General features: G+C 42.9%; 3 protein-coding genes across 6 annotated transcripts in view; 2 read left to right on the top strand and 1 right to left on the bottom strand.

Moving 5' to 3' along the window:
- Nucleotides 1-8694, top strand: part of mcm3 (minichromosome maintenance complex component 3) — a 23596-nt gene extending 14902 nt beyond the window's left edge. For both annotated transcript variants that reach the window (XM_036984621.2, XM_090242458.1), the window contains exons 15-17: nt 692-765; nt 5406-5511; nt 7952-8694. In XM_036984621.2, the coding sequence (XP_036840516.2) occupies nt 692-765; nt 5406-5511; nt 7952-8150 (379 nt within the window). In that variant the 3' untranslated portion in view covers nt 8151-8694. The remainder of the gene's footprint in view (nt 1-691; nt 766-5405; nt 5512-7951) is intronic.
- Nucleotides 8695-23635: 14941 nt separating this feature from the next.
- il17a/f3 (interleukin 17a/f3) lies at nt 23636-25936 on the top strand. The gene is made up of 4 exons (XM_021611415.3): nt 23636-23747; nt 24112-24329; nt 24590-24730; nt 25008-25936. The coding sequence occupies exons 1-4, from the start codon at nt 23733-23735 to the stop codon at nt 25150-25152; spliced, it is 519 nt and encodes a 172-aa protein (XP_021467090.3). The 5' UTR covers nt 23636-23732; the 3' UTR covers nt 25153-25936.
- A 1791-nt stretch (nt 25937-27727) lies between these two features.
- LOC110529170 (stathmin-4) lies at nt 27728-50259 on the bottom strand. 3 transcript variants are annotated; one of them, XM_036984624.2, is made up of 8 exons: nt 50052-50259; nt 43583-43630; nt 41098-41196; nt 40687-40892; nt 39525-39716; nt 35176-35427; nt 34216-34407; nt 27728-29900 (listed from the first exon to the last, which is right to left on the bottom strand). In XM_036984624.2, the coding sequence occupies exons 2-8, from the start codon at nt 43593-43595 to the stop codon at nt 29802-29804; spliced, it is 1053 nt and encodes a 350-aa protein (XP_036840519.2). In that variant the 5' UTR covers nt 43596-43630; nt 50052-50259; the 3' UTR covers nt 27728-29801. The 3 variants fall into 3 exon arrangements, with proteins under 3 accessions (XP_036840519.2, XP_090098588.1, XP_090098587.1); XM_090242462.1 differs by lacking the exons at nt 34216-34407; nt 35176-35427 and having other exon boundaries at nt 50052-50257; XM_090242461.1 differs by lacking the exons at nt 35176-35427; nt 39525-39716 and having other exon boundaries at nt 50052-50240.
- Between the last annotated feature and the right edge of the window lie 21830 nt (nt 50260-72089).

Raw genomic sequence — 72089 nt, forward strand, 5'->3', positions numbered from 1 at the left:
AGTGTCCTCCTCAGACCCCCATAATCACACCCCCACTAGTGTCCTGCTCAGACCCCCATAATCACACCTCCACTAGAGTCCTCCTCAGACCCCCATAATCACACCCCCACTAGTGTCCTGCTCAGACCCCCATAATCACACCCCCACTCTAGTGTCCTGCTCAGAACCCCATAATCACACCCCCACTATTGTCCTGCTCAGACCCCCATAATTACACCCCCACTAGTGTCCTCCTCAGACCCCCATAATCACACCCCCAGTAGTGTCCTCTCAGACCCCCATAATCACACCTCCTCTAGTTTCCTCCTCAGACCTCCATAATCACACCCCCACTAGTGTCCTTCTCAGAGCCCCATAATCACACCACCTCTAGTGTCCTCCTCAGACCCCCATAATCACACGCCCACTATTGTCCTTCTCAGACCCCCATAATCACACTTCCACTAGTGTCCTGCTCAGACCCCCATAATCACACCTCCTCTAGTGTCCTTCTCAGACCCCCATAATCACACCCCCACTATTGTCCTTCTCAGACCCCCATAATCACACCTCCACTAGTGTCCTCCTCAGACCCCCATAATCACACCCCCACTAGTGTCCTCCTCAGACCCCCATAATCACATAATGAAAGTTGAAACACAGGAGAGTAGATTTGTTTACGCGTTGTCTAACCGGTGTTCTCTGTTTGTAGGAGTCGCCGTGGTTCCCAGAGCAGCGAGGCCTACGACCCGTATGACTTTGCTGGAGAGAAGGACATCCCTGAGAGTAAGAGATACACATTTACCACCCTAATCTCACCTCATAGATTTTTTTTTTTTTTTTTTAACCTTTATTTAACTCGGCAAGTCAGTTAACCTCTAGCGTCGAGCAATCCCGTATCCGGGAGCGTAATCATAGCCTCAAGCTCATTAGCATAACGCAACGTTAACTATTCATGAAAATCGCAAATGAAATGAAATAAATATATTGAAACACAAGCTTAGCCTTTTGTTAACAACACTGTCATCTCAGATGTTCAAAATATGCTTTTCAACCAAAGCTACACAAGCGTTTGTGTAAGTATTGATAGCTAGCGTAGCATTTAGCGTAGCATTCAGCAGGCAACATTTTCACAAAAACCAGAAAAGCATTCAAATGAAATAATTTACCTTTGAAGAACTTCGGATGTTTTCAATGACGAGACTCTCAGTTAGATAGCAAATGTTCATTTTTTCCAAAAAGATTATTTGTGTAGGAGAAATAGCTCCGTTTTGTTCACGTTTGGCTAAGAAAAAAAAACGAAAATGCAGTCTCTACAACGCCGAACTTTTTTCCAAATTAACTCCATAATATCGACAGAAACATGGCAAACGTTGTTTAGAATCAATCCTCAAGGTGTTTTTCACATATCTCTTTGATGAAAAATCATTCCTGGCAGTCGGTTTCTCATCAAAGGCAAACGGAAAAATACTGCAGCTGGAGATTACGCAATAATTGCGACGGAGGACACCAACCTGGTAGATGTAGTCTCTTATGGTCGATCTTCCAATGATATGCCTACAAATACGTCACAATGCTGCAGACACCTTGGGGAAAACGTGGAAAACGTAAGCTGACTGCTAGTTCCTCCACAGCCATATAAGGAGTCATTGAAATGAGGCGGTTTCAAAAAATGCGGCACTTCCTGATTGGATTTTTTTATCTGGGTTTCGCCTGTAACATTAGTTTTCTGTGGTACTCACAGACAATATCTTTGCAGTTTTGGAAACGTCAGAGTGTTTTCTTTCCAAATCTGTCAATTATATGCATAGTCGAGCATCTTTTCGTGACAAAATATCTTGTTTAAAACGGGAACGTTTTTCATCCAAAAATTAAAAGAGCGCCCCCTATATCGAAGAAGTTAAGAACAAATTCTCATTTACAATGACGGCCTACTGGGGAACAGTGGGTTTAACGGCCTTGTTCAGCTCGGGGATTCGATCCAGCAACCTTTCGGTTACTGACCCAACACTCTAACCACTAGGCTACCTGCCGTCCCTGAGGGAAAGAAAACTACATTGTTGGTTTAAGGACTTTGTAAATAAGCCTATGACAGTAAGGTCTACAACACCTGTTGTATTCAGCACGTGTGACTAATAAAGTTAGATTTGATGCGAGTTGAATAGTAAGGCTATGAGAGAGGTTATAGACCTGTGTCCAGATTTCCGTTTCCGTTTAACCCATCTGCACAGTACAGTTCCCTTGACGTGCTGTAGACCTATATTTGAAGCCCCGTCTTCTTGTGACCTGTGGAATTTGTGTAACGCCTCACCATCATCTCACATAACATATGACTGATATCAACCCCCCCCCCCCCCCCTTTTTCCCACGTCACCTAATCTTTCCCCCGAACATGATTTGTCCTCCTTCGCCCTCCTTCATCTCTCCATAATTTTTTTTTTTTTTTACAGCTTTTCTCTTATTGAACATAGTCCTTTTTGCCTCCGTGGATTGACATGAACTGGTGTCAAGGCTATTCGGGGCCCGACTCACTAACGCCAGATGGCCTCAAAATAATGAACGAAAAAAACACCTCAGTCTAGCCGATAGATATAAATTGCACAAGAATGAAACTCTTTTTTCTCTTTATTCAACCCGCCCTTCAGAGAGAGACATCTCTTAAAATACAGATTTGAATCCAGATCCAGATCTAGTTTATGTCTTCAACGGCTAATAGAGTGTAACACTACACTGAGTGAGGAAATGGAGGTTTCTGCATTATGATGCTTTAACATGACGCTACAACATTCTATAGCAGCCATGTTAGAACCCCATTAACATGACGCTACAACATTCTATAGCAGCCATGTTAGAACCTCATTAACATGACGCTACAACATTCTATAGCAGCCATGTTAGAACCCCATTAACATGACGCTACAACATTCTATAGCAGCCATGTTAGAACCCCATTAACATGACGCTACAACATTCTATAGCAGCCATGTTAGAACCCCATTAACATGACACTACAACATTCTATAGCAGCCATGCTAGAACCCCATTAACATGACGCTACAACATTCTATAGCAGCCATGTTAGAACCCCATTAACATGACGCTACAACATTCTATAGCAGCCATGTTAGAACCCCATTAACATGACACTACAACATTCTATAACAGCCATGTTAGAACATCATTAACATGACACTACAACATTCTATAGCAGCCATGTTAGAACATCATTAACATGACACTACAGCATTCTATAGCAGCCATGTTAGAACCCCATTAACATGACGCTACAACATTCTATAGCAGCCATGTTAGAACCCATTAACATGACACTACAACATTATATAACAGCCATGTTAGAACCCCATTAACATGACACTGCAACATTCTATAGCAGCCATGTTAGAACCCATTAACATGACACTACAACTTTATATAACAGCCATGCTAGAACCCCATTAACATGACACTACAACATTCTATAGCAGCCATGTTAGAACCCCATTAACATGACACTACAACATTCTATAGCAGCCATGTTAGAACCCCATTAACATGACACTACAACATTCTATAACAGCCATGTTAGAACCCCATTAACATGACACTACAACATTCTATAACAGCCATGTTAGAACCCCATTAACATGACACTACAACATTCTATAGCAGCCATGTTAGAACCCCATTAACATGACACTACAACATTCTATAACAGCCATGTTAGAACCCTATTAACATGACACTACAACATTCTATAGCAGCCATGTTAGAACCCCATTAACATGACACTACAACATTCTATAGCAGCCATGTTAGAACCCAATTAACATGACACTATAGCAGCCATGTTAGAACTCCATTAACATGACACTGTAGCAGCCATGTTAGAACCCCATTAACATGACACTATAACAGCCATGTTAGAACCCCATTAACATGACACTGTAGCAGCCATGTTAGAACCCCATTAACATGACACTATAACAGCCATGTTTGAACCCTATTAACATGACACTACAACATTCTATAGCAGCCATGTTAGAACCCCATTAACATGACACTACAACATTCTACAGCAGCCATGTTAGAACCCCATTAACATGACACTACAACATTCTACAGCAGCCATGTTAGAACCCCATTAACATGACACTACAACATTCTATAGCAGCCATGTTAGAACCCCATTAACATGACACTACAACATTCTATAGCAGCCATGTTAGAACCCCATTAACATGACACTGTAGCAGCCATGTTAGAACCCCATTAACATGACACTATAACAGCCATGTTTGAACCCTATTAACATGACACTACAACATTCTATAGCAGCCATGTTAGAACCCCATTAACATGACACTACAACATTCTACAGCAGCCATGTTAGAACCCCATTAACATGACACTACAACATTCTACAGCAGCCATGTTAGAACCCCATTAACATTACACTACAACATTCTACAGCAGCCATGTTAGAACCCCATTAACATGACACTACAACATTCTACAGCAGCCGTGTTAGAACCCCATTAACATGACACTGTAGCAGCCATGTTAGAACCCCATTAACATGACACTATAACAGCCATGTTTGAACCCTATTAACATGACACTACAACATTCTATAGCAGCCATGTTAGAACCCCATTAACATGACACTACAACATTCTATAGCAGCCATGTTAGAACCCCATTAACATGACACTACAACATTCTATAGCAGCCATGTTAGAACCCCATTAACATGACACTATAACAGCCATGTTAGAACCCCATTAACATGACACTACAACATTCTACAGCAGCCATGTTAGAACCCCATTAACATGACACTACAACATTCTACAGCAGCCATGTTAGAACCCCATTAACATGACACTACAACATTCTACAGCAGCCATGTTAGAACCCCATTAACATGACACTACAACATTCTACAGCAGCCATGTTAGAACCCCATTAACATGACACTACAACATTCTATAGCAGCCATGTTAGAACCCCATTAACATGACACTACAACATTCTATAACAGCCATGTTAGAACCCCATTAACACTGCATGGGGAATATTTAAACAATGCTATGTAACAGGGCTCCTGAGTGGCGCAGGGGTCTAAGGCACTGCATCTCAGTGCTTTAGGCATCACTACAGACATCCTGATTCGAATCCAGGCTGTTTCACAACCGGCCGTGATTGGAAGTCCCATAGGGCGGCGCACAATTTGCCCAGCGTCTGCATTTGGCCGGTATAGACCGTCATTTTAAATACGAATTTGTTCTTTAAAGACTTGCCTAGTTAAATAAAGGTTTAATAAAAAAAATGTACTGTCTACTATTAGAACAATATTTAAAAGTTGACTCAACTCTCTATATGCATGGCCCTGGTCTGACAATGAACTCTGTCTACTCCTCCCACAGTCCAGGCTGGCACGCCCAAACCGGCAGAGGAGGAGCCTATGGATGCCCCTGTCCCACCAAGCCAGGACGGACAGACTGACGAACGGACAGAGGTGTCTGCAGACAGGTGGGTGGCAGTAGAGTGCTGTATATGTGACAGCAAAATGGCGGACTTGGTACCAGTGTGCTCAGATCGGCAGCTGAAATGGAACTATAGTCTAATATGAATGGAAGTATTATCAACAAAAATATGAAAGCAACATGTTAAGTGTTGGTCTCGTGTTTTATGAGCTGAAATAAACGATCCCAGAAATGTTCCAAACCCACAAAAAATATATTTCTCTCCAATTGTCTGCACAAATGTGTTTCCATCCCTGTTAGTGAGCATTTCTCTTTTGCCAATATAATCCATCCACCTGACAGGTGTGGCATATCAAGAAGCTGATTAAACAGCATGATTATTACACAGGTGCACCTTGTGCTGGGGGACAATTAAAAGGGCACTCTAAAATGTGCAGTTTTGTCACACAACACAATGCCACAGATGTCTCAAGTTTTGAGGGAACGTGCGATTGGCATGTTGACTGCAGGAATGTCCTCCAGAGCTGTTGCCAGATAATTAAATGTTAATTTCTCTACCATAAGCCGTCTCCAATGCCATTTTAGAGAATTTGTCAGTACGTCCAACCGGCCTCACAACCACAGACCACGTGTAACCACGCGAAAATCTGAGGTCTGTTGTCGTGAGTCAATGTGGAGGCTATATACAGGGGGTACCGGTACTGAGTCAATGTGGAGGCTATATACAGGGGGTACCGGTACAGAGTCAATGTGGAGGCTCTTTACAGGGTGTTACGGTACAGAGTCAATGTGGAGGCTATATACAGGGGGTACCGGTACAGAGTCAATGTGGAGGTTATATACAGGGGGTACCGGTACCGAGTCAATGTGGAGGCTATATACAGGGGGTACCGGTACAGAGTCAATGTGGAGGCTATATACAGGGGGTACCGGTACAGAGTCAATGTGGAGGCTATATACAGGGGGTACCGGTACAGAGTCAATGTGGAGGCTATATACAGGGGGTACCGGTACAGAGTCAATGTGGAGGCTATATACAGGGGGTACCGGTACCGAGTCAATGTGGAGGCTATATACAGGGGGTACCGGTACCGAGTCAATGTGGAGGCTATAGACAGGGGGTACCGGTACCGAGTCAATGTGCGAGGATACAAGCTATTGAGGAGCCTCTTGGTCCTAGACTTGGCGCTCCGGTGCCGCCGTGACAATTTTATGGGCTTTCCTCTGACACCGCCTATTATATAGGTCCTGGATGGCAGGAAGCTTGGTCCCAGTGATGTACTGGGCCATACACACTACCCTCTGTAGCGCCTTGCGGTCAGATGCCGTTCTACAGATGCCGGGGCAGCTGTAGAACGTTTTGAGGATCTGGGGCACCATGACTAATCTTTTCAGTCTCGTGAGGGGGAAAAGGTTTTGTCGGCCCTCTTCACGACGATCTTGATGTGTTTGGACCATGATAGTTTGTTGGTGATGTGGACTCCAAGGATCTTGAAACTCTCGACCAGCTCCACCCGTCGATGTCAATGGGGGCCTGTTCAGCCCGCCTTTTCCTGTAGCACACGATCATCTCCTTAGTCCTGCTCACATTGAGAGAGGTGGTTGTCCTGTCACCACACCGCCAGGTCTCTGACCACCACACCGCCAGGTCTCTGACCACCACACCGCCAGGTCTCTGACCACCACACCGCCAGGTCTCTGACCACCACACCGCCAGGTCTCTGACCACCACACCGCCAGGTCTCTGACCACCTCCCTATAAGGTGTCTCTTTGTCGGTGGTCAGACACTGTTGTGTCGCCAGTCATGTGAAATTCATAGATTTGGACCTATTGAATTTATTTAAATTGTCTGAATACCTTATAAGAACTGTAATTCAACATTTTTGGGGGGGGGGGGGGGATTGTTGCATTTTTATATTTTTGTTCAGTGTAATTGATTAATTTCCCCCCTCTCTGGTGCACCGCCACCTGCCATGAGGTTGCCTATGCAGAGAGCGCTGCAAATATTTTACATAATAATAAAAACATTTTTTACTGCTCGGTGGGAGGGGTTGATCACTTATTGCAGAATTGGGTTGCGAAGTCCATTTTTTTTGTCTTATTATCTCACTGGCTGTTTGGATTCTAATAATTCAACTCCAGATTTATGGTTTAATCTGTCGGGCAGAATTACAACAAGTACTGCTTCTGAAAACCCTCTGAAATCATTATAGAGACATTCCAATCTCTACTTCATGTGTTGGTTTAGCTTTTTATGCGATTTATTTTCTGTAATGAAAAGCGTTATTTCATTATTATGTACCCCACATACAAATATTTACACGTGTTAAGTTTGCTGAAAAGTAAACGCAGTTGACAGTGAGAAGACTTTTTTTGTTTGTTTGTTGAGTTTATGTAAACAACAACAAAAACACAGAATCTCGTCTTTTATGTACCTCACATAGATGGTATTTTTCATAAATGAATTTCTCTCTCTGTTCTCCAGGCTGAAGGAGTTTAAGTCCTCCCTCCTGGAGGTGTTCCGTTCTGCACACGCTCAGTCCGTCGGTATGAACTCTCTGATGGAGAGTGTCAACAAGGACAGAGATGCCCCCTTCGCCCTGACAGAGGTCCGGGCCGCCCTCGCCCGCATGCAGGACGACAACCAGATCATGTTGGCCGACGACATCATCTTCCTCATCTAAAAGACCAAGGAAAACATCTTCGTCTTAGATCGAAGTGAAGAAGAGGTGAAGGGAGAGGAAGGAGATGAAGAGTCTGAATGGAGAGTTGTTTCTTATTGGAGACCAAGAAGAATGAGAAGGAATTCAGAAATAATTGGATTTTGACTAGTTCTTTTGGGTTTTGGGGCCAACTCGCTTCTTCCAATTTAGCCTTTTTTTGTTTGTTGGCAATAACCACTTATGGACCCAAAAAGTAGTTGAAAGGATTATGGTTTTATTTTGTTGTAATGTTCGTATGTTAATTTTTTTATCAGGCTCACAAAGTTTTTAGTTTCTTTGCTTCACTCTGTAGTTTTAGCTACATATTATGGGATGTACCAGGTCTGGTTACAATCACAAGTCTCCCTAGAGCATCTACATGGTTTTATGCTTTCGGTTTTATAGTTTTAGTATTTCTGTTTTTTAAAGAAAAATACCTTTCTTGTATATATTGTTTTGTTAAAGAAAAGGTTTGTCAACTGTAATAGTGCATCGAGATGAAAAATAAAATGACTTGGATGTTGAACGTTGTGATTGCTTGGACACCCAACAGCTTGTGCTTTCATTTACACACACACACACACACAGCGAGAACACATCAGGGGATATAGTGTGTCCCTTGCGGTCGATTTGATAATAGATAATAATAATAATTGTATGCCAAGCGAAACCATGTAACGTGTATAAAACAGATGAACAATGCAGTGAGGTACGGCTGCTTGGGAAATGCGGTTTCACTATGTTGAACACTGGGGAAATCATGAGCTGTGGTTTTGATTGGGCAGATAAGGAACCCTGTAGCCTCGAGCTGAACCACCGTCCAGGCTAGTCTCTACACCCACGCCTGAGTCATCCTGAGCTGCATGCCCCAGCCCACAGCCTGCCTCTATCTGCTCTCGCCTAGTACCGTCTAGCCCCAGCCCAGTCTCGTTTCAAAGTGACTTTCCTCTCGACCCAATTCTTACCCCCAGCCCACACCTGGCCTCTCCTCGACCTCTATCTCCCATCTACAGGTTCCACACCCTGTCTTCTCTATCTCCCATCTATAGGTTCCACACCCTGTCTTCTCCTCTATCTCCCATCTACAGGTTCCACACCCTGTCTTCTCTTTCTCCCATCTACAGGTTCCACACCCTGCCTCTCTATCTCCCATCTACAGGTTCCACACCCTGTCTTCTCCTCTATCTCCCATCTACAGGTTCCACACCCTGTCTTCTCCTCTATCTCCCATCTATAGGTTCCACACCCTGTCTTCTCCTCTATCTCCCATCTACAGGTTCCACACCCTGTCTTCTCTTTCTCCCATCTACAGGTTCCACACCCTGTCTTCTCCTCAATCTCCCATCTACAGGTTCCACACCCTGTCTTCTCTATCTCCCATCTACACGGTTCCACACCCTGTCTTCTCCTCTATCTCCCATCTACCGGTTCCACACCCTGTCTTCTCCTCTATCTCCCATCTACCGGTTCCACACCCTGTCTTCTCCTCTATCTCCCATCTATAGGTTCCACACCCTGCCTCTCCTCTATCTCCCATCTACAGGTTCCACACCCTGCCTCTCTTCTCTCAGATCTGTGAATACCCCTGAGAATACATCTTTCTTAATTCACATTAGTCTGTGAAGTTACCCCGGGTGCCAGTCTGTTTGTGCTAACTTTTTGTGGAGTGGAATGATAGCACAAAACACCTCTGGATTTCAGGCTCGTATCAAATGTCCACTTTGATTTAAAGTGTTCCCCTATATATCGACAAGTTATTTTGTCTTCGCTTGGGTCATGGTGGTGTTGAACAGTAAAAATAATACAAACCCTTCTATGTAGCTATGTTATTTAAAACCCTTCTGTATGTAGCTATGTTATTTAAAAGTGTTTAGTTTCCTCTTTTGTTAGTTTTCAGTATCATATCAGCAGTTTCCATCAAACACAATACTCATCTCGAGCCATAAACAACTGCCAAGCCTTGCAGTAATTCTTTCCACTGACTAGGGGCCATTGTTAGTTAGACCCAGAGCCATATATTCATAGAATTGGGACATTGAGGGTTCTACATTGTGATGAATTAACATGACACTACAACATTCTATAGCAGCCATGTTAGAACCCATTAACATGACACTACAACATTCTATAACAGCCATGTTAGAACCCCATTAACATGACACTACAACATTCTATAGCAGCCATGCTAGAATCCATTAACATGACACTACAACATTCTATAACAGCCATGTTAGAACCCCATTAACATGACACTACAACATTCTATAACAGCCATGTTAGAACCCCATTAACATGACACTACAACATTCTATAACAGCCATGTTAGAACCCCATTAACATGACACTACAACATTCTATAGCAGCCATGCTAGAACCCATTAACATGACACTACAACATTCTATAACAGCCATGTTAGAACCCCATTAACATGACACTACAACATTCTATAGCAGCCATGTTAGAACCCCATTAACATGACACTACAACATTCTATAGCAGCCATGTTAGAACCCCGTTAACATGACACTACAACATTCTATAACAGCCATGTTAGAACATCATTAACATGGCACTACAACATTCTATAGCAGCCATGCTAGAACCCATTAACATGACACTACAACATTCTATAACAGCCATGTTAAAACCCCATTAACATGACACTACAACATTCTATAGCAGCCATGTTAGAACCCCATTAACATGACACTGCAACATTCTATAGCAGCCATGTTAGAACCCCGTTAACATGACACTACAACATTCTATAACAGCCATGTTAGAACATCATTAACATGGCACTACAACATTCTGTAGCAGCCATGTTAGAACCCCATTAACATGACACTACAACATTCTATAGCAGCCACATTGTAGAATAATAGTGAAGACATCACAACTATGAAATAACACATGGAATCATGTAGTAACCAAAAAAGTGTTAAACAAATCAAAATATATTTTATATTTGAGATTCTTCAAAGTAGCCAGCCTTTGCCTTGATGACAGCTTTGCACAGTCTTGGCATTCTCTCAACAAGCTTCATGAGGTACTCACCTGGAATGCATTTCAATTAACAGGTGTGCCTTGTTAAAAGTGAATTTGTGGAATTTCAATCAGTTATGGTTGGTATACAGAAGATAGCTCTATTTGATAAAAGACCAAGTCCATATTATGGCAAGAACAGCTCAAATAAGCAAAGAGAAACGACAGTCCATTACTTTAAGACATGAAGGTCAGTCAATCTGGAAAATTTCAAGAACTTTGAAAGTGCAGTCGCACCATCAAGGTCTATGATGAAACTGGCTCTCACGAGGACCGCCACAGGAAAGGAAGACCCAGAGTTACCTCTGCTGCAGAGGATAAGTTCATTAGAGTTACCTGCCTCAGAAATTGCAGCCCAGATAAATGCATCAGAGTTCAAGTAACAGACACATCTCAACATCAACTGTTCAAAAGAGACTGCGTGAATCAAGCCTTCATTGCTGCAAAGAAACCACTTACAAAGGACACCAATAATAAGAAGAGACTTGCTTGGCCCAAGAAACACGAGCAACGGACATTAGACCGGTGGAAATCTGTCGTTTGGTCTGATGAGTCCAAATTTGAGATTTTTGGTTCAAACCGCCGTGTCTTTGTGAGACGCATAGTAGGTGAACGGATGACCTCCGCATGTGTGGTTCCCACCGTGAAGCATGGAGGAGGAGGAGGTGTGATGGTGCTTTGCTGTTGACAATGTTGGTGATTTATTTAGAATTCATGGCACACTTAACCAGCATGGCTACCACAGAATTCTGCAGCGATACGCCATCCCATCTGGTTTGCGCATAGTGGGACTATCATTTGTTTTTCAACAGGACAATGACCCAACCCACCACCAGGCTGTGTAAGGGCTATTTGACCAAGAAGGAGAGTGATGGAGTGCTGCATCAGATGACCTGGCTTCCACAATCACCCGACCTCAACCCAATTGAGATGGTTTGGGATGAGTTGGACCGCAGAGTGAAGGAAAAGCAGCCAACAAGTGCCCAGCATATGTGCAAACTCCTTCAAGACTGTCGGAAAAGCATTCCTCGTGACGCTGGTTGAGAGAATGCCAAGAGTGTGAAAAGCTGTCATCAAAGCAAAGGGAGGCTACTTTGAAGAATCTCAAATACATTTTGATTTGTTTAACACTTTTTTGGTTACTACATGATTCCATATGTGTTATTTCATAGTTATGTCTTCACTATTATTCTACAATGTAGAAAATAGTACAAATGAATAAAAACCCTTGAATGAGTAGAGGTGTCCAAACCTTTGACTGGTGCTGTACATACTGTATTCTATTCTACTATATTTGAGTCAATGCCACTATGACATTAATCAATCTAGTATTTATATATTTCTTAATTCCATTCTTTAAGTTTTAGATGTTTTGTATTGTTGTGATTTGTTAGAAACTACTGCACTGTTGGAGCCAGGAACACAAACATTTGACTACACCCGCAATAACATCTACTAAATATGTGTATGTGACCAATAACATCTGATAAACGTGTGTATGTGACCAATAACATCTGATAACCATGTGTATGTGACCAATACAATTTGATTTGCCTCTGATGGTGTCTCCATAATTTCGGTTTTGTTTTCAGTCTCTTGACTGAGTAATGCTGAGTTGTTCTGAGAAAGCGATCAGCAGTTTCTGTGACCTGGATAGAGAGGAGTGGGTGGACAGTGTCTACCTCCCAGGGTACAATTTCAGACTCTGTCAGACTCTGCCATCTGATCCTCCTCTGTCTGCTTCCTCTCAGTCATAGAGACAGTATTCTGTTGTCTGCGTCCTCTCAGTCATAGAGACAGTATTCTGTTGTCTGCGTCCTCTCAGTCATAGAGACAGTATTCTGTTGTCTGCGTCCTCTCAGTCATAGAGACAGTATTCTGTTGTCTGCTTCCTCTCAGTTATAGAGACAGTATTCTGTTGTCTGCGTCCTCTCAGTCATAGAGACAGTCTTCTGTTGTCTGCGTCCTCTCAGTCATAGAGACAGTATTCTGTTGTCTGCTTCCTCTCAGTCATAGAGACAGTATTCTGTTGTCTGCGTCCTCTCAGTCATAGAGACAGTATTCTGTTGTCTGCTTCTTCTCAGTCATAGAGACAGTATTCTGTTGAGTCTGCGTCCTCTCAGTCATAGAGACAGTATTCTGTTGTCTGCGTCCTCTCAGTCATAGAGACAGTATTCTGTTGTCTGCTTCTTCTCAGTCATAGAGACAGTATTCTGTTGAGTCTGCGTCCTCTCAGTCATAGAGACAGTATTCTGTTGTCTGCGTCCTCTCAGTCATAGAGACAGTCTTCTGTTGTCTGCGTCCTCTCAGTCATAGAGACAGTATTCTGTTGTCTGCTTCCTCTCAGTCATAGAGACAGTATTCTGTTGTCTGCGTCCTCTCAGTCATAGAGACAGTATTCTGTTGTCTGCTTCTTCTCAGTCATAGAGACAGTATTCTGTTGAGTCTGCGTCCTCTCAGTCATAGAGACAGTATTCTGTTGTCTGCGTCCTCTCAGTCATAGAGACAGTATTCTGTTGTCTGCTTCTTCTCAGTCATAGAGACAGTATTCTGTTGAGTCTGCGTCCTCTCAGTCATAGAGACCGTATTCTGTTGTCGGCTTCCTCTCAGTCATAGAGACAGTATTCTGTTGAGTCTGCGTCCTCTCAGTCAGACAGTATTCTGTTGTCGGCTTCCTCTCAGTCATAGAGACAGTATTCTGTTGAGTCTGTGTCCTCTCAGTCATAGAGACCGTATTCTGTTGTCGGCTTCCTCTCAGTCATAGAGACAGTATTCTGTTGAGTCTGCGTCCTCTCAGTCAGACAGTATTCTGTTGTGTGTTAAGTTGGATCCCCAGATATTTAAATATTGACTGGCTTTTCATCAAGGTGCCCACTTAAGAAAAAGCTTCAAATTGTAACCAACGCTTGCAACCTGGTTCAGGTTATCAGTCAACCTACCAAGGTAGTTACAAACAGCACAGGAATGAAATCATCAACATGTATTGATCACATCTTTACTAATACTGCAGAAATGTGCTTGAAAGCAGTATCCAGATTCATCGGATGTAGTGATCACAATATAGTAACCATATCTAGGAAAACCAAAGTTCCAAAGGCTGGGCCTAATATAGTGTATAAGAGGACAGGCTGGGCTTAATATAGTGTATAAGAGGTCAGGCTGGGCCTAATATAGTGTATAAGAGGTCAGGCTGGGCCTAATATAGTGTATAAGAGGTCAGGCTGGGCCTAATATAGTGTATAAGAGGACAGGCTGGGCCTAATATAGTGTATAAGAGGTCAGGCTGGGCCTAATATAGTGTATAAGAGGTCAGGCTGGGCCTAATATAGTGTATAAGAGGACAGGCTGGGCTTAATATAGTGTATAAGAGGTCAGGCTGGGCCTAATATAGTGTATAAGAGGTCAGGCTGGGCCTAATATAGTGTATAAGAGGTCAGGCTGGGCCTAATATAGTGTATAAGAGGTCAGGCTGGGCCTAATATAGTGTATAAGAGGACAGGCTGGGCCTAATATAGTGTATAAGAGGTCAGGCTGGGCCTAATATAGTGTATAAGAGGTCAGGCTGGGCCTAATATAGTGTATAAGAGGACAGGCTGGGCTTAATATAGTGTATAAGAGGACAGGCTGGGCTTAATATAGTGTATAAGAGGACAGGCTGGGCTTAATATAGTGTATAAGAGGACAGGCTGGGCTTAATATAGTGTATAAGAGGTCATACAGGATGTTTTGTAGTGATTTCTGTGTTGTTGATGTAAAGAATATTTGTTGGTCCGTGGTGTGTAATGAGGACCAATCAGATGCTGCACTTTATCCATTAATGAAATTGATTATTCCAGATACTAATAAGCACGAACCCTTTAGGAAAATGACTGTAAAAACTGTTAAATCCCCAAAGATTGATGAGGAATTGGAAAATGGTTGAGAGAGACGAGGTGAATAAGTCTGGCTGCACAACCGATTGGAAAACATACTGCAAATTGAGAAATCAAAACTGAATTAAAAAACAATACCAATTATATCCAATTATATCTGACTAAATTATGAAAGAAAGACAAGCATTGTAATTTTGAATTCCGTAAAGTGAGTGTGGAAGAAATGAAACAAAATATTGTTGTCTAGCAACAATGACAAGCCCCCGTAGTCTGACAATTTGGATGGAAAATTACTGAGGATAATAGTGGACGATATTTCCACTCCTAATTGCCACTTAAAATTAAGCGTACTAAAACGTGTGTGCCCTCAGGCCTGGAGGGAAGCTTTAATGGCTCAAATAGCCAACCAATCAGCCTGTTACCAACCCTTAGTAAACTTCTGGAAAAAATGGTGTTTCACCAGATACAATGCTATTTTACAGTAAACAAAATGACAACAGACTTTCAGCACGCTTATTTTTATTTATTTTATTTAACCTTTATTTAACTAGGCAAGTCAGGGAAGGACTTATAAGGAAGGATATTAAACAAGCACAGCACTTACACAAATGACTGATGACTGGCTGAGAGAAATTGATAATAAAAAGATTGTGGGAGCTGTTTTGTTAGACTTCAGTGTGGCTTTTAACATTATCGATCATAGTCTGCTGCTGGAAAAACGAATGTGTTATGGCTTTACACCCCCTGCTATATTGTGGATAAAGAGTTACCTGTCTAACAGAACACAGGGGGTAATCTTTAATGGATCCTCTCCAACATAATCCAGGTAGAATCAGGAATTCCCCAGGGCAGCTGTCTAGGCCCTTACTTTTTTCAACCTTTACTAACAACATTCCACTGGCTTTGAGTAAAGCCAGTGTGCCAATGTATGTGGATGACTCAACACTAAACACGTCAGCTACTATAGTGACTGAAATGACTGCAATTCTTAACAAAGAACTGCCGTTCGTTTCAGAGTGGGTGGTAAGGAATGAGTTAGTCCTAAATATTTGTAAAACTAAAACTATTGTATATGGGACAAATCATTCACTAAACCCTATACTTAACTAAATCTTGTAATAGATTGGATTGTAAACGGTCAGAACATATCGATAAAACAGTAGCTAAGTCTGTCCATAATAAAGCGCTGCTCTACCTTAACAGCCTTATCAACAAGGCAGGTCCTACAGGCCCTAGTTTTGCCGCACCAGGACGACTGTTCAGTCGTGTGGTCAGGTGCCACAAAAAGGGACTTAGGAAAATTGTAATTGGCTCAGAACAGGGCAGCACGACTGGCTCAGAACAGTCGTGCTGGCTGAAAGTCTCCTGGCTGAAAGTGGAACAGAGATTGACTTCACTTCACTTTAATTGTATTTATGAGAGGTATTGACATGTTGAATGCATCCATACATAACCCACAAGACATGCCACAAGAAGGTCTCTTCACGGTCCCCAAGTCCAGAACAGACTATGGGAGGCTCACAGTACTACATAGAGCCCTGACTACATGGAACTCTATTCCACATGAAGTAACTGATGCAGTAAAATTTGATTTAGAAAACAGATAAAAAATACAGCTTATGGAACAGCGGGGACTGTGAAGTAACACAAACACAGGCACAGAAACAACGATGGTCTGACCAATCGGATTCCACGCTTCAAGATTGCTTCGACCACGTGGACTGGGATATGTTCAAGGTAGCCTCAGACAATAACATCGACGTATACGCTGACTCTGTGAGTGAGTTTATTAGGAAGTGCATTGGAGATGTTGTACCCACTGTGATTATTAAAACCTTCCCTAACCAGAAACTGTGGATTGATGGCAGCATTCTCACAAAACTAAAAGCACAAACCACCGCATTTAGTCATGGCAAGGCGACTAGAAACATGACCGAATACAAACAGTGTAGTTATTCCCTCCGCAAGGCAATCAAACATGCAAAGCGTCAGTATAGAGACAAAGTGGAGTCGCAATTCAACGGCTCAGACATGAGACGTATGTGGCAGGGTCTACAGACAATCATAGACTACAAAAGGAAAACCAGCCACGTCGCCGAGACCGATGTTTTGCTTCCAGACAAACTAAACATCTTCTTCGCCCGCTTTGAGGATAACACAGTGACACCGATGCGGCACGCTACCAAAGACTGTAGGCTCTCCTTCTCTGTGGCCGACGTGAGTAAAACATTTAAAGGTGTTAACCCTCGTAAGGCTGCCGGCCCAGACGGCATCTCTAGCCACGTCCTCAGAGCAGGCGCAGACCAGCTGTCTGGTGTGTTTACGGGCACATTCAATCAATCCCTATCCCAGTCTGCTGTTCCCACATGCTTCAAGATGGCCACCATTATTCCTGTTCCCAAGACAGATAAGGTAACTGAACTAAATGATTATCGCCCCATAGCACTCACTTCCGTCATCATGAAGTGCTTTGAGAGACTAGTCAAGGATCACATCGCCTTCACCCTACCTAATACCCTAGACCAGAGGTGCACAATGCGCTGGCTCAGCGCAGCTGGGAAGGTCCCAGACAGCGCCCCATACTACTGTGTGTTGTCCAATCACGTGCGTTATTTAAATCACTTCACGAAACTCAGCCAATCAAAGTGAATGTTTACAATGCATGAAATTATAAAGGAAAGATAGAATGGCGTGCCCAACAGTCAGGAAAGTCGATACAGAAAATGTAGCTTTCAAAGAGGACTGGACAGACAAACATGCCTTTATCCTTCCCGCAGCGAGTGTCCAACCACTCTGCCTGATATGTTCAGAGACCGTGGCTCTAATTAAAAAAAGTGCCAATGTGAAGCGCCACTACGAGACAAAGCACAGATCTTTTGAGCAAACATATTCACAGCAGTCTGAAGTGAGGACACGCAAAAAATAAACAAACTCAAAGCCCAGTATGATCGGTCCACAAGAGTCCTCTCGCATTCACTGGATATTGAATATGGATATTGTTGCTTTTTTTGTAGACATCGCACCTTAATGAGCTCAACGTGAAACTACAGGGCAAGAATGATTTAGTTTGTGATTTGATGACATCTGTCCGACTCCTTCCAGAGGAAACTGGAAGTGTTCAAGGAAGATCTTCAAGGAGACACGTTGCACACCTCCCAAAAGTGCAGGAACAGATTCAGGGTGAGAGAGATGTTTCTCCTCATGTTGACTTCATAGATAAGCTGATTGGAAACTTTAAAAAAAAAAATGTTTTGACAGCTTCAGCCTTAGACAGCAGCTCCTTCTTCTAATTGAGAATCCATTCCTCATCACAGATGTCAGAGGATTTTCAAAGGAGGTGACACAGATCTTCACGTGCTGGATCTCTACAGATGGAACTGATTGATCTGCAAGCAAATGTTGCACTAAGAGAGCACTTTCAAATAACTGATCATGACCCTTTCTGGCTGCAGGCTGTGTCTGAGACTGTGTTCCCTGGTCTAACCAGCTAACTGATCATGACCCTATCAGGCTGTGTTTGAGACTGTGTTCTCCTGGTCTAACCAGCCGACTCATCATGACCCTATCTGGCTGTGTCAGACTGTGTTCTCCTGGTCTAACCAGCTGACTGATCATGACCCTATCAGGCTGTGTCAGACTGTGTTCTCCTGGTCTAACCAGCTAACTGATCATGACCCTATCAGGCCGTGTCTGAGACTGTGTTCTCCTGGTCCAACCAACTAACTGATCATGACCCTATCAGGCTGTGTCTGAGACTGTGTTCCCCTGGTCTAACCAGCTACAGTGCCATGCGAAAGTATTCGGCCCCCTTGAACTTTGCGACCTTTTGCCACATTTCAGGCTTCAAACATAAAGATATAAAACTGTATTTTTGTGTGAAGAATCAACAACAAGTGGGACACAATCATGAAGTGGAACAACATTTATTGGATATTTCAAACCTTTTTAACAAATCAAAAACTGAAAAATTGGGCGTGCAAAATTATTCAGCCCCTTTACTTTCAGTGCAGCAAACTCTCTCCAGAAGTTCAGTGAGGATCTCTGAATGATCCAATGTTGACCTAAATGACTAATGATGATAAATACAATCCACCTGTGTGTAATCAAGTCTCCGTATAAATGCACTTGCACTGTGATAGTCTCAGAGGTCCGTTAAAAGCGCAGAGAGCATCATGAAGAACAAGGAACACACCAGGCAGGTCCGAGATACTGCTGTGAAGAAGTTCAAAGCCGGATTTGGATACAAAAAGATTTCCCAAGCTTTAAACATCCCAAGGAGCACTGTGCAAGCGATAATATTGAAATGGAAGGAGTATCAGACCACTGCAAATCTACCAAGACCTGGCCGTCCCTCTAAACTTTCAGCTCATACAAGGAGAAGACTGATCAGAGATGCAGCCATGAGGCCCATGATCACTCTGGATGAACTGCAGAGATCTACAGCTGAGGTGGGAGACTCTGTCCATAGGACAACAATCAGTCGTATATTGCACAAATCTGGCCTTTATGGAAGAGTGGCAAGAAGAAAGCCATTTCTTAAAGATATCCATAAAAAGTGTTGTTTAAAGTTTGCCACAAGCCACCTGGGAGACACACCAAACATGTGGAAGAAGGTGCTCTGGTCAGATGAAACCAAAATTGAACTTTTTGGCAACAATGCAAAACGTTATGTTCGGCGTAAAAGCAACACAGCTGAACACACCATCCCCACTGTCAAACATGGTGGTGGCAGCATCATGGTTTGGGCCTGCTTTTCTTCAGCAGGGACAGGGAAGATGGTTAAAATTGATGGGAAGATGGATGGAGCCAAATACAGGACCATTCTGGAAGAAAACCTGATGGAGTCTGCAAAAGACCTGAGACTGGGACGGAGATTTGTCTTCCAACAAGACAATGATCCAAAACATAAAGCAAAATCTACAATGGAATGGTTCAAAAATAAACATATCCAGGTGTTAGAATGGCCAAGTCAAAGTCCAGACCTGAATCCAATCGAGAATATGTGGAAAGAACTGAAAACAGCTGTTCACAAATGCTCTCCATCCAACCTCACTGAGCTCGAGCTGTTTTGCAAGGAGGAATGGGAAAACAATTCAGTCTCTCGATGTGCAAAACTGATAGAGACATACCCCAAGCGACTTACAGCTGTAATCGCAGCAAAAGGTGGCGCTACAAAGTATTAACTTAAGGGGGCTGAATAATTTTGCACGCCCAATTTTTCAGTTTTTGATTTGTTAAAAAAGTTTGAAATATCCAATAAATGTCGTTCCACTTCATGATTGTGTCCCACTTGTTGTTGATTCTTCACAAAAAAATACAGTTTTATATCTTTATGTTTGAAGCCTGAAATGTGGCAAAAGGTCGCAAAGTTCAAGGGGGCCGAATACTTTCGCAAGGCACTGTATATACACATACCTATATAGACATATATATACACATATAGACATACACATACCTATATAGACATACATATACACATATATACATACCTATATAGACATACATAAACACATATATACATACACATACCTATAAAGACATACATATACACATATATACATATACACATACCTATATAGACATACATATACACATATATACATACACATACCTATAAAGACATATATATACACATATATACATACACATACCTATATAGACATACATATACACATATATACATACCTATATAGACATACATAAACACATATATACATACACATACCTATATAGACATACATATACACATATATACATACACACACCTATATAGACATACATATACACATATAGACATACACATACCTATATACACATACCTATATAGACATACCTATATAGACATACCTATATAGACATATAGACATACACATACCTATATACACATACCTATATACACATACCTATATACACATACCTATATAGACATACCTATATAGACATACCTATATAGACATACCTATATAGACATATAGACATACACATACCCATATATACATACCTATATAGACATACATAAACACATATATACATACACATACCTATATAGACATACATATACACATATATACATACACACACCTATATAGACATACATATACACATATATACATACACATACCTATATACACATACCTATATAGACATACCTATATAGACATACCTATATAGACATATAGACATACACATACCTATATACACATACCTATATACACATACCTATATACACATACCTATATACACATACCTATATAGACATACCTATATAGACATATAGACATACCTATATAGACATATAGACATACACATACCTATATAGACATACCTATATAGACATACCTATATAGACATACACATACCTATATACACATACCTATATACACATACCTATATAGACATACCTATATAGACATATAGACATACACATACCTATATAGACATACCTATATAGACATACCTATATAGACATATAGACATACATATACACATATAGACATACACATACCTATATAGACATACCTATATAGACATACCTATATAGACATACACATACCTATATACACATACCTATATACACATACCTATATAGACATACCTATATAGACATATAGACATACACATACCTATATAGACATACCTATATAGACATACCTATATAGACATATAGACATACATATACACATATAGACATACACATACCTATATACACATACCTATATAGACATATAGACATACACATACCTATATAGACATACCTATATAGACATACCTATATAGACATATAGACATACATATACACATATAGACATACACATACCTATATACACATACCTATATAGACATATAGACATACACATACCTATATAGACATACCTATATAGACATACACATACCTATATAGACATACCTATATAGACATATAGACATACATATACACATATAGACATACACATACCTATATACACATACCTATATAGACATATAGACATACACATACCTATATAGACATACCTATATAGACATACCTATATAGACATACACATACCTATATACACATACCTATATAGACATACCTATATAGACATATAGACATACCTATATAGACATATAGACATACACATACCTATATAGACATACCTATATAGACATACCTATATAGACATACCTATATAGACATACCTATATAGACATACCTATATAGACATACCTATATAGACATACCTATATAGACATACCTATATAGACATACCTATATTGACATACCTATATAGACATACCTATATAGACATACCTATATAGACATACCTATATTGACAGACATATTTTTTTAAATAATATACCTTTATTATTATTCCACAAACCCTACCCCCGATTCCCCCAATTGGAGTAAACTAATAAACACTTCTGCTTTTACCTTCAATTTATACATCTTATACACATTTGACAGACACAGTCTATTTTATCAGGGTTATTTTTTTGTTTGTTTTTAGTCCTTCCTCTATTTCTGACTGATCATGACTGACCTACTAAAGATTTACTGTAAATATCAGCACAGCAAATCACTCCTAGAAAACTCCCTGTTCACACCTTTCTAACCCCTGGACGTAGGCATTTGTCTGTTCAGTATGTATGTCACCTAGGTCATCAGTTTTCAGAGCTTTGATACGCATGTTTCAGTTAGCTGACAAGGGTTAGGGTTTTATAACAACAGGAGAACGACTGGGGTCTAGCCACTCATTGGGTTTTTTTTTTTTTTTTCTAACGTTGAGATTACAGTAAGTCAAAACAAGGTCAAGTAAAATGAAACAACGTTAGGAAATGGAGAGAAAAAGAGAGAGAGAGAGAGAGAGAGAGAAAAAAAAGAGGTAAGGCCAACGAGAGGATGTAGAGAAGGAGTTGTAGTAGGCACAACGGGTGTCACTGTCAGATTGTTCTGGTGATAAATGGTAAAAAGGATGGGATTCTGTAGCACACTACCAGTATACAGAGTTAAATGGGATTCTGTAGCACACTACCAGTATACAGAGTTATATGGGATTCTGTAGCATACTACCATTAAACAGAGTTATATGTTGACTTCCTGAGTTAAAGGTCACAACCTGAGGTTTATGTTGATATGTGTTCCTGCTGATATGATTCTCTCAAACCCACTGTATTAACAACCAAGGTTGGGATCAATTCCATTTCAATTCCAGTCTATTCAGGATGTTCACCAAATTCCAGTGAACATTTTTTTTGCTAATTGAAAAACCATCAGATTTTGGAATTTCAGTGTAGCTCCTGATTTGACTGGAATTAAAATGGAATTGACCCCAACCTTGGTTATTAATTAATACTTAATAGATATTCTATGGTTTTGCATGTCATTACATATGCTCTGAAACATCTTGATACTATCTCTGGGATAAAAAATAAAAAATCTAACTTACATCATCAATATTTTTGATCTAAGTGTGTTATCTGTTGATCGACGACAGTCACCGGAAATACGTACAGCATTGGAACCCTGCTTCTAGAACAAAGGCAACTTGAAACATTCTGTCACAGCAACGTTTCCCTCTGAAGAGACAGACAGACAGCAGAGAGAGCGAGAGAGAGAGACAGACAGAGACAGATAGACAGAGCGAGAGAGAGAGAGAGAGAGATATGCATCTGGTCATGGTGAGTCTCAACTGTTCTTTAACTCCTTGTTACGAATAGGACTATTTCTCTATGTACAGTTTTGCCTGTTGGGATATCAGGTAAGGGTGGGGATAGGGGACATTTTTCTGTCAATTCATTTTGATTTTGACATTTAATTTAGACTTTGTTTGTCTGCGTTTTTCACAGGCAGCCCAATTCTGATCTTTTTCCTCTAATTGGTCTTTCCAATAATTAGGCAAAAGATCAGAATTGGGTTGTCTGTGTAAACCAGCCTTTGTATCACGACAACTTTATGTGCTGTTCGTTACTAAATGATCACCATTTTACAAGTGTTATTATAGATATAGGTGAACGGGTATTGAAGCTCTGTCGTGTTGGTCAGGTCTTCAGAGGTTTACTGGTGCTGGGTCTGATCATGTCACTGGATGGACATAAGAAAAGCCAGAAGACCAAACGGAAGGCAGCCAATGGCTCCGGCCCAGTCGAGGTCTTTGGACGGAGAGTAATGACTGTAGGTTTAGTTATGGATCCTAACCTGAAGACCGCTGTCTTCCCTGTCCTTCATAAAGCCACCAGGTCTCTCTCTCCGTGGACATACAGGTGACTTTGTTATAGTACAGCCACTGTTGGACATGGATGTGATGTGTTCATAACTATTTTTTTTTACATAAATGACAAGTTTAACGGAAATAGAATGGTTTTCCATATATATATATATATTATTAAATGTGTTTTGTGGCATTTTGTGTCTCGATGATATACACATTACGAGTTCTTTCTTTAGGTGACGAATAACAGGTCTCTCTCTCTCTATCTATCCCCCTCCCCACCCCCCTATTCCGCCCGCTCTCCCTAACCAGCGACACATACGATGAGACCCGGGTCCCTCAACATATCTCCCAGGCTCAGTGCCAGAGGTCTGGCTGTCTGACCCCAGACGGAGAAGAGGACATGGGGTTGGAGTCCAAACCCATACTCCATCAGACCTTGGTGCTCCGCAGGTAATCTTTGGACATGCTATGATATTATTACGATTAAGATGCTCATAACTGACTTCCCTTATCTTAAATCGCTCCTCAGAGGATACATTGCAGGTATTGAATTGAATTAAGTTGATATTCACTTTTGCTTGAGAAATAAAAGGGTGATAAATGTATATATATATTTTTTTTTAAAATGTAAATGTTATAATTAATATATCTGAATCAGTTGTCCGACCTTTGGGGACTTTTTTTGCAGGGTTCAGGGATGTCTGACCTTTGGGGACTTTTTTTGCAGGGTTCAGGGAGAGAAGGGCAGCAGTGGAGGGAGGAGGAGGAAGAAGGGGAGGAAGAACAAGGGTTATTTCTACAAACTGGACAGTGAGAGTGTAAATGTGGGCTGTACCTGTGTGAGACCCAGCATTTTCCCTCAGAAACAGTGATAATAAGAGAACTCCTAATCCAAGGAAAATCATTTCAAAATTCTTTTAAATATAAAAAAGTTTCCATGGAAAATGGATTTCTGATTATTTTGTACATTTCCTGAATGGATTGAAATGGACCCTAACTCTGTAGAGTGTAGCATGGCTGTAATGTAGATGTCTTAGAAGGGAATAATGGACGTTGATGTTTTCGTCTTTGGCTTTGATGTTGACCCGCGGAAATGGACAAAGTGATGTATCTGACCTCTTGACATATAGTCTACCTGGAAACGTCTGAGGTCAACGGCAGGGTTCACATTCTCTGTTCATACTTTCCTACCGTGTTTTAGTTCATTTAAATGACTTGTTTATTTAAAGGGATACTTCGGGATTTTGGCAATGATGCCCTTTTTCTACTTCCCCAGAGTCAGATGAAATCGTGGATACCATTCTAATGTCTCTGTGTTTATTACGAAGGAAGTTAGAGGTAGTTTTGTGAACTAGCGTTAGCACAATGGCGAAGTCTAGGGGTATCTGCTATCATTGCCAAAATGCCGAAGTATTCCTTTAAAAGACTCGTTAAATTATACCTGTTTATATAAGCGACAGTGACATCATTAACGTTAAGTTGCACAAGAATAAAATGTCAATGTAAACCATTCATTTTTTTCATTCAAATATTCTTATTGTGTAGGAATGTCCATACGATATGTAGCCTGTGACTAAATATTGACCCTAGTTTGTAGTAGAATGAACACTTACCACTCAATGTGTTTCTGAATAAATTATATTATTTTGTTCTAAATGTGTTATTAGTATTTATTATGCAAGTCACTCTGGATAAGAGTGTCTGCTAAATGATCAACATGTAAACAACAGAGTGACAGAGAAGAGAGATCACCTGGAGCTGTGAGTTCAGTCAACACACATAAAGACATAGAGCTGTGAGTTCAGTCAACACACATAAAGACATAGAGCTGTGAGTTCAGTCAACACACATAAAGACATAGAGCTGTGAGTTCAGTCAACACACATAAAGACATAGAGCTGTGAGTTCAGTCAACACACATAAAGACATAGAGCTGTGAGTTCAGTCAACACACATAAAGACATAGAGCTGTGAGTTCAGTCAACACACATAAAGACATAGAGCTGTGAGTTCAGTCAACACACATAAAGACATAGAGCTGTGAGTTCAGTCAACACACATAAAGACATAGAGCTGTGAGTTCAGTCAACACACATAAAGACATAGAGCTGTGAGTTCAGTCAACACACATAAAGACATAGAGCTGTGAGTTCAGTCAACACACATAAAGACATAGATAGAGCTGTGACTTCAGTCAACACACATAAAGACATAGCAAGTAAAATGTTCACATTCCCCCGCAATACAGGGCACACATTTCCCACAATGCCACAATGAAGTCTGAGCACCCTATTCCCTATGTATTGCATTCCTTTTGACCCAGACCCCATAGGTCCAGACCCCCATTGACCCAGACCCCATAGGTCCAGATCCCCATTGACCCAGACCCCATAGGTCCAGACCCCCATTGACACAGACCCCCATTGACCCAGACCCCCATTGACCCAGACCCCCTTTGACCCAGACTCCCATAGGTCCAGACCCCCATTGACCCTGACCCCCATTGACCCAGACCCCCTTTGACCCAGACCCCCATAGGGCTCTGGTAAAAGGTAGGACATTATGTACTGTCGTGGCCAAACGTTTTGAGAATGACACAAATATGACATTTCACAAAGTCTGCTGCTTCAGTTTGTATGATGGCAATTTGTATATACTCCAGCATGTTATGAAGAGTGATCAGATGAATTGCAATTCATTTCAAAGTCCCTCTTTGCCATGCAAATGAACTGAATCCCCCCCCCCCCCCAAAACAAACATCGATTAAATTGAGATTTTGTGTCACTGTCCTAAACAGTGGAATTATGTTTTTAGAAATTGTACAAATTAATTCAAAACTTTCAGAAAAGTTGAAATGTCTTATGTCAAGTATTCAACCCCTTTGTTACTTAATTATTATTATTTATTTTTTTAATAATTTAACTAGGCAAGTCAGTTAAGAACAAATTCTTATTTACAAGGACAGCCTACAGTGGGTTAACTATCTTGTTCAGGGGTAGAACGACAGATTTGTACCTTGTCAGCTCAGGGATTTGATCAAGCAACCTTTCAGTTACTGGCCCAACGCTCTAACCACTAGGCTACCTGCCGCTCCAAGTTATGGCAAGCCTAAATACGTTCTGGAGTAAAAAGAATATGCTTAAGTCACATAATAAGTTGCATGGACTCCCTCTGTGTTCAATAATAGTGTTTAACATGATTTTTGTAATGACTATCTCATCTCTGTACCCCACAAGCAGTGCATTTCAAACACAGATTCAACCACAAAGACCAGGGAGGTTTTCCAATGCCTCGCGAAGGGCACCTATTGGTAGATGGGTAAAAAACAACAACACTTTGGATGGTGTATCAATACACCCAGTCACTACAAAGATACAGGCATCCTTCCTAACTCAGTTGCCAGAGAGGAAGGAAACCTCTCAGGGATTTCACCATGAGGCCAATGGGGACTTTAAAACAGTTACAGAGTTTAATGGCTGTGATACAAGAACATTTAGGATGAATAAACAGCATTGTAGTTACTCCCCAATACTAACCTAATTGACAGAGTGGCAAGGGAGACTGTACAGAATTTAAATATTCCAAAACATGCATCCTGTTTGCAACAAGGTACTAAAGTAATACTGCAAACAAATGTGGCAAAGCAATTAACTTTTTGTCTTGAATACAAAGTGTTCTGTTTTGGGTCAAATCCACTAGAACACATCACTGAGTACTACTCTCCATATTTCCAAGTATAGTGGTGGCTACATCATGTTATGGGTATGCTTGTAATCGTTAAGGACTGAGGAGTTTTTCAGGATCAAAAATGACTGTAATGGCACAGGCAAAATCCAAGATGAAAACCTGGTTCAGTCTGCTTTCCACCAGTCACTGGGAGATTAATTCACCTTTCAGGAGGACAATAACTTAAAACACAAGGCCAAATCTACACTGGAGTCACCAAGAAGACAGCGAATGTTCCTGAGTGGCCTAGTTACATTTTGGACTTAACTTGGCTTGAAAATCTATGGCAAGACTTGAAAATGGCTGTCTAGCAATGATCAACAACCAACTTGACAGAGATTGAAGAATTTGTGCAAGTATTGTACAATCCAGGTGTGCAAAGTTCTTAGAGACTTACACAAAGAGACTCACAGCTATAAGCGATGCCAAAGTGGATTCAAACATTTATTGACTGTTTTGAATACTTACGTAAATTAGATATTTCTGTATGTCCTTTTTAATACATTTGCTAAAATTATTTGAGTGTATTTGAGACATATTTAGCCTTTTCCAATGACACAATCCAATCTTTTGTCTGATATACACAAATGATTTATCATTGACAGTGTTCCCCGGTAAATTCAAAATGGTGCATGAGCTGGTTACAGCATCCCGATAAAGCTGTAGGGAGAAACGTATCTACACTATAAATCATTTTGATGTGTTGCAGGCGCCTGCAAGTGAGATACAGAGTGTGGATGTTGTTTAGTCAGCTAGTGGGATAGTGGGCTCCGAGGGTGTGTTCAGTCAGCTAGTGGGATAGTGGGCTCTGAGGGTGTGTTCAGTCAGCTCTGGGATAGTGGGCTCTGAGGGTGTTTTAGTCAGCTAGTGGGATAGTGGGGTCTGAGGGTGTGTTCAGTCAGCTCTGGGATAGTGGGCTCTGAGGGTGTGTTCAGTCAGCTCTGGGATAGTGGGCTCTGAGGGTGTGTTCAGTCAGCTCTGGGATAGTGGGCTCTGAGGGTGTGTTTAGTCAGCTCTGGGATAGTGGGCTCTGAGGGTGTGTTCAGTCAGCTCTGGGATAGTGGGCTCTGAGGGTGTGTTCAGACAGCTCTGGGATAGTGGGCTCTGAGGGTGTGTTCAGTCAGCTCTGGGATAGTGGGCTCTGAGGGTGTGTTCAGTCAGCTCTGGGATAGTGGGCTCTGAGGGTGTGTTCAGTCAGCTCTGCGATAGTGGGCTCTGAGGGTGTGTTAATTCAGCTAGTGGGATAGTGGGCTCTGAGGGTGTGTTCAGTCAGCTCTGGGATAGTGGGCTCTGAGGGTGTGTTCAGTCAGCTCTGTGATAGTGGGCTCTGAGGGTGTGTTCAGTCAGCTAGTGGGATAGTGGGCTCTGAGGGTGTGTTCAGTCAGCTCTGCGATAGTGGGCTCTGAGGGTGTGTTCAGTCAGCTAGTGGGATAGTGGGCTCTGAGGGTGTGCTACTGTATGTTTCGGCGCTGACTGAGGCACCATATTGATAACCTACCACTCCACTGTGTTCCAGCACAAACGCCAGATTCACTCTGTCTGTCCCCACATAATTAACATCGTCATTAAAACATCCATTCACACCCAGATCCACTCACACCCTGGTGCACCTTACATTGCCAGCCAGACACATCCTTGTCTCTTTTACTTCATCACAATGTTTTTGTTGTGTGTTGTGGAATCCCTGTTTAGTTTTGTACACTTGTTCCAATTCGTTACCGAATACATTATTAACATGAACATTGACTCCCGTGTTCATAGTTCAGATTGGCTTGTTTTCAGGTCTGTTTTTTTTTTATGGACTCACAAAACCCACTCCCTCGCTCCACTCGTCTTCCAGCTGGCTTCCTCCTTCACTTCTTTTTTTCTTCCTCACCTCTTCGCCGTGTTTATTCTGCCACATGGAAAACAACAACAACAATATTTACATTTAGGAATCTATTAGCATTAAGTCGGTAAAACCCAGATATGAACAGACTAAAACAAATATCTCCAGAGGTTCTCAAGAGAGATACTCAACATGGGAATGACCAGACAAAAACTTGGACAAGCTAGACACCAGAATGAGTTGTGTCTGTATAATTATGAGGTTTGAGATTTTATACAGGAGGAATATACGCTAGATGAGAATTTGTGGTGATGCAAATTTTTTAGAGAGTTAGAATAGATTAACTAAAGGGAGACAGAAAGAGAGTAAGATAGAGAGACACTAGAAATACTAGGAGAGAGAGACACTAGACTAGGAGAGAGAGACACTAGAGAGACTAGGATAGAGAGACACTAGAGAGACTAGGAGAGAGAGACACTAGACTAGGAGAGAGAGAGACACTAGAGAGACTAGGAGAGAGAGACACTAGAGAGACTAGGAGAGAGAGACACTAGAGAGACTAGGAGAGAGAGACACTAGAGAGACTAGGAGAGAGAGACACTAGACTAGGAGAGAGAGACACTAGAGAGACTAGGAGAGAGAGACACTATAGAGACTAGGAGAGAGAGACACTAGAGAGACTAGGAGAGAGAGACACTAGAGAGACTAGGAGAGAGAGACACTAGACTAGGAGAGAGAGACACTAGAGAGACTAGGAGAGATAGACACTAGAGAGACTAGGAGAGAGAGACACTAGACTAGGAGAGAGAGACACTAGACTCGGAGAGAGAGACACTATAGAGACTAGGAGAGAGAGACACTAGAGAGACTAGGAGAGAGAGACTCTAGAGAGACTAGGAGAGAGAGACACTAGACTAGGAGAGAGAGACACTAGAGAGACTAGGAAAGAGAGACACTAGAAAGACTAGGAGAGAGAGACTAGGAGAGAGAGACACTAGACTCGGAGAGAGAGACACTATAGAGACTAGGAGAGAGAGACACTAGAGAGACTAGGAGAGAGAGACTCTAGAGAGACTAGGAGAGAGAGACACTAGACTAGGAGAGAGAGACACTAGAGAGACTAGGAAAGAGAGACACTAGAAAGACTAGGAGAGAGAGACACTAGAGAGACTAGGAGAGAGAGACACTAGACTAGGAGAGAGAGACACTAGAGAGACTAGGAGAGAGAGACACTAGACTAGGAGAGAGATACACTAGAGAGACTAGGAGAGAGAGCCACTAGACTAGGAGAGAGAGACACTAGAGAGACTAGGAGAGAGAGCCACTAGACTAGGAGAGAGAGACACTAGAAAGACTAGGAGAGAGAGACACTAGACTAGGAGAGAGAGACACTAGAGAGACTAGGAGAGAGAAACACTAGAGAGACTAGGAGAGAGAGACACTAGACTAGGAGAGAGAGACACTAGAGACTAGGAGAGAGAGACACTAGAGAGACTAGGATTAAAGTGAGACAAGACTAAAGAGAGAGGAGACTAAAGAGAGAACTACTAGGAGAGAGAGACACTAGACTAGGAGAGAGAGACACTAGAGAGACTAGGATAGAGAGACACTAGAGAGACTAGGAGAGAGAGACACTAGACTAGGAGAGAGAGAGACACTAGAGAGACTAGGAGAGAGAGACACTAGAGAGACTAGGAGAGAGAGACACTAGAGAGACTAGGAGAGAGAGACACTAGAGAGACTAGGAGAGAGAGACACTAGACTAGGAGAGAGAGACACTAGAGAGACTAGGAGAGAGAGACACTATAGAGACTAGGAGAGAGAGACACTAGAGAGACTAGGAGAGAGAGACACTAGAGAGACTAGGAGAGAGAGACACTAGACTAGGAGAGAGAGACACTAGAGAGACTAGGAGAGATAGACACTAGAGAGACTAGGAGAGAGAGACACTAGACTAGGAGAGAGAGACACTAGACTCGGAGAGAGAGACACTATAGAGACTAGGAGAGAGAGACACTAGAGAGACTAGGAGAGAGAGACTCTAGAGAGACTAGGAGAGAGAGACACTAGACTAGGAGAGAGAGACACTAGAGAGACTAGGAAAGAGAGACACTAGAAAGACTAGGAGAGAGAGACTAGGAGAGAGAGACACTAGACTCGGAGAGAGAGACACTATAGAGACTAGGAGAGAGAGACACTAGAGAGACTAGGAGAGAGAGACTCTAGAGAGACTAGGAGAGAGAGACACTAGACTAGGAGAGAGAGACACTAGAGAGACTAGGAAAGAGAGACACTAGAAAGACTAGGAGAGAGAGACACTAGAGAGACTAGGAGAGAGAGACACTAGACTAGGAGAGAGAGACACTAGAGAGACTAGGAGAGAGAGACACTAGACTAGGAGAGAGATACACTAGAGAGACTAGGAGAGAGAGCCACTAGACTAGGAGAGAGAGACACTAGAGAGACTAGGAGAGAGAGCCACTAGACTAGGAGAGAGAGACACTAGAAAGACTAGGAGAGAGAGACACTAGACTAGGAGAGAGAGACACTAGAGAGACTAGGAGAGAGAAACACTAGAGAGACTAGGAGAGAGAGACACTAGACTAGGAGAGAGAGACACTAGAGACTAGGAGAGAGAGACACTAGAGAGACTAGGATTAAAGTGAGACAAGACTAAAGAGAGAGGAGACTAAAGAGAGAAAGACTAAAGAGGGAAAGAGGAAATTAAAGACAGATGGAGACTAAAGAGTGAGGGCAATTAAAGACAGGGAAATTAAAGAGGGAGGGAGACTAAAGAGAGATGGAAACTAAAGAGAGAGGGAGACTAAAGAGAGAGAGAGACTAAAGAGAGAGAGAAATTAAAGAGAGAGGGAAATTAAAGAGAGAGGGAGACTAAAGAGAGAGGGAAATTAAAGAGAGAGCGAGACTAAAGAGAGATGGATATTAAAGAGAGAGGGAGACTAAAGAGAGAGAGAGAGAGATTAAAGAGGGAGACTAAAGACAGAGGGAGATTAAAAAGAGAGAGAAAGAGAGACTAGAGAGAGAGAGACTAAAGAGAGAGGAGACTAAAGTAAGAGGGAGATTAAAGAGGGAAAGAGGAAGGTCAAAGAGAAAGGGAGATTAAAGAGCAAGAGTGCCTATTGTGCGAGGGAGACTAAAGAGAGAGGGAGACTAAAGAGAGAGGGAGACTAAAGAGAGAGGGATACTAAAGAGAGAGGGAGATTAAAGAGAGAGGGATACTAAAGAGAGAGGGAGATTAAAGAGAGAGGGAGATTAAAGAGAGAGGGAGACTAAAGAGAGAGGGAGATTAAAGAGAGAGGGAGATTAAAGAGAGAGGGAGACTAAAGAGAGAGGGAGATTAAAGAGAGAGGGAGACTAAAGAGAGAGCGATACTAAAGAGAGAGGGAGATTAAAGAGAGATGGAGACTAAAGAGAGAGGGAGATTAAAGAGAGAGGGAGACTAAAGAGAGAGGGAGACTAAAGAGAGAGGGAGATTAAAGAGAGAGGGAGACTAAAGAGAGAGGGAGATTAAAGAGAGAGGGAGATTAAAGAGAGAGGAAGACTAAAGAGAGAGCGACACTAAAGAGAGAGGGAGATTAAAGAGAGATGGAGACTAAAGAGAGAGGGAGATTAAAGAGAGAGGGAGACTAAAGAGAGAGCGATACTAAAGAGAGAGGGAGATTAAAGAGAGAGGGAGATTAAAGAGAGAGGGAGACTAAAGAGAGAGGGAAACTAAAGAGAGAGGGAGACTAAAGAGAGAGGGAGATTAAAGAGAGAGGGAGATTAAAGAGAGAGGGAGACTAAAGAGAGAGGGAGATTAAAGAGAGATGGAGACTAAAGAGAGAGGGAGATTAAAGAGAGAGGGAGACTAAAGAGAGAGCGATACTAAAGAGAGAGGGAGATTAAAGAGAGAGGGAGACTAAAGAGAGAGGGAGACTAAAGAGAGGGGGAGATTAAAGAGAGATGGAGATTAAAGAGAGATGGAGACTAAAGAGAGAGGGAGATTAAAGAGAGAGGGAGACTAAAGAGAGAGCGATACAAAAGAGAGACGGAGATTAAAGCGAGAGGGAGACTAAAGAGAGGGAGACTAAAGAGAGAGGGAGACTAAAGAGAGAGGGAGATTAAAGAGAGAGGGAGATTAAAGAGAGAGGGAGACTAAAGAGAGAGGGAGATTAAAGAGGGAGGGAGATTAAAGAGAGTTAGAAGAAAGATATAGAGATATATTGAAATAGAGAGCGATAGAGACGGGAGGGAGAGAGATAAACTCAAGAATAAGAAAGGAGAGGTAAACGTTACTTCTCCTAGAGAAGAGACTAGAGAGAGAGACAGAGAGCGTGACTAGAGGGAAAGAGAAAGAAACTCGAGAGAAAGAAAGCATCACCTTCTCCTGCAGTCGTTCCAACATGGCCGCCAGTAGAGCCTCTCTGTTCTCTTTGTTGGCCTCCATCTTCTGCTCCAGCTTCTCCTTGGCGTTCTTGATGAAGTTGTTGTTCTCCTCTAAGGCCTTCTGAATCACCTCTCTCTCGTGCTCTCTCTTCTCTGCCAGGTGCTTCAGCAACTCAGCCTCCTGACACTAGAGGGCGGTGTGAGGAGAGTATCAGGAGCAGGATACAAACAGACATGGATTATGGTGAGTGTGATTATGCGTATTGAGTGTACGTGCATGATTATGTGTGTGTGTGTCTTCCCTGCCTCATCTTCCTCCTCATCTTCCTCTTCTCCTCTACCTCCTCCCTGTCTCCTAGTGTCTCCTCTCCTCCTCCCTGTCTCCGCTCCTCCTCTCTGTCTCCTAGTGTGTCTCCTCTACCTCCTCCCCATCTCCTAGTGTCTCCTCTACCTCCTCCCTGTCTCCTGTCTCCTCTCCTCCTCCCTGTCTCCTCTCCTCCTCCCTGTCTCCTAGTGTCTCCTCTCCTCCTACCTGTCTCCTAGTGTCTCCTCTACCTCCTCCCTGTCTCCTAGTGTCTCCTCTACCTCCTCCCTGTCTCCTAGTGTCTCATCTCCCCCTCCCTGTCCTCCTCACCTTCCTCCTCTCCTCTCCTCCCTGTCCTCCTCACCTTCTTCCTCTCCTCTCCTCCCTGTCCTCCTCACCTTCCTCCTCTCCTCCTCTCTGTCGTCCTCTCCTTCCTCCTCTCCTCCTCCCTCTCCTCCTCACCTTCCTCCTCTCCTCCCTGTCCTCCTCACCTTCCTCCTCTCCTCTCCTCCCTGTCCTCCTCACCTTCCTACTCTCCTCTCCTCCCTGTCCTCCTCACCTTCCTCCTCTCCTCCCTGTCCTCCTCACCTTCCTCCTCTCCTCCCTGTCCTCCTCACCTTCCTACTCTCCTCTCCTCCCTGTCCTCCTCACCTTCCTCCTCTCCTCTGCAGCATCTAGTTTCTTCTGGATCTCCTCCATGGAGAGTTCCCTGCGTTGGGGCATGGTAACGTTGAGCTCTGGGACGCCATCAAATGACGGAGGCTTCAGGATGACCTCGAAGGCCTGGCCCGACGAACGCTTGTTCAACTCTATCACCTCCACGTCCTTTATCACACACCAGCCCAGATCCACCACATCTGCCAAGGCTAGTACCTTTTTCCTCACCTCTTCTGCATGCTTGTCCTGCCACACAGGAAAACAACAACAACAATATTTACATTCAGGAATCTATTAGCATTAATTGGGTAAAACCCAGACGGAAAAACAGCATAAAACAAAAGCTCCTCAATCAACATGGAAATGATCTGACAGAAACAAAAATTATGTTACGTGTCTTGATAATATTCATTAATTCAAATGTTTTTTGAAAGTGTAAAAAATTCTAATTTAGAGAGACTGGTAAGTGGAAGAGAGAGGGAGATGAAAGAAAGAGTTTGATAAATAAACCAAGAGCTCCTATTGGACAAATGAAAGTGACCCGCCCCCCCTTTCTAATTTTCACTATTTTTGCATATTTTAAAAAAAGATATATAAATTAATTTCACCTTCCTTTAACCAGGTAGGCTAGTTGAGAACAAGTTCTCATTTACAACTGTGACCTGGTCAAGATAAAGCAAAGCAGTGCGACACAAACAACAACACAGAGTTACACAGAATAAACAAACATACAGTCAATAATATAAAATAAAAAGTCAATATACAGTGTGTGCAAATGAGGTGTGATAAGGGAGGTAAGGCAATAAACAGGCCATGGTGGTAAAATAATTACAATATAGCATTAAATACTGGAGTGATAGATGTGCAGAAGATGAGTGTGCAGGTAGAGATGCTGGGGTGCAAAGGAGCAAAATAAATAAAATAAATAACAGTATGGGGATGAGGTAGTTGGATGGGCTATTTACCGATGGGCTATGTACAGGTGCAGTGATCTGTGAGCTGCTCTGACAGCTGGTGCTTAAAGTTAGTGAGGGAGATATGAGTCTCCAGCTTCAGTGATGTTTGCAGTTCGGAATTGGCTTTGGGGGTGACCAGTGAGATATACCTGCTGGAGCGTGTGCTATGGGTGGGTGCTGCTATGGTGACCAATGAGCTGAGATAAGGCGGGGCTTTACCTAGCAAAGACTTTTAGATGACCTGGAGCCAGTTGGTTTGGCGACGAATATGCAGCGAGAGCCAGCCAACGAGAGCATACAGGTCGCAGTGGTGGGTAGCATATGGGGTTTTGGTGACAAAACGGATGGCACTGTGATAGACTGCATCCAATTTGCTGAGTAGAGTGTTGGAGGCTATTTTGTAAATGACATCACCGAAGTCAAGGATCGGTAGGATAGTCAGTTTTACGAGGGTATGTTTGGCAGCATGAGTGAAGGATGCTTTGTTGCGAAATAGGAACCCGATTCTAGATTTAATTTTGAATTGGAGATGCTTAATGTGAGTCTGGAAGGAGAGTTTACAGTCTAACCAGACACCTAGGTATTTGTAGTTGTTCACATATTCTAAGTCAGAACCGTCCAGAGTAGTGATGCTGGACGGGCGGGCAGGTGCGGGCAGCGATTAGTTGAAGAGCATGCATTTAGTTTTACTTGCATTTAAGAGCAGTTGGAGGCCACGGAAGGAGAGTTGTATGGCATTGAAGGCTACTGGTAGCCTGCTGTCATTTCATATGGGGCAAAAACGAGAAGTAGGCTACCCTCGTCTGGAGGTTTGTTAACACAGTGTCCAAAGAAGGGCCAGAAGTATACAGAATGGTGTCGTCTGTGTAGAGGTGGATCAGAGAATCACCAGCAGCAAGAGTGACATCATTGATGTATACAGAGAAAAAAGTCAACCCGAGGATTGAACCCTGTGTTATCCACATAGAGACTGCCAGAAGTCCGGACAACAGGCCCTCCGATTTGACACACTGATCTCTGAGAAGTAGTTCGTGAACCAGGCGAGGCAGTCATTTGACAAACCAAGGATGTTGAGTCTGCCAATAAGAATGTGATGATTGACAGAGTCGAAAGCCTTGGCCAGGTCAATGAATGAATACAACTGCACAGTATTGTCTCTTATCGATGGCGGTTATGATATGGTTTAGGACCTTGAGCATGGCTGAGGTGCACCCATGACCAGCTCGGAAACCAGATTGCATAGTGGAGAAGGTACGGTGGGATTTGAAATGGTCGGTGATCTGTTTGTTATCTTGGCTTTCGAAGACCTTCGAAAGGCAGGGCAGGATAGATATAGGTCTGTAGCAGTTTGGGTCTAGAGTGTCTCCCCTTTTGAAGAGGGGGATGACCGCGGCAGCTTTCCAATCTTTGGGGTTCTCAGAAGATACGAAAGAGAGGTTGAACAGGCTAGTGATAGGGGTTGCAACCATTTCTGCAAATCGTTTTTGAAAGCGAGGGTCCAGATTATCTAGCCCAGCTGATTTGTCGGGGTCCAGATTTTGCCGCTCTTTCAGAACATCAGCTATCTGGATATGGGTGAAGGAGAAATGGGGAGGCTTGGGAAAGTTGCTGTGGTTGGTGCAGGACTGTTGACCGGGGTAGGGGTAGCCAGGTGGGAAGCATGGCCAGCCGTAGAAAAATGCTTATTGAAATTCTCAATTATCGCTGATTTATCGTTGGTGACAATATTTCCTAGCCTCAGTGCAGTGGGCAGCTGGGAGGAGATGCTCTGATTCTCCATGGACTTTACAGCGTACCCAGAACTTTTTTGAGTTTGTGCTAAAGGGCGCAAATTTCTGTTTGAAAAAGCTAGCCTTTGCTTTCCTAAATGCCTGTGTATATTGGTTCCTAACTTCTCTGAAAAGTTGCATATCGCTGGGGCTATTCGATGCTAATGCAGAACGCCACAGGATGTTTTTGTGCTGGTCAAGGGCAAACAGGTCTGGAGTGAACCAAGGGCTATATCTGTTCCTGGTTCTAAATGTTTTGAACGGGGCATGCTTATTTAAGATGGTGAGGAAAGCACTTTTAAAGAACATCCAGGCATCCTCTACAGACAGAATGAGGTCAATATCCTTCCTGGCTTTTTCTAAGGATACCCCGGTCAGGTCGATTAGAAAGGCCTGCTCACTGAAGTGTTTTAGGGAGCGTTTGACAGTGATGAGGGGTGGTCATTTGACCGCAGACCCATTACGGATGCAGGCAATGAGGCAGTGATTGCTGATATCCTGGTTGACGAAGGCAGAGGTATATTTGGAGGGCAGATTGGTTAGGATGATATCTATGAGGGTGCCCATGGTTACACATTTGGGGTTGTACCTGGTAGGTTCATTGATAATTTGTGTGAGATTGAGGGCAATCACACTTAGATTGTAGGATGGCCGGGGTGTTAAGCATGTTCCAGTTTAGGTCACCTAACAGCACGAGCTCTGAAGATAGATGGGGGGCAATCAGTTCACATATGGTGTCCAGGGCACAGCTGGGGGCAGAAGGTGGTCTATAGCAAGCAATAACGGTGAGAGACATGTTTATGGCAAGGTGGATTTTTAAAAGTAGAAGCTCAAATTGTTTGGGCACAGACCTGGATAGTAAGACAGAACTCTGCAGGCTATCTCTGCAGTAGATTGCAACTCCGCAGAGTGTGGTGTGCAACTCCAACATCCGGGTTGGCAGAGTGTGCTAAGGCAGTGAATAAAACAAATTTAGGGAGGAGGCTTCTAATGTTAACATGCATGAAACCAAGGCTTGTACAGTTACAGAAGTCAACAAATGAGAGCGCCTGGGGAATGGGAGTGGAGCTAGGCACTACAGGGCCTGGATTAACCTCTACATCACCAGAGGAACAGAGGAGAAGTTGGAAGGGTATGCCTAAAGGCTATAAGAACTGGTTGTCTAGTACGTTCGGAACAGAGAGTAAAAGGAGCAGGTTTCTGGGAGCGATAGAATAGATTCAAGGCATAATGTACAGACAAAGATATGGTAGGATGTGAGTGACGATGAGAGAGCTATTGTTATTTGTAAACTCAGGTTCCCTTTATCTAATATTAGGTTTTGGTTGAAGATCTGATAACATTCAGTGTTTAAAATATGCAAAAATAGAGAAAATCAGAAAGGGAGCAAATACTTTTTCAAGGCACTGTAAATAAAATAGAGGGAGGGAGACTAGAGAGAGAGAGAGAGACTAGAAAGAGACCAGAGAGAGAAACTCAAGATAAATAAATAAGGAGAACAGACAGACAGACAGACAGACAGACAGACAGACAGACAGACAGACAGACAGACAGACAGACAGACAGACTGACTGAAGAGAGAATAAAGAGAAAGAGCACGACCGTGGCGAAACATCACCTTCTCCTGCAGTCGTTCCAACATGGCCGCCAGTAGAGCCTCTCTGTTCTCCTTGTTGGCCTCCATCTTCTGCTCCAGCTTCTCCTTGGAGTTCTTGATGAAGTTATTGTTCTCCTCTAAGGCCTTCTGAATCACCTCTCTCTCGTGCTCTCTCTTCTCTGCCAGGTGCTTCCGCAGCTCAGCCTCTTGGCACTAGAGGGTGGTGTGAGTAGTGGTGTCAGGATACAGACAGGTGTGTGTTTGTGCCATAGAGATACTTAGAGGATGCAACATCTGTCCCATTATGGCGCCTGAGATCATGGGCAGCGCTATTGAGGACCATCTCCATTTTGAAGAAGTCAATGTTCTTCTTCTACTTCTATGAATTAGTAAATAAACGGAACCTTCCTTAACCAATAGGAAGTCCCGCTTCAAATTGGTGAAAGTCCTCAATGGCGCTGCCCATGCTAAAAACGGGCTTTTGAGAGTCCTCCATCGCTATGGTTAGTGTGTATGTATCTCTACTCCTCCCTGTCTCCTAGTGTCTCCTCTCCTCCATCGCTATGGTTAGTGTGTGTATGTATCTCTACTCCTCCCTGTCTCCTAGTGTCTCCTCTCCTCCATCGCTATGGTTAGTGTGTGTATGTATCTCTACTCCTCCCTGTCTCCTAGTGTCTCCTCTCCTCTATTGCTATGGTTAGTGTGTGTATGCATGCATCTCTACTCCTCCCTGTCCTCCTCACCTCCTCCCTGTCCTCCTCACCTTCCTCCTCTCCTCTCCTCCCTGTCCTCCTCACCTTCCTCCTCTCCTCTCCTCCCTGTCCTCCTCACCTTCCTTCTCTCCTCTCCTCCCTGTCCTCCTCACCTTCCTCCTCTCCTCCATACCCTCCTCACCTTCCTCCTCTCCTCCCTACCTTCCTCCTCTCCTTTCCTCCCTTTCTCCTAGTGTCTCCTCTCCTCCCTGTCCTCCTCACCTTCCTCCTCTCCTCTCCTCCCTGTCCTCCTCACCTTCCTCCTCTCCTCTCCTCCCTGTCCTCCTCACCTTCCTCCTCTCCTCCATACCCTCCTCACCTTCCTCCTCTCCTCCCTACCTTCCTCCTCTCCTTTCCTCCCTTTCTCCTAGTGTCTCCTCTCCTCCCTGTCCTCCTCACCTTCCTCCTCTCCCCCTCCCTGTCCTCCTCACCTTCCTCCTCTCCTCTGCAGCCTCTAGTTTCTTCTGGATCTCCTCCATGGAGAGTTCTCTGCGTTGGGGCATGGTAGCGTTGAACTCTGGGACGCCATCAAATGACGGAGGCTTCAGGATGACCTCGAAGGCCTGGCCCGAAGAACGCTTGTTCAACTCTATCACCTCCACGTCCTTTATCACACACCAGCCCAGATCCACCGCATCTGGGGATGGGACAGGAGCTTTAAAACACAACCTTTAGACAACTACCTAGCTCACATGTTTCTACATATTCTGCAAATGGATTTCTTTCTTCAATGCTTCTTCTTTTCTATTTCGTTTCTACCTGAATATGTTGTACTAATGTATGAAACGTCAGGAAGTACAAGGTAGAACTTATAAATTAACTTTAAGAACGTGTTGTTTTACCTTCTGCTTTGTACGTGGGTTTACAGTCGATGGTCTGAGGGTTGATGCAGGAGCAGAACAGAGACACCAGGGGGAGCTCTTTCAACTTCTCTCTGTACGCTGCATGGGAAACACACATGTAGTTAGCTATATATATACAGTGCCTTCATCTCCTCTCTGATCACAGATAAATGCAGGGCCTTCATCTCCTCTCTGATCACAGATAAATGCAGGGCCTTCAGAAATTATTCAGACCCTTTTACTTTTCCCACATTTTGTTACTTTACATTTTATTATTATTCTAAAATTACTTTACATACAGCCTTATTCTAAAATTACTTTACATACAGCCTTATTCTAAAATGACTTTACATACAGCCTTATTCTAAAATTACTTTACATACAGCCTTATTCTAAAATTACTTTACATACAGCCTTATTCTAAAATTGCTTTACATACAGCCTTATTCTAAAATTACTTTACATACAGCCTTATTCTAAAATGACTTTACATATTGTTATTATTCTAAAATGACTTTACATATTGTTATTATTCTAAAATGACTTTACATACAGCCTTATTCTAAAATTACTTTACATATTGTTATTATTCTAAAATTACTTTACATATTGTTATTATTCTAAAATGACTTTACATACAGCCTTATTCTAAAATTACTTTACATATTGTTATTATTCTAAAATTACTTTACATATTGTTATTATTCTAAAATTACTTTACATATTGTTATTATTCTAAAATGACTTTACATACAGCCTTATTCTAAAATTACTTTACATACAGCCTTATTCTAAAATTGATTACGTTGTTTCTCCCCCCTCATCAATCTATACACAATAATGAAAAGGATTTTTTTTTGTTGTTGAAATTTTACATTTTACAAATGTATTAAAAAATAGAACTGTGAAATATCACATTTTACATCAGTATTTAGACCCTTTACTCAGCACTTTGTTGAAACACCTTTGGTAGTGATTACAGCATCGAGTCGTCTTGGGTATGACGCTACAAGCTTGGCACACCTGTATTTGGGGAGTTTCTCCTGTTATTCTCCGCAGATCCACTCAAGCGCTGTCAGGTTGGATGGGGAGAGTTGCTGCACAGCTATTTTCAGGTCTCTCCAGAGATGTTCGATCGGGTTCAAGTCTGGGCTCTGGCTGGGCCACTTAACGACATTCATGGAGTTCTGTCAGTGACCATCGGGTTCTTGGTCACCTCCCTGACCAAGGCCTTTCTCCCCTGATTGCTCAGTTTGGCTATGCGGACAGCTTTAGGGAGTCTTGTTGGTTCCAAACTTCTTCCATTTAAGAGACACTGTGTTATTGGGGAACTTCAATGCTGCAGACTTTTTTTGGTACCCTTCGAGTTGTGTCGAGTTCTGGGACATCCCACGGAGCATCATTAAATCCATTATAAAAAAAACTGGAAAGAATATGGCACCACAACAAACCTGTCAAGAGAGGGCCACCCAACAAAGAGACCCTGAATGAGCTGCAAAGCTCCACAGCAGAGATTGGAGTATCCGTCCATAGGACCATGTTAAGCCGTACACTCCACAGAGCAGGGCTTTACGGAAGAATGGCCAGAAAAAAAGCCCTTGCTTAAAGAAAAAAATGAAGCAAAAGAAGTCAGATGAGACTAAAATTGAGCTTTTTGGCCATCAAGGAAAACGCTATGTCTGGCGCAAACCCAACACCTCGAGAACACCATCCTCACAGTGAAGCATGGTGCTGGATGGCGCTAAATACAAGGAAATTCTTGAGTCTTCCAGAGATTTGAGACTGAGACGGAGGTCCACCTTCCAGCCGGACAAGGACCCTAAGCATACTGCTAAAGCAACACTCAAGTGGTTTAAGGGGAAACATTTAAATGTCTTGGAATGGCCTAGTCAAAGCCCAGACCTAAATCCAGTTGAGAATCTGTGGTATGACTTAAAGATTGTTGTACATCAGTGGAACCCAACCAACTTGAAGGAGCTGGAGCAGTTTTGCCTTGAAGAATCGGCAAAAATCCCAGTGGCTAGATGTGCCAAGCTTATAGAGACATACCCCAAGAGACTTGCAGCTGTAATTGCTGCAAAAGGTGGCTCTACAAAGTATTGACTTTGGGAGGGTGAATAGTTATGCACGCTCAAGTTTTCAGTTTTCTTTGTCTAATTTCTTGTTTGATAACCCCCCCCCCAAAACAAATCTATTTACTTCCAGGTTATAAGGCAATAAAATAGGAAAAATGCCAAGGCGGATGAATACTTTTGCAAGCCACTGTAGTCCACTGTACAGTGCAGTGTGTCTCTGACAGTGTAAACCTAGCCAACACCCAACTACGGCCTCTGGCTAGGGCTAGACTAATAGTGTGTTGTATTACATAAAACAAGTATACAAACGTATGTTTGATGTCTCCTGTCAGCATTAATGGCCTTTTGTTGGAGGTACATCTAGGGTTTTATGAAGGTATTGTGTATTGTATATGAAGATAAGTGCTTACCTGCTAGGGTCATGATTCCACTGTGTTGAGCTCAGGTCAATGCTGTTCCTGTAGACAAAGAGGGCTTCAATGAGATTTTACTTTATAAGAATGATTATTAAAATATATCACCCAGGGTCACGCTATGTTCAAGAGACTGGTGCTTGAAGTCTTAATGAGGAAATAGACAAATCTGTGAATGGTAATAAAAAAAGTGTTAGTTTTGAAGAGAGGGTATCTGATAATCCTGATGTTTGTGATATAAGTCGTTCAGGTTAACCTTACTGCTACGCACTATAACCTGTACCAGTGTGACTGTGTGATAAATCACAGTCGTGACACGTGGAGAACTGCAGAGTGCATTCAGATGAGAGAGAAAATGAGAGAGAGAGAGAGAGAGAGAGAGAGAGAGAGAGAGAGAGAGAGAGAGAGGGCAAGAGATGGAAAAAGAGAGAGACAGAGAAAAAGAGAGACTGAGAGAGGTGGAGAGGGAGAGGGAAGGAGGGGTGGCAGTCCTTCTCCCTCCAGATCTCTCCACCAGCTGCTCTCTCTGTCTCCACCCTTCCTCAGATGGGCTCCTCAACACTGAACTAATGCAAAATATTACCAAAATCTGTTCTTACATGACTTTCTTCTTCAGGGGCCTAACACTACTACCAACTGGGCACACACCACGTCATTTCACCAACCTGGAATAGACGTTGAATTGACGTCTGGGTAGTTTCTTCTTCAGGCTCCTAATACTATTCATTTTAGGGCCAGTTCTTGGATCGAAAAGGGTTAAACCGTCCCGTATTAGTCAGGCTAACTCCTAACTCCTAACTCCTAACTCCTAACTCCTAACTCCAAGTCCTCCTGACTAACCCTTAGTCAGGCTAACTCCTAACTCCAAATCCTCCTGACTAACCCTTAGTCAGGCTAACTCCTAACTCCTAACTCCTAACTCCAAATCCTCCTGACTAACCCTTAGTCAGGCTAACTCCTAACTCCTAACTCCTAACTCATAACTCCAAGTCCTCCTGACTAACCCTTAGTCAGGCTAACTCATAACTCCAAGTCCTCCTGACTAACCCTTAGTCAGGCTAACTCATAACTCCAAGTCCTCCTGACTAACCCTTAGTCAGGCTAACTCCTAACTCCAAGTCCTCCTGACTAACCCTTAGTCAGGCTAACTCCTAACTCCAAGTCCTCCTGACTAACCCTTAGTCAGGCTAACTCATAACTCCAAGTCCTCCTGACTAACCCTTAGTCAGGCTAACTCCTAACTCCTAACTCCTAACTCATAACTCCAAGTCCTCCTGACTAACCCTTAGTCAGGCTAACTCCTAACTCCAAGTCCTCCTGACTAACCCTTAGTCAGGCTAACTCATAACTCCAAGTCCTCCTGACTAACCCTTAGTCAGGCTAACTCCTAACTCCAAGTCCTCCTGACTAACCCTTAGTCAGGCTAACTCCTAACTCCAAGTCCTCCTGACTAACCCTTAGCCAGGCTAACTCATAACTCCAAGTCCTCCTGACTAACCCTTAGTCAGGCTAACTCCAAACTCCTAACTCCAAGTCCTCCTGACTAACAATTAGTCAGGCTAACTCATAATTCCAAGTCCTCCTTGACTAACATACTGACTAGCATAGTACTTAATGGCAAATAAACCTGGTAAATATCTCGCATCTCTCACGAAACAAATACACGCTAAACCAGTTATAATTTAAAAGACAAAGGTACAAAATGCGGTAATTAAAAACAACAATGTGATTAATTACGATTTTATAAGCTTCCATGAAAATGTCCAGCGCATTTGGAAAGTATTCAGACCCCTCCCCTTTTCCACATTTTGTTACGTTACAGCCTTATTCTAAAATTGATTAAATAAAATAAAAATCTTCATCAATCTACACACAATACCCCATAATGCCAAAGCAAAACTGTGTTTTAAGAAAAGTTTGCAAATGTATTAAAATAAAAAACAGAAATACCTTATTTACATAAGTATTTAGACCCTTTGCTATGAGACTTGAAATTGAGCTCAGGTGCTTCCTGTTTCCATTAATCATCCTTGAGAAGTTTCTACAACTTCATTGGAGTCCACTTGTAGTACCTTCAATTGATTGGACATGATTTGGAAAGGCACACAGCAAAAACTAAGCCATGAGGTCGAAGGAATTGTCCGTAGAGCTCCGAGACAGGATTGTGTCGAGGCACAGATCTGGGGAAGGATACCAAAAGATTTCTGCAGCATTAAAGGTCCCCAAGAACACAGTGGCCTCCATCATTCTTAAATGGAAGAAGTTTGGAAGCACCAAGACTCTTCCTAGAGCTGGCCGCCGGCCAAACTGAGCACTCTGGGGAGAAAGGTCTGGGAGGTGACCAAGAACCCGATGGTCACTCTGACAGAGCTCCAGAGTTCCTCTGTGTAGATGGGAGAACCTTCCAGAAGGACAATCATCTCTGCTGTACTCCACCAATCAGGCCTTTATGGTAGAGTGGCCAGACGGAAGCATCTGAAAGCCTGCTTGGAGTTTGCCAAAAGGCACCTAAAGGACAGACCATGAGAAATAAGATTCTCTGGTATGATGAAACCAAGTTTGAACTATTTGGCCTGAATGCCACATCTGGAAGAAACCTGGCATCATCTCTACGGTGAAGCATGGTGGTGGCAGCATCTCTATGGTGAAGCATGGTGGTGGCAGCATCATGCTGTGGGGATGTTTTTCAACAGCAGGGACTGGGATACTAGTCAGAAATGAGGGAAAGATGAACTAAGCAAAGTACAGAGAGGTCCTTGATGAAAACCTGCTCCAGAGCACTCAGGACCTCAGACTGGGTTTCGGGACCTTCCAACGACCCTAAGCACACAGCCAAGCCAGTGCAGGTGAGGATTCGGGACAAGTCTCTGAATGTCCTTGAATGGCCCAGCCAGAGCCCGGACTTGAACCCGATGAAACATCTCTAGAGAGACCTGAAAATAGCTGTCCAACCTGACAGAGCTTGAGAGGATCTGCAGAGAAGAATGGGAGAAACTCCCCAAATACAGGTGTGCAAGCTTGTAGAAGAAGACTCAATGCTGTAATCGCTGCCAAAGGTCCTTCAACAAAGTACTGAGTAAAGGGTCTGAATACTTATGTAAATGTGAAATGTCTGTTTGTTTTTATACATTTGCAAACATTTATAAAACCATTGTGGAGTATTGTGTGTAGGTTGATAAGCGAAAAAACAACGACAAAATTCCCCCAAATTCTACTGCACAACGGCAGAGTCATGTCTTAACTGTAAAACTAACAACGACTCAATAATCTATGCTTTCTGGGAACGCGATGAAGTCCAAGAATTATGGGCGGAGCAGAAAATGTGTCTAGCAGAAATATTATAATGTAAACTTACCTATAATCCGTCTGCCTGCATATTTCAAGACACGGCGTATGGGGCCGTAGTGATATACAAAATGGGCTGGATAATTCATTTCTCATCACTCATCTTGAAAAAACACATACTAAAAACTTGGGAATAAATCAATCCGCCATTAAATGATTTCTTATTGAAATAGCATGGGCAACCAAGATACATTTATACATTTTTTTTTTTACAATTTAAGACCATGTGGAAAACAATAACAAAGGCACTAGGGATGGGGGTGTGGCCAGGCACTAGGGATGGGGGTGTGGCCAGGCACTAGGGATGGGGGTGTGGCCAGGCACTAGAGATGTGGGTGTGGCCAGGCACTAGAGATGTGGGTGTGGCCAGGCACTAGAAATGGGGGTGTGGCCAGGCACTAGGCCTGTGGGTGTGGCCAGGCACTAGAGATGTGGGTGTGGCCAGGCACTAGGGATGGGGGTGTGGCCAGGCACTAGAGATGGGGGTGTGGCCAGGCACTAGGGATGTGGGTGTGGCCAGGCACTAGAGATGGGGGTGTGGCCAGGCACTAGGGCTGTGGGTGTGGCCAGGCACTAGGGATGGGGGTGTGGCCAGGCACTAGGGATAGGGGTGTGGCCAGGCACTAGGGATGGGGGTGTGGCCAGGCACTAGGGATGGGGGTGTGGCCAGGCACTAGGGATAGGGGTGTGGCCAGGCACGAGGGATGGGGGTGGGAGCATGCGAGTCTGGGCAGATGAGATGTCGTCGTTGTTTGTGTGCGTCTGTAAATTGTTGTTTGTATGTGTATGTTAGTATTTGGTGTAAAAATAAATGATTGGTTATTAAAAAAATTGCCAATCAAAGCAGAAATAAGCACAACTCTGTGCAAATAGTGTATTTCCAACAGCCTCCTGTCCAGACCACTGTGACTGTCCTTATCTGTGTGTCACAGCTCTCTCTCCACTGTGACTGTCCAGACCGCTGTGTCACAGCTCTCTCTCCACTGTGACTGTCCAGACCGCTGTGTCACAGCTCTCTCTCCACTGTGACATGATACCTCTAGAGACCAGTGGTGCCCTGCCCACACTCTGTCACCCGAGAGGCTGGTCGATAGAAACATTATGCATGGTAAGCTGTTCACTTCTTGTTTGTCAATAAAGAAGACAGGGAAGTCTGCATTCTCTCCTCTGTCTGTCTTCCTCTCCTCTGTCTGTCTGTCTGTCTGTCTGTCTTCCTCTCGTCTGTCTGTCTGTCTTCCTCTCGTCTGTCTGTCTGTCTTCCTCTCTTGCTGTCATCAGCGTGTCAGTAGATCTATGCTACTTTTCTAAATAAAGCCTACTATCCATATTCTCTCTCTCTCTCTCTCTCTCTCTCTCTCTCTCTCTCTGTCTCTCTCTCTCTCTCTCTCTCTCTCTCTCTCTCTCTCTCTCTCTCTCTCTCTCTTCTCTCTCTCTCTCTCTCTCTCTCTCTCTCTTCTCTCTCTCTCTCTCTCTCTCTCTCTCTCTCTCTCTCTTCTCTCTCTCTCTCTCTCTCTCTCTCTCTCTCTCTCTCTCTCTCTCTCTCTCTCTCTCTCTCTCTCTGTCCTCACTTCCCCTCTATCATCCCCCCCCCCCCGTCTCCTCCTTTCCTTATCCTATTACCTAATGTCCAGTCAGCACCGCTCATCCCAAAACACACCCACCCAGAGTGAATCCAGTGCTCGGAAGCTGATGTCCAACGACGTGAATATACACAGAGTATCGTTCAGCTGAAAGTGCTGTTTTTGGAACGCATGGTCACGAGGATCTAGGTAAATACCTGAATGATGAATCTTATGTGATCCTGTTCTCACAGCCAGACAGACAGACAGAGACCCTGCCTGTTGTCATACATACTGCGAACACAGAGACAGACAACGCTGAGGATAGGATACGTTATTACTGACAGACGGACACAACATAGAGAGAGAGAGAGTACCTGATTACTGACAGACAGAGGGACACAACGTGGAGAGAGAGAGTACCTGATTACTGACAGACAGACACAACATAGAGAGAGAGAGAGTACCTGATTACTGACAGACAGAGGGACACAACATGGAGAGAGAGTACCTGATTACTGACAGACAGAGGGACACAACGTGAGAGAGAGAGTACCTGATTACAGACAGACAGACAGACACAACATGGAGAGAGAGTACCTGATTACTGACAGACAGACAGACACAACGTGGAGAGAGAGTGTACCTGATTACAGACAGACACAACGTGGAAAGAGAGAGTACCTGATTACTGACAGACAGAGGGACACAACATGGAGAGAGAGAGTACCTGATTACTGACAGACAGACAGACACAACATGGAGAGCGAGAGTACCTGATTACTGACAGACAGACAGACACAACGTGGAGAGAGAGTGTACCTGATTACAGACAGACAGACAGACACAACGTGGAAAGAGAGAGTACCTGATTACTGACAGACAGACAGACAAACAGACAGACACAACATGGAGAGAGAGAGAGTACCTGATTACAGACAGACAGATAGACAGACAGACAGACAGACAGACAGACAGACAGACAGACACAACATGGAGAGAGTACCTGATTACTGACAGACACAACATGGAGAGAGAGAGAGAGTACCTGATTACAGACAGACACAACATGGAGAGAGAGAGAGAGTACCTGATTACAGACAGACACAACATGGAGAGAGAGAGAGTACCTGATTACAGACAGCAGATAGACAGACAGACAGACAGACAGACAGACAGACAGACAGACAGACAGACAGACAGACAGACACAACATGGAGAGAGAGAGAGAGTACCTGATTACAGACAGACACAACATGGAGAGAGAGAGTACCTGATTACAGACAGACAGAACATGGAGAGAGAGAGAGAGTACCTGATTACAGACAGACAGAACATGGAGAGAGAGAGTACCTGATTACAGACAGACAGAACATGGAGAGAGAGAGGACACAGCGTTCCTAGACGACAGTTGTTGCATCGTTTTCCAGTACAGCCAACAGCTACTACACTACATCCTTTAGTAACATCCCATTTAATATTAGTGGTACTACCCCCAGATAACGGTCTACCTCCTTGATGTCTCTCTGTGTTATGTTCAGGAGAGGCGTGTTTTTCCTTACCCTCCTCTGGAGCAGGGCTGAGTTGATTGTGGTAGATGGGGTTGGTGGGGTAGGTCCGGGTTATCAGGCTGTCTCTCTCTCTGTCAGTCTTGTTCCTTGGATACAGACTAGCGGCAGCATCAGCAACAGCCCCTCTACTACCCCATGACATCACCACCGGGCTCTGCTATTGGTCCAGAGGAGTGCCAGCATCTAGCCCTGGCAGCCTATCAGGGTTTGAGAGCAGGGAGGGGGGGGGGGGGGGGGGGCTGTTAAGGGTGTGTGTGTGTCTGTGTGTGCCATGCAGGCAGCACGAGAGACAAATAAATTATTGACATCTTCCTGACTTTAAACAGAGGACCAAGAGGATTCCTTTAGCCTCATTATTATGTCTCTCTCTCTCCGTCAACAGTGAAGAGGCGACTCCGGGATGCTGGCCTTCTAGGCAGAGTTGCAAAGAAAAGCCATATCTCAGACTGGCCAATAAAAAGAAAAGATTAAGATGGGCAACAGAACACAGACACTGGACAGAGGAACCTAGAAGGCCAGACATGAGACAGTCTGTTTACTATATAATGGGTTGTTACTATATAATGGGTTGTTACTATATAATGGGTTGTTACTATATAATGGGTTGTTATGGTATGATGGGTTGTTAGGGTATGATGGGTTGTTACTATATAATGGGTTGTTACTATATGATGGGTTGTTACTATATGATGGGTTGTTATGGTATGATGGGTTGTTATGGTATGATGGGTTGTTACTATATAATGGGTTGTTATGGTATGATGGGTTGTTACTATATTATGGGTTGTTATGGTATGATGGGTTGTTACTATATAATGGGTTGTTACTATATGATGGGTTGTTATGGTATGATGGGTTGTTAGGGTATGATGGGTTGTTAGGGTATGATGGGTTGTTAGGGTATGATGGGTTGTTACTATATAATGGGTTGTTACTATATAATGGGTTGTTACTATATAATGGGTTGTTACTATATGATGGGTTGTTAGGGTATGATGGGTTGTTACTATATAATGGGTTGTTACTATATAATGGTTGTTACTATATAATAGGTTGTTACTATATAATGGGTTGTTATGGTATGATGGGTTGTTATGGTATGATGGGTTGTTATGGTATGATGGGTTGTTAGGGTATGATGGGTTGTTAGGGTATGATGGGTGGTTATGGTATGATGGGTTGTTCTGGTATGATGGGTTGTTACTATATAATGGGTTGTTACTATATAATGGGTTGTTATGGTATGATGGGTTGTTATGGTATGATGGGTTGTTACTATATAATGGGTTGTTACTATATAATGGGTTGTTATGGTATGATGGGTTGTTACTATATAATGGGTTGTTACTATATAATGGGTTGTTACTATATAATGGGTTGTTACTATATAATGGGTTGTTATGGTATGATGGGTTGTTATGGTATGATGGGTTGTTATGGTATGATGGGTTGTTAGGGTATGATGGGTTGTTATGGTATGATGGGTTGTTCTGGTATGATGGGTTGTTACTATATAATGGGTTGTTACTATATAATGGGTTGTTATGGTATGATGGGTTGTTATGGTATGATGGGTTGTTACTATATAATGGGTTGTTACTATATAATGGGTTGTTATGGTATGATGGGTTGTTATGGTATGATGGGTTGTTATGGTATGATGGGTTGTTAGGGTATGATGGGTTGTTAGGGTATGATGGGTTGTTATGGTATGATGGGTTGTTCTGGTATGATGGGTTGTTACTATATAATGGGTTGTTACTATATAATGGGTTGTTATGGTATGATGGGTTGTTATGGTATGATGGGTTGTTACTATATAATGGGTTGTTACTATATAATGGGTTGTTATGGTATGATGGGTTGTTACTATATAATGGGTTGTTACTATATAATGGGTTGTTACTATATAATGGGTTGTTACTATATAATGGGTTGTTATGGTATGATGGGTTGTTATGGTATGATGGGTTGTTATGGTATGATGGGTTGTTAGGGTATGATGGGTTGTTATGGTATGATGGGTTGTTCTGGTATGATGGGTTGTTACTATATAATGGGTTGTTACTATATAATGGGTTGTTATGGTATGATGGGTTGTTATGGTATGATGGGTTGTTACTATATAATGGGTTGTTACTATATAATGGGTTGTTATGGTATGATGGGTTGTTATGGTATGATGGGTTGTTATGGTATGATGGGTTGTTACTATATAATGGGTTGTTACTATATAATGGGTTGTTATGGTATGATGGGTTGTTATGGTATGATGGGTTGTTATGGTATGATAGGTTGTTATGGTATGATGCGTTGTTTTGGTATTGTAGGTTGTTATGGTATGATGGGTTGTTATGGTATGATGGGTTGTTACTATATGATGGGTTGTTACTATATAATGGGTTGTTATGGTATGATGGGTTGTTATGGTATGATAGGTTGTTATGGTATGATGGGTTGTTACTATATAATGGGTTATTATGGTATGATGGGTTGTTATGGTATGATGGGTTGTTATGGTATGATGGGTTGTTATGGTATGATGGGTTGTTAGGGTATGATGGGTTATTATGGTATGATGGGTTGTTAGGGTATGATGGGTTGTTACTATATAATGGGTTGTTATGGTATGATGGGTTGTTACTATATTATGGGTTGTTATGGTATGATGGGTTGTTACTATATAATGGGTTGTTATGGTATGATGGGTTGTTACTATATAATGGGTTGTTATGGTATGATGGGTTGTTATGGTATGATGGGTTGTTATGGTATGATGGGTTGTTATGGTATGATGGGTTGTTACTATATGATGGGTTGTTATGGTATGATGGGTTGTTACTATATGATGGGTTGTTATGGTATGATGGGTTGTTATGGTATGATGGGTTGTTATGGTATGATGGGTTGTTATGGTATGATGGGTTATTATGGTATGATGGGTTGTTATGGTATGATGGGTTGTTATGGTATGATGGGTTGTTATGGTATGATAGGTTGTTATGGTATGATGGGTTGTTACTATATGATGGGTTGTTACTATATAATGGGTTGTTATGGTATGATGGGTTGTTATGGTATGATAGGTTGTTATGGTATGATGGGTTGTTACTATATGATGGGTTGTTACTATATAATGGGTTGTTATGGTATGATGGGTTGTTATGGTATGATGGGTTGTTACTATATGATGGGTTGTTACTATATAATGGGTTGTTATGGTATGATGGGTTGTTATGGTATGATGGGTTGTTACTATATAATGGGTTGTTACTATATAATGGGTTGTTATGGTATGATGGGTTGTTATGGTATGATAGGTTGTTATGGTATGATGGGTTGTTACTATATGATGGGTTGTTACTATATAATGGGTTGTTATGGTATGATGGGTTGTTACTATATAATGGGTTGTTATGGTATGATGGGTTGTTATGGTATGATAGGTTGTTATGGTATGATGGGTTGTTACTATATAATGGGTTGTTACTATATGATGGGTTGTTACTATATAATGGGTTATTATGGTATGATGGGTTGTTATGGTATGATGGGTTGTTATGGTATGATGGGTTGTTACTATATGATGGGTTGTTATGGTATGATGGGTTGTTACTATATAATGGGTTGTTACTATATAATGGGTTGTTATGGTATGATGGGTTGTTACTATATAATGGGTTGTTATGGTATGATGGGTTGTTATGGTCTGATGGGTTATTATTGTATGATGGGTTGTTATGGTATGATGGGTTGTTATGGTATGATGGGTTGTTATGGTATGATGGGTTGTTATGGTATGATGGGTTGTTATGGTATGATGGGTTGTTATGGTATAATGGGTTGTTATGGTATGATGGGTTGTTACTATATAATGGGTTATTATTGTATGATGGGTTGTTATGGTATGATGGGTTGTTACAATATAATGGGTTGTTATGTTATGATGGGTTGTTACAATATAATGGGTTGTTATGGTATGATGGGTTGTTACAATATAATGGGTTGTTATGGTATGATGGGTTGTTACTATATAATGGGTTGTTATGGTATGATGGGTTGTGGACCACAGGATAAAGAATATAATTACATTTTCATTCAGAACCGATAATATCTGCATCACATCTAAGAACATAATAAACATTTTTACCATAAGAATGATGTCACAGAATGATGTGTAGAGAAGTAAGGATATCACAGAATGATGTGTAGAGAAGTAAGGATGTCACAGAATGATGTGTAGAGAAGTAAGGATGTCACAGAATGATGTGTAGAGAAGTAATGATGTCACAGAATGATGTGTAGAGAGGTAATGATGTCACAGAATGATGTGTAGAGAAGTAATGATGTCACAGAATGATGTGTAGAGAAGTAATGATGTCGCAGAATGATGTGTAGAGAAGTAATCATGTCACAGAATGATGTGTAGAGAGGTAATGATGTCACAGAATGTAGAGAGGTACATAAAGAATTTTGTTTTAGATTCCATCTCTCACAGTTGAAGTGTACCTAAGATAAAAATTACAGACCTCTACATGCTTTGTAAGTAGGAAAACCTGCAAAATCGGCAGTGTATCAAATACTTGTTCTCCCCACTGTACAGTGGTAGTATAAGGAAGGAGAACATGTATGAGGTCTACAGATGGGGTGTGTAAGGTAGAGAAGGGGCTTGTGGTGTTGTCGCCCTTTGTTCTGTTATTCAGCTCACATAACCCTCATGATGTCACTACACAGTCTACAGGCACCAGATGAAAGTGCAGTGTGCTGCTTAGACCGCCCTGAGAGAGAGACAGAGGGAGGGGAGGAGAGAGGGGGAGAGAGAGAGAGAGAGAGAGCGATAGAGAGAGAGAGAGAGAGAGAGAGAGAGAGAGAGAGAGGAGATGTATAGAGAGAGAAGAGAGAGGGGAAGGAACAGAGAGAGCAAGAGAAGAATGATGAATGAGGGAGGGGGTCATATCAGGGCGTGTCCTATTGTCACTGTCTGCATCCCTCTTCTCTCTCTCCACTCCTCTCCCTTTCCCTTCTCTCCTTTTGAATCTCCTCTCCTTTTCTCTATTTCTCTCCTCTACTTTTCTTTCTCTTGCTCCCTCCTCTCCTCTCTTCACCTCTTCTCCTTGCTCATCTCTGTCCTGCTCTACTTATATCACCAGCAGCTGACAGGAAATACACACCTCAGATCAGACATTATACAAATCCTGGAAATGAGAGAGAGTGAGAGGAACAGGGAGAGAGAGAGGGGAGCAGGGGGAGAGGGAGAGGAACAAGGGGAGAGAGAGAGAGGGGAACAGGGGGAGAGAGAGAGGGACAAGGGGAGAGAGAGAGGAACAGGGAGAGAGAGAGGAACAGGGAGAGAGAGAGGAACATTGGGAGAGAGAGAGAGGGGAACAGGGGGAGAGAGAGAGGGACAAGGGGAGAGAGAGAGGAACAGGGAGAGAGAGAGAGGAACAGGGGGAGAGAGAGAGGATCAGGTGGAGAGAGAGAGAGGAACGGGGAGAGAGAGAGAGAGAGGGGAACAGGGGGAGAGAGAGAGAGAGGAACAGGGGGAGAGAGAGAGGGGAACAAGGGGAGAGAGAGAGAAAAACAGGGGAGAGAGAGGGGGGAACAGGGGGAGAGAGAGGGGAACAGGGGGAGAGAGAGAGGGGAACAGTGGGAGAGAGAGAGGAACAGGGGGAGAGAGAGAGGGGAACAGGGGGAGAGAGAGAGAGAGGAACAGGGGGAGAGAGAGGGGGGAACAGGGGGAGAGGAACAGGGAGAGAGAGAGGGGGGAACAGGGGGAGAGAGAGGGGAACAGGGGGAGAGGAACAGGGAGAAAGAGAGGGGGAACAGGGGGAGAGAGAGAGGGGGACAGGGGGAGAGAGAGAGGGGAAAAGGGGGAGAGAGAGGAACAGGGAGAGAGATAGGAACAGGGAGAGAGAGAGAGGGGAACAGAGGGAGAGAGAGGGGCACAGGGGGAGAGAGAGAGGGGAACAGGGGGAGAGAGAGGAACAGGGGGAGAGAGAGGAACAGGGAGAGAGAGAGATGGGAACAGGTGGAGAGAGAGAGAGGAACAGGGAGAGAGAGAGGAACAGGGAGAGAGAGAGAGGGGAACAGAGGGAGAGAGAGGGGCACAGGGGGAGAGAGAGAGGGGAACAGGGGGAGAGAGAGGAACAGGGGGAGAGAGAGGAACAGGGAGAGAGAGAGAGGGGAACAGGTGGAGAGAGAGAGAGGAACAGGGAGAGAGAGAGGAACAGGGAGAAAGAGAGGGGGAACAGGGGGAGAGAGAGAGGGGAACAGGGGGAGAGAGAGAGGGGAACAGTGGGAGAGAGAGAGGAACAGGGGGAGAGAGAGGGGAACAGGGAGAGAGAGAGAGGGGAACAGAGGGAGAGAGAGGGGAACAGGGGGAGAGAGAGAGGGGAACAGGGGGAGAGAGAGAGGAACAGGGGGAGAGAGAGAGGAACAGGGAGAGAGAGGGGAACAGGGGGAGAGAGAGAGGGGAACAGGGGGAGAGAGAGAGGGGAACAGAGGGAGAGAGAGGGGAACAGGGGGAGAGAGAGGGGAACAGGGGGAGAGGAACAGGGAGAAAGAGAGGGGGGGGACAGGGGGAGAGAGAGAGGGGAACAGAGGGAGAGAGAGGAACAGGGGGAGAGAGAGGAACAGGGGGAGAGATAGGAACAGGGGGAGAGAGAGAGAGGGGAACAGGGGGAGAGAGAGAGAGGGGAACAGAGGGAGAGAGAGGGGAACAGGGGGAGAGATAGGAACAGGGGGAGAGAGAGAGGGGAACAGAGGGAGAGAGATAGGAACAGGGAGAGAGATAGGAACAGGGAGAGAGAGAGAGGGGAACAGAGGGAGAGAGAGAGGAACAGGGGGAGAGATAGGAACAGGGGGAGAGAGAGAGAGGGGAACAGGGGGAGAGAGAGAGAGGGGAACAGAGGGAGAGAGAGGGGTACAGGGGGAGAGATAGGAACAGGGGGAGAGAGAGAGGAACAGGGGGAGAGAGAGAGAGGGGAACAGAGGGAGAGAGAGGGGAACAGGGGGAGAGATAGGAACAGGGGGAGAGAGAGAGGAACAGGGGGAGAGAGAGGAACAGGGGGAGAGAGAGAGGAACAGGGAGAGAGAGGGGAACAGGGGGAGAGAGAGAGGAACAGGGAGAGAGAGAGAGGGGAACAGAGGGAGAGAGAGGGGAACAGGGAGAGAGAGAGGAACAGGGGGAGAGAGAGAGGAACAGGGGGAGAGAGAGGAACAGGGAGAGAGAGAGAGAGGGGAACAGAGGGAGAGAGAGGGGAACAGGGGGAGAGAGATAGGAACAGGGAGAGAGAGAGAGGGGAACAGAGGGAGAGAGAGGGGAACAGGGGGAGAGAGAGGGGAACAGGGGGAGAGAGAGAGGAAATTAGAACGAGATGGATAGATGTAGGGAGAGAAAAGGAGGAGAGCAGGTGTGTAAGAGGTCAAGGGCTCAGTTGCATACAGCATTTTAATTGTTTCCCCTCATGGAATAATGTAAAGGGAATTGCTTAAGGGCGTTGCATCGAGTCCCTGAAATATTTACTTAGGTAAGGGCATACTCAAGGGGTTTTACGGTTGTTAAGGAGTTTTTACGGTAGTTTGAAGGCATGTATGGCAGAAAGAGTATCTGGTTACCATGGAGATGGCCTGATTCACTGATGAAAAGTCTCATCTAATAGAGAATCAAAGACAGGGCAACCAAATTGCTTCAGAAGATAATAAAACACATTTCTTGTAGTTTTTTTCTTCTCAACTTGTTTATGTTACTTTCTAGTACATCAAGCTAACCAAAAAAAGCTAAAAAAATAAATAAAATTGCAACGGACTTAAAGTTAAGGAGAAGGTAAGAGGAAAATTAACTTACAGTGTTTTATTCAACCAGAGAGAGAGAGAGAGAGAGAGAGAGAGACAGAGAGAGAGAATCTAAAATCATGACATCATCCCTATTGTTTCACGATGAGATCATCTTCAATTGAATTATCCAGGGAAGTGGTTCTGAACTGGTTTTGCCTTGGGACCGAAATTGAACCAGGTTGTCTCAGTCGTAATCTAATATTTGCTTCGTAATTAGTTATTTTTTTGGCCAAAATGCAATCTGGAAAACTATTTTTAATGCTATATTGATAGAAAATGTAACAATTATATGACAAAGGAACATCAGTCCCACATCATTACCTCTCTACATTCTATGACATCATTACCTCTCTACATTCTATGACATCATTACCTCTCTACATTCTATGACATCATTACCTCTCTACATTCTGTGACGTCATTACCTCTCTACACATCATTCTGTGACATCATTACTTCTCTACACATCATTCTGTGACACCATTACCTCTCTACACATCATTCTGTGACACCATTACCTCTCTACACATCATTCTGTGACACCATTACCTCTCTACACATCATTCTGTGACACCATTACCTCTCTACACATCATTCTGTGACATCATTACCTCTTTACACATCATTCTGTGACACCCTTACCTCTCTACACACCATTCTGTGACACCCTTACCTCTCTACATTTATACAGTTACATTACACATCTTTACAATAAAGACATAAAAACTGTTTAACAAGTCCGTCACCAAGGACAGTCAGTCACTCTTGGAGGACAATGAACGTTGATACAAATGCTTCTTTATGGTTAAAGTGTAACTGACAGCGTTTTAACTACTTCTGTAGAAATAAAACAAACGCACAATGATAGTATCAGTTCAAAATATCACATTCCCAGTTTAAGCTACAAAACCAACTTCATATGAGGTTTTAAAAATAGGTTCTATTTGACTCAAAATTCCATAACGTACAGTAAGGCTTTGTTGTCAGAATAGATGGATGTAGTTCAATACCTGATTAAAATAATCGACCAATACATTTCTTGGTAGTCCAAAATATACTGCTATCAGGTTGTAAATCACCGCTGGCCTGGTACTTTGTTCCCTCCATTCGGGATGCAACTGTTTCAGTTTCAATGAGTCAATATTTTGGCCAAAAAACGGACGAATGTAACTGAGGCTGGGAATGTCAATACAATCAAACTAGCAAAGACACTGATCACAAGTCAGTCATAGCGTGGCTAAATGGTTAGCGTATCTGCTTATGTAGCAAGCTCAAAACACAGGGTCTAACGTTAGCTAGATAGCTAGCTAGCTGCTAGGAGAATGTCATGTCAATGGAGGAGTGGTTGAGTGAATTACTTTTTCCCCCTCACATCGTTTTTCCAGTGGCTACACAGCTAGAGATGCCAAGCGTCATTTGGTTAGCTAGCAAGACACGCGAATCGCTTTGCTAGCTAGCTATGATGAACTTGGAACAACTGTTATCCAGTTAGCATATCTCTTGCGTTCGCAAATTCACTCTGGCTGTCTAGTCTGATTGCATAGCTGTAACGGTCTTCCTGTGGGGAAGTAGAGGCGGGCCAAAAAGCAGTGTGATTATATTAATTCATGTTTAATGATAAAAAGGATAAACACGAACAAAACCAAGAAACGTGGAAAACCAAAAACAGCCCTGTCTGGTGCAAAACACAGAGACAGGAACAATCACCCACAAACACACAGTGGAACCCAGGCTACCTAAGTATGATTCTCAATCAGAGACAACTAACGACACCTGCCTCTGATTGAGAACCATACTAGGCCGAAACATAGAAATACCCAAAACCTAGAAAAACAAACATAGACTTCCCACCCCAACTCACGCCCCTGACCATACTAAATAAATACAAAACAAAGGAAATAAAGGTCAGAACGTGACAATAGCATCTAGAACACTCATCGTCTGAGTGTGCCAGAGCACAGAACAACGGATGAATTTACGAACGTGCAACACCCGCTGAACATGACCGGTGTCAGTAAACGTAGACACAAAAAATGTAATACTGAGTCAAGAACGTTCTAGATAATATGTAAACAGCCCAACCAGCTCTGCTACGGTGAGCAAAATGGTCAGAGTGAGGTGTTATCTCATTTGTGTCTGGAAGTATGTAACGGGATTCTTCTGTTGAAGGAGAGGCGGACCAAAACGCAGCGTGGTGATTGTGATACATCTTTAATAAAGATGAAAATAGAACAATATACAAAAAAAAAAAACAAGAAACCATGAAGAAGAAAAAAGAAAACAGCCCTATCTGGTGTAACAAACACAAAGACAGGAACAATCACCCACAAAACCCAACACAAAACAGGCTACCTAAATATGGTTCCCAATCGGAGACAATGACTAACACCTGCATCTGATTGAGAACCATATCAGGCCAAACACAGAAACAGACAAACTAGACACACAACATAGAATGCCCACTCAGATCACACCCTGACCAAACAAAACATAGAAACATACAAAGCAAACTATGGCCAGGTTGTGACAAAGTAGCTAGAAAGCTAGCCAACGTTAGTCAATTAGCTTTGGGACAAGCATTAGCATTAGCATTAGCAGGCAAGCTGCAGAAGGGCAAGTAGGCTACAATTCGTTATTGGTTATTATTACTTCAGCCAACTAGCTGAAAAAGTTTGAGAGGTTGTTTATCTAATGTTCCTTCGTTAAGGCTAGCGTTAGTTGTTGATCTTGTTTTTTGTTGACGTGTATAATCAACTGAGGGAGAGAGAGTCTACCTGTTCATGGTTGTTTGATCAATAGGACCGCAAAGTTCACAACTGCAAGACGACTCCCTTGACATTTATATACAGTATTTGCAGACATCCATTCAGGTGTATTTTGTTGGCTTTTGGTGAAGGTGTTCTAACGATCTAAAGTCACACAGTCCAGTTCAAAGTGAATGATGACAGGCCTGTGTGGCAAATGGCTTGTTTGTATAAAGGTTCTACTGTAGCTCTGATTGGCTATAGCGCACCGGTCTGCGTAGACTCCGGTCCTGGACAAGACAGATGTTTTCATTAGGTTTTATTTACTGCAGTTTCTAGTAGTTGTCCAAACACACGGCCGCTTTCCCTGTATATTATTTACATAATATTTTCACAAATGCCTTGATATACGTCATACCCAAATATTCTATTCATTTATGAACATTTGAAATGACCATATCTAAGTGCTCGCTTGTCAAATTATTTTTTTCCAAGTGTCATATTCTTCATTGAACAGATTTTGATATGATTTAATGTTGCAAAAATGTTCCCCTTTAAAGCCAACATGTTTCGGCCTGTAGCCTTCATCAGGGTTTCATACAAAGTATATGGATTTTTTTGGAGACTAACACCAGCAGGGATACAAACTAACAGCAGCAGGGATACAGACTAACAGCAGCAGGGATACAGTCTAACAGCAGAAGGGATACAGACTAACAGCAGCAGGGATACAGACTAACAGCAGCAGGGATACAGACTAACATCAGCAGGGACACAGACTAACAGCAGCAGGGATACAGACTAACAGCAGCAGGGATACAGACTAACAGCAGCAGGGATACAGACTAACATCAGCAGGGATACAAACTAACAGCAGCAGGGATACAGTCTAACAGCAGCAGGGATACAAACTAACATCAGCAGGGATACAAACTAACAGCAGCAGGGATACAAACTAACAGTAGCAGGGATACAGACTAACAGCAGCAGGGATACAGACTAACAGCAGCAGGGATACAAACTAACAGTAGCAGGGATACAGACTAACAGCAGCAGGGATACAGACTAACAGCAGCAGGGATACAGACTAACAGCAGCAGGGATACAGACTAACAGCAGCAGGGATACAGACTAACAGCAGCAGGGATACAAACTAACATCAGCAGGGATACAAACTAACAGCAGCAGGGATACAGACTAACAGCAGCAGGGATACAAACTAACAGCAGCAGGGATACAGACTAACAGCAGCAGGGATACAGTCTAACAGCAGAAGGGATACAGTCTAACAGCAGCAGGGATACAGACTAACAGCAGCAGGGATACAGACTAACAGCAGCAGGGATACAGACTAACAGCAGCAGGGATATAGACTAACAGCAGCAGGGATACAGTCTAACAGCAGCAGGGATACAGACTAACAGCAACAGGGATACAGACTAACAGCAGCAGGTGCTGGTGTGTCTGACCTGCTCCAGAGACACACCACCCTACAGAGACACACCACCCCAGAGACACACCACCCCGGAGATACATCACCTCAGAGACACATCACCCCAGAGACACACCACCCCAGAGATACATCACCCTACAGAGACACACCACCTCAGAGACACACCACCCCAGACACACACCACACCAGAGACACACCACCCCAGAGATACACCACCTCAGAGACACACCACCCCAGAGACACACCACCTCAGAGACACACCACCCCAGAGGCACCACCCTACAGAGACACCACCCTACAGAGACATACCACCCTACACAGAGACACCACCCTACAGAGACACCACCCTATAGAGACATACCACCCTACACAGAGACACCAGCCTACAGAGACACCACCCTACAGAGACACCACCCTACAGAGACATACCACCCTACACAGAGACACCACCCTACAGAGACACACCACCCCAGAGAGACACCTTCTAGTAATATAAGTATTAGTAGTGGTAGTGGTGGTAGTATAATTTACAGTAGTAGTAGTAATACTAGTAGTAGTAATAGTAGTAGTAATAGTATTGTTTGTAGTACTATAATTATCAGTAGTGGTAGTGGTGGTAGTAGAATTAGCAGTAGTAGTAGTAGTAGTAATAGTAATAATAGTAATAGCAATAGTAGTAATAATAGTAGTAGTAGTAGTGGTAGTAGTAATAGTAGTAGGATTAGTAGTAGTAATAGTATTGTTTGTAGTACTATAATTATTAGTAGTGGTAGTGGTGGTAGTAGAATTAGCAGTAGTAGTAGTAGTAATAGTAATAATAATAGTAGTAGTAGTAGTGGTAGTAGTAATAGTAGTAGGATTAGTAGTAGTAGTAGTAGTAGTAGTAGTAGTAGTGGTAGCAGTAACAGTGGTAGTAGTGGTATTAGTAATAGTAATAGTATTAGTAATGTTCGGAGTACTAGCTAGAGGTTGACTGATTATGATTTTTCAATGCCGAAACCGATAACGATTATTGGATGACCAAAAAAGCAGATACCGATAAATCGGCCTAATTTTTAAATGTATTTGTAATAATGACAATTACAACAATACTGAATGAACACTTATTTTAACTTAATATAATAGATCAATAAAATCAATTTAGCCTCAAATAAATAATGAAACATGTTAAATTTGGTTTAAATAATGCAAAAACAAAGTGTTGGAGAAGAAAGTAAAAGTGCAATATGTGCTATGTAAGAAAGCTAACGTTTAAGTTCCTTGCTCAGAACATGAGAACATATGAAAGCTGGTGGTTCCTTTTAACATGAGTCTTCAATATTCCCAGGTAAGAAGTTTTAGGTTGTGGAATTATAGGACTATTTCCCTCTATATCATTTGTATTTAATTAACCTTTGACTATTGCATGTTCTTATAGGCACTTTAGTATTGCCAGTGTATAGCTTCCGTCCCTCTCCTCGCTCCTCCCTGGGCTCGAACCAGGAACACAACGACAACAGCCACCCTCGAAGCAGAGTTACCCATGCAGGGCAAGGGGAACAACCACTCCAAATCTCAGAGCGAGTGACGTTTGAAACGCTATTAGCGTGCACCCCGCTAACTCGCTAGCCATTTCACTTCGGTTACACCAGCCTAATATCGGGAGTTGATAGGCTTGAAGTCATAAACAGTGCAATGCTTGACGCACAACGAAGACCTGCTGACAAAAAAGCATGAAAGTGCTGTTTGAATGAATGCTTACGAGCCTGCTGCTGCCTACCACCGCTCAGTCAGATACTTGTATGCTTGTATGCTTGTATGCTCAGTCAGATTATATGCAACGCAGGACATGCTAGATAAACTAGTAATATCATCAACCATGTGTAGTTAACTAGTGATTATGATTGATTGATTGATTGTTTTTTACAAGATAAGTTTAATGCTAGCTAGCAACTTACCTTGGCTTACTGCATTCGCGTAACAGGAAGTCTCCTTGTGGAGTGCAACGAGAGGCAGGTGGTTATAGCGTTGGACTAGTTAACTGTAAGGTTGCAAGATTGGATCCCCCGAGCTGACAAGGTGAAAATCTGTCGTTCTGCCCCTGAACGAGGCAGTTAACCCACCGTTCCTAGGCCGTCATTGAAAATAAGAATGTGTTCTTAACTGACTTGCCTAGTTAAATAAAGATTTAAAAAAGGTGTAAACATTAATTTTTTTTACCAATATCCGATTGTTATGAAAACTTGAAATCGTCCCTAATTAATCGGCCATTCCGATTAATCAGCCGACCTCTAGTACTAGCAGTAATAGTAATTAGTAGTACCAGTAAAAGTAGTAGTAGTGGTGGTGGTGGTTGTGGTAGCAGTAGTAGTAGTAGTAATGCTGTATTCACTTAAACATGGAAACTTGATTAATCACACTAGCATCGACAGTGTGAAGTTCAAAGACAGACATTGATCAAATGTACCCCATCCCTTGCCCCTTGCTCTTTGACCCCTTGCCCTTTGCCACTTCCCCACCCCCTGCCCTATACCCCGGTCTTTTTCTACATATGCAGTAACAGGAAACCCCAACAGCAGTAAATCAATCAATCAATCAAATGTATTTATAAAGCCCTTCTTTCATCAGCTGATGTCACAAAGTGCTGTACAGAAACCCAGTCTAAAACCCCAAACAGCAAGCAATGCAGGTATAGATGCACGGTGGCTAGGAACAACTCCATAGAAAGGCCTGAACCTCAGATGCAGCGATCTGTCCTTTCGTCCTACACTGCTCAAGCTGAGGCCCGACGCTCAGAGGAAGAAGAGAACAAAAGGAGAAGAGAGAGAGAGAGAGAGAGAGAGAGAGAGAGAGACGGTCTTCCTTCTCTCGTCGGTGGATGACTTCTGTCTATTTCCTTTCCTATGAATAGTGTAATAGTCTCCAATACAGGAAGAAGACACATCCTGAAACTCAGGGAATCAGCGGGACAGACCCCGGCTTTCTGATTCTTTCTCATTCTCACGGAAGTCACACAGATACAGGAAGGAAAGTCTAGCGCTGTAGACAGGCGTTAGATAATTGGGAGGCCTATAGGTCTTTAAACGGCCTCAAAAGAACCAGTTCTCCTTCAAGGCAACTCTCTTTGTGACTGCCAAGTTGTTGTTGGAAACAGAGGGTCCCTGGTTTTAGCCCACTGAGTGAGAGACGGAAGTCTGTAACACATGAAAACATAACAAAATAAGATAATATTTTCATTAATTCTGGGCATGATCAAAGTTGAGATAAGCATGTGGAACTCAGGTATTGATGTCAGCTTAAATCATTCATTGACGGTGATGGGAAACTTTAGAAAAACATTGGAATTAAGGAGTTAAGTTTATTTAAGTCTGAATACCGATGGCCTTTATACACAGATCAGCACATATCAGCACATATTATACACAGATCAGCACATATTGCGATAGTGACTAGGGCGGGTCATCTAGGTGATTAATGGTTTATGTTGGCCTGGTCTGGTTCCCAATCAGATGCAGCTGTTTATCGTTGTCTCTGATTGGGGATCATATTTAGGTAGCCATTTTCCCCATTGTGATTTGTGGGATCTTGTCTACAGACCACCAGTAGCTTCACGTTTCGTTGGTGCTTTTAATTGTTTATGTTTTGGTGAGTTTCTATTAATTAAAATATGTGGAACTCTACCCACACTGCGCCTTGGTCCAGTCATTATTATGACGAGCGTGACTGCCTTGGTCCATCTCTCCACACGACGTGACAATGTCAGTATGCTCATTTTGATCAGCCAATCATAACACACAAAAATCTAACCTAAAATCTCTGCTCCAATAACAAGTTTATGCATAATATGTATTTTCCCCTCCATTCTGACCAGTGATGTAAAGTACTTAAGTAAAACTACTTTAAAGTACTACTTAATATAAGTCGTTTTTGGGGGGGTATTTGTACTTTACTGTTTATATTTTTGACTACTTTTACTTTTACTCCACTACATTCCTGAAGAAAATAAAGTACTTTTTACTCCATACATTTTCGCTGACAACCTTTCAAAATGTAATGAGTACTTTTGGTTTGGTTTTGGACAAGAAAATGGTCCAATTCATGCACTTATCAAGAGAACATCCCTGGTCATCCCTACTGCCTCTGATCTGGAGGACTCACTAAACAGAGAACATCCCTGGTCGTCCCTACTGCCTCTGATCTGGAGGACTCACTAAACAGAGAACATCCCTGGTCATCCCTACTGCCTCTGATCTGGAGGACTCACTAAACAGAGAACATCCCTGGTCATCCCTACTGTCTCTGATCTGGAGGACTCACTAAACAGAGAACATCCCTGGTCATCCCTACTGCCTCCGATCTGGAGGACTCACTAAACAGAGAACATCCCTGGTCATCCCTACTGCCTCTGATCTGGAGGACTCACTAAACAGAGAACATCCCTGGTCATCCCTACTGCCTCTGATCTGGAGGACTCACTAAACAGAGAACATCCCTGGTCATCCCTACTGCCTCTGATCTGGAGGACTCACTAAACAGAGAACATCCCTGGTCATCTACTGCCTCTGATCAGGAGGACTCACTAAACACATATGCTGTAAATGATGTCTGAATGTTGGAGTGTGCCTCTGGATGTCCGTAAATACATAAAAAAAGAAACAAGAAAACAGTGCCATCTGGTTTGCTTAGTAGAAGGAATTTGAAATTATTTATACTTTTACTAATGGTACTTAGGTATATTTCAGCAATCACTTTGACTTTTATACTTAAGTATATTTTCAAACAAATACTTGTAGACTTTTACTCAAGTAGTATTTTACTGGGTGACTTTTTACTTTTCTATTTTAAGGTATCTTTACTTTTACTCAAGTATGACAATTTTGGTACATTTTCCCACCACTGATTCTAATCATAAAGTATGCATTTAAAAAAGCATCCGATCGAGTGGTCAATATGATATGACAACTAATAACGGTTTAATAACATAGCTAATAACATACGCTCAGGACGTTAGAATCACAACCTGATTGACAACCATAACACCTGAAACCGCTGATTACATCTGGGTTTTTGAAAAGTTACCTACTAATGTAGTATCTTATCTTACAGGGTAGGTGTCAGTAGTGTTAATGTACTCTCTAACTGTGGTATGGGTAGGTGTCAGTAGTGTTAATGTGCTCTCTAACTGGGCTATGGGTAGGTGTCAGTAGTGTTAATGTGCTCTCTAACTGTGGTATGGGTAGGTGTCAGTAGTGTTAATGTGCTCTCTAACTGGGCTATGGGTAGGTGTCAGTAGTGTTAATGTGCTCTCTAACAGGGCTATGGGTAGGTGTCAGTAGTGTTAATGTGCTCTCTAACTGTGGTATGGGTAGGTGTCAGTAGTGTTAATGTACTCTCTAACTGTGGTATGGGTAGGTGTCAGTAGTGTTAATGTACTCTCTAACTGTGGTGTCAGTAGTGTTATTGTGCTCTCTAACTGTGGTGTCAGTAGTGTTAATGTGCTCTCTAACTGTGGTACGGATAGGTGTCAGTAGTGTTAATGTGCTCTCTAACTGTGGTATGGTTAGGAGTCAGTAGTGTTATTGTGCTCTCTAACTGTGGTATGGGTAGGTGTCAGTAGTGTTAATGTGCTCTCTAACTGTGGTATGGGTAGGAGTCAGTAGTGTTATTGTGCTCTCTAACTGTGGTATGGGTAGGTGTCAGTAGTGTTAATGTACTCTCTAACTGTGGTATGGGTAGGTGTCAGTAGTGTTAATGTGCTCTCTAACTGTGGTATGGGTAGGAGTCAGTAGTGTTATTGTGCTCTCTAACTGTGGTATGGGTAGGTGTCAGTAGTGTTAATGTACTCTCTAACTGTGGTATGGGTAGGTGTCAGTAGTGTTAATGTACTCTCTAACTGTGGTATGGGTAGGTGTCAGTAGTGTGAATGTGCTCTCTAACTGTGGTATGGGTAGGTGTCAGTAGTATTAATGTGCTCTCTAACAGGGCTAGGGGTAGGTGTCAGTAGTGTTATTGTGCTCTCTAACTGTGGTGTCAGTAGTGTTAATGAACTCTCTAACAGGGCTATGGGTAGGTGTCAGTAGTGTGAATGTACACTCTAACTGTGGTATGGGTAGGTGTCAGTAGTGTTATTGTGCTCTCTAACTGTGGTATGTGTAGGTGTCAGTAGTGTTAATGTGCTCTCTAACTGTGGTATGGGTAGGTGTCAGTAGTGTTAATGTGCTCTCTAACTGTGGTATGGGTAGGTGTCAGTAGTGTTAATGTGCTCTCTAACAGGGCTATGGGTAGGTGTCAGTAGTGTTAATGTGCTCTCTAACTGTGGTATGGGTAGGTGTCAGTAATGTTAATGTACTCTCTAACTGTGGTATGGTAGGTGTCAGTAGTGTTAATGTGCTCTCTAACTGTGGTATGGGTAGGTGTCAGTAGTGTTAATGTACTCTCTAACAGGGCTATGGGTAGGTGTCAGTAGTGTTAATGTGCTCTCTAACTGTGGTATGGGTAGGTGTCAGTAATATTAATGTACTCTCTAACTGTGGTATGGTAGGTGTCAGTAGTGTTAATGTGCTCTCTAACTGTGGTATGGGTAGGTGTCAGTAGTGTTAATGTACTCTCTAACAGGGCTATGGGTAGGTGTCAGTAGTGTTAATGTGCTCTCTAACTGTGGTATTGGTAGGTGTCAGTAGTGTTAATGTGCTCTCTAACTGGGCTATGGGTATGTGTCAGTAGTGTTAATGTGCTCTCTAACTGGGCTATGGGTAGGTGTCAGTAGTGTTAAAGTGCTCTCTAACTGGGCTATGGGTAGGTGTCAGTAGTGTTAAAGTGCTCTCTAACTGGGCTATGGGTAGGTGTCAGTAGTGTTAATGTGCTCTCTAACTGGGCTATGGGTAGGTGTCAGTAGTGTTAATGTGCTCTCTAACTGGGCTATGGGTAGGTGTCAGTAGTGTTAATGTGCTCTCTAACTGGGCTATGGGTAGGTGTCAGTAGTGTTAATGTGCTCTCTAACTGTGGTATGGGTAGGTGTCAGTAGTGTTAATGTGCTCTCTAACTGTGGTATGGGTAGGTGTCAGTAGTGTTAATGTGCTCTCTAACTGTGGTATGGTAGGTGTCAGTAGTGTTAATGTGCTCTCTAACTGTGGTATGGGTAGGTGTCAGTAATGTTAATGTACTCTCTAACAGGGCTATGGGTAGGTGTCAGTAGTGTTAATGTGCTCTCTAACTGTGGTATTGGTAGGTGTCAGTAGTGTTAATGTGCTCTCTAACTGGGCTATGGGTATGTGTCAGTAGTGTTAATGTGCTCTCTAACTGGGCTATGGGTAGGTGTCAGTAGTGTTAATGTGCTCTCTAACTGGGCTATGGGTAGGTGTCAGTAGTGTTAATGTGCTCTATAACTGGGCTATGGGTAGGTGTCAGTAGTGTTAATGTGCTCTCTAACTGGGCTATGGGTAGGTGTCAGTAGTGTTAATGTGCTCTCTAACTGGGCTATGGGTAGGTGTCAGTAGTGTTAAAGTGCTCTCTAACTGGGCTATGGGTAGGTGTCAGTAGTGTTAATGTGCTCTCTAACTGGGCTATGGGTAGGTGTCAGTAGTGTTAATGTGCTCTCTAACTGGGCTATGGGTAGGTGTCAGTAGTGTTAATGTGCTCTCTAACTGTGGTATTGGTAGGTGTCAGTAGTGTTAATGTGCTCTCTAACTGTGGTATGGGTAGGTGTCAGTAGTGTTAATGTGCTCTCTAACTGTGGTATGAGTAGGTGTCAGTAGTGTTAATGTGCTCTCTAACTGGGCTATGGGTAGGTGTCAGTAGTGTTAATGTGCTCTCTAACTGGGCTATGGGTATGTGTCAGTAGTGTTAATGTGCTCTCTAACTGGGCTATGGGTAGGTGTCAGTAGTGTTAATGTGCTCTCTAACTGGGCTATGGGTAGGTGTCAGTAGTGTTAATGTGCTCTATAACTGGGCTATGGGTAGGTGTCAGTAGTGTTAATGTGCTCTCTAACTGGGCTATGGGTAGGTGTCAGTAGTGTTAAAGTGCTCTCTAACTGGGCTATGGGTAGGTGTCAGTAGTGTTAATGTGCTCTCTAACTGGGCTATGGGTAGGTGTCAGTAGTGTTAATGTGCTCTCTAACTGGGCTATGGGTAGGTGTCAGTAGTGTTAATGTGCTCTCTAACTGTGGTATTGGTAGGTGTCAGTAGTGTTAATGTGCTCTCTAACTGTGGTATGGGTAGGTGTCAGTAGTGTTAATGTGCTCTCTAACTGTGGTATGAGTAGGTGTCAGTAGTGTTAATGTGCTCTCTAACTGGGCTATGGGTAGGTGTCAGTAGTGTTAATGTGCTCTCTAACTGTGGTATGGGTAGGTGTCAGTAGTGTTAATGTGCTCTCTAACTGTGGTATGGGTAGGTGTCAGTAGTGTTAATGTGCTCTCTAACTGTGGTATGGTAGGTGTCAGTAGTGTTAATGTGCTCTCTAACTGTGGTATGGGTAGGTGTCAGTAGTGTTAATGTACTCTCTAACAGGGCTATGGGTAGGTGTCAGTAGTGTTAATGTGCTCTCTAACTGTGGTATTGGTAGGTGTCAGTAGTGTTAATGTGCTCTCTAACTGGGCTATGGGTATGTGTCAGTAGTGTTAATGTGCTCTCTAACTGGGCTATGGGTAGGTGTCAGTAGTGTTAATGTGCTCTCTAACTGGGCTATGGGTAGGTGTCAGTAGTGTTAATGTGCTCTATAACTGGGCTATGGGTAGGTGTCAGTAGTGTTAATGTGCTCTCTAACTGGGCTATGGGTAGGTGTCAGTAGTGTTAATGTGCTCTCTAACTGGGCTATGGGTAGGTGTCAGTAGTGTTAATGTGCTCTCTAACTGGGCTATGGGTAGGTGTCAGTAGTGTTAATGTGCTCTCTAACTGGGCTATGGGTAGGTGTCAGTAGTGTTAATGTGCTCTCTAACTGGGCTATGGGTAGGTGTCAGTAGTGTTAATGTGCTCTCTAACTGTGGTATTGGTAGGTGTCAGTAGTGTTAATGTGCTCTCTAACTGTGGTATGGGTAGGTGTCAGTAGTGTTAATGTACTCTCTAACTGTGGTATGAGTAGGTGTCAGTAGTGTTAATGTGCTCTCTAACTGGGCTATGGGTAGGTGTCAGTAGTGTTAATGTGCTCTCTAACTGGGCTATGGGTATGTGTCAGTAGTGTTAATGTGCTCTCTAACTGGGCTATGGGTAGGTGTCAGTAGTGTTAATGTGCTCTCTAACTGGGCTATGGGTAGGTGTCAGTAGTGTTAATGTGCTCTATAACTGGGCTATGGGTAGGTGTCAGTAGTGTTAATGTGCTCTCTAACTGGGCTATGGGTAGGTGTCAGTAGTGTTAAAGTGCTCTCTAACTGGGCTATGGGTAGGTGTCAGTAGTGTTAATGTGCTCTCTAACTGGGCTATGGGTAGGTGTCAGTAGTGTTAATGTGCTCTCTAACTGGGCTATGGGTAGGTGTCAGTAGTGTTAATGTGCTCTCTAACTGTGGTATTGGTAGGTGTCAGTAGTGTTAATGTGCTCTCTAACTGTGGTATGGGTAGGTGTCAGTAGTGTTAATGTGCTCTCTAACTGTGGTATGAGTAGGTGTCAGTAGTGTTAATGTGCTCTCTAACTGGGCTATGGGTAGGTGTCAGTAGTGTTAATGTGCTCTCTAACTGTGGTATGGGTAGGTGTCAGTAGTGTTAATGTGCTCTCTAACTGGGCTATGGGTAGGTGTCAGTAGTGTTAATGTGCTCTCTAACTATGGTATGGGTAGGTGTCAGTAGTGTTAATGTACTCTCTAACTGGGCTATGGGTAGGTGTCAGTCTTGTTGCTCTAGATCATGTTGCTACGTGAGTACGGTGTACGATGCGGTGATGTTGGGGTAAAATTATCGAAATAAAATGAGTCCATTTGCCAAATACCATATGAGAATGATAACAAAGCTTTAAAGAACAAAGGAACATTAAAAACGTGAGCAGTGCCTTGACTGAAAATAAAATATATCTCCCTCTCTTTAACCATATAT

Source organism: Oncorhynchus mykiss, chromosome 8 (assembly GCF_057628025.1).
Source record: "Oncorhynchus mykiss isolate SJ-2025 chromosome 8, ASM5762802v1, whole genome shotgun sequence".
NCBI classification, from domain to species: Eukaryota; Metazoa; Chordata; class Actinopteri; order Salmoniformes; family Salmonidae; genus Oncorhynchus; species Oncorhynchus mykiss.

Bases quoted from the DNA above. Each gene is read 5' to 3' on its own strand.
- il17a/f3 (XM_021611415.3), top strand. The intron at 24,330-24,589 runs GTGACTTTGTTA...CTCCCTAACCAG, and splicing joins CTCTCTCCGTGGACATACAG to CGACACATACGATGAGACCC. The intron at 24,731-25,007 runs GTAATCTTTGGA...CTTTTTTTGCAG, and splicing joins CAGACCTTGGTGCTCCGCAG to GGTTCAGGGAGAGAAGGGCA.
- LOC110529170 (XM_036984624.2), bottom strand. The intron at 40,893-41,097 runs GTAAAACAACAC...TCCCATCCCCAG, and splicing joins ACCCACGTACAAAGCAGAAG to ATGCGGTGGATCTGGGCTGG. The intron at 39,717-40,686 runs GTGAGGAGGACA...ACCACCCTCTAG, and splicing joins CTGCAGAGGAGAGGAGGAAG to TGCCAAGAGGCTGAGCTGCG.